The sequence below is a fragment of the Schistocerca americana genome, chromosome 9 (genome assembly GCF_021461395.2).
Source record: "Schistocerca americana isolate TAMUIC-IGC-003095 chromosome 9, iqSchAmer2.1, whole genome shotgun sequence".
Lineage (NCBI taxonomy): Eukaryota > Metazoa > Arthropoda > Insecta > Orthoptera > Acrididae > Schistocerca > Schistocerca americana.
The window spans coordinates 86,398,904-86,470,992 of NC_060127.1; the positions used below are offsets into that span (position 1 = coordinate 86,398,904).

A 72,089-nucleotide genomic window follows, 5' to 3' on the forward strand; every position below is an offset into this window, starting at 1 on the left:
CTACTTAAACCTAACTAACCTAAGGACATCACACACATCTATGCCCGAGGCAGGATTCGAACCTGCGACCGTAGAAGTCGCGCGGTTCCGGACTGAGCGCCTAGAACCGCTAGACCACCGCGGTCGGCGTTATTACGGCCAGAGGTGGTTGTTCTGGGTACTGTTTTTCTCAGGATCTATGCACACAAATTGCGTGAAAATGTAATCACATGTCAGTTCTAGTATAATATATTTGCCCAATAAATAACCGTTTGTCATCTGCATTTCTTCTTGGTGTAGCAATTTTAATGGCCAGTATTGTATTAAAAAAGATATCCTGCAAATTACATGCAACTTAGAAAAACCTCTGCAAGCGTCCAAAGATTCACTAAAATATACCCTGTTTTACGTAAGTATATGACTAAATTAGGGAACTGTTAAGTCTGAACAAGGTTACTGTGGTCAAAAGTTTCTGAAAACCAGATTAACTTTACACTTGACGATACAAGACTACAAAACAGGCTACATCAATTTTCTGAAAAGCGACAGGTTGTGATTATTATTGACAGATACTTCTACTCAGTATATGACGACACCCGATAGAGTTTCGTTAAATTCAAACTGAAAAACACGTTTAAATTTTACGTCAAATCTTTGATGCTAAGGTTTCTGAACGATTTTGTTTCAGTGGAGAGCGGTTATTTCTTGTTGTTCTCTTATTAACCTGAAGAAATGGGGATTCCTTCCAGCGAGCGCTAACACCTTTTGCGACTGCGGGGCTTAAAGAAGATCCAAGCCACCTACTTGTATGCCCCCTCCTGGACAACCCATGCACAATATAGGATGTTTACGAAGGAAATCTACATCTACATTTACATGATTACTCTGCAATTCACATGTAAGTGCTTGGCAGAGGGTTCATCGAACCACAATCATACTATCTCTCTACCATTCCACTCCCGAACAGCGCGCGGGAAAAACGAACACCTAAACCTTTCTGTTCGAGCTCTGATTTCTCTTATTTTATTTTGATGATCATTCCTACCTATGTAGGTTGGGCTCAACAAAATATTTTCGCATTCGGAAGAGAAAGTTGGTGACTGAAATTTCGTAAATAGATTTCGCCGCGACGAAAAACGTCTTTGCTGTAATGACTTCCATCCCAACTCGCGTATCATATCTGCCACACTCTCTCCCCTACTACGTGATAATACAAAACGAGCTGCCCTTTTTTGCACCCTTTCGCTGACCTCCGTCAGTCCCACCTGGTAAGGATCCCACACCGCGCAGCAATATTCTAACAGAGGACGAACGAGTGTAGTGTAAGCTGTCTCTTTAGTGGACTTGTTGAATCTTCTAAGTATCCTGCCAATGAAACGCAACCTTTGGCTCGCCTTCCCCACAATATTATCGATGTGGTCTTTCCAACTGAAGTTGTTCGTGATTTTGACACCCAGGTACTTAGTTGAATTGACAGCCTTGAGAATTGTACTATTTATCGAGTAATCGAATTCCAACTGATTTCTTTTGGAGCTCATGTGGATCACCTCACACTTTTCGTTATTTAGCGTCAACTGCCACCTACCACACCATACAGCAATCTTTTCTAAATCGCTTTGCAACTGATACTGGTCTTCGGATGACCTTACTAGACGGTAAATTACAGCATCATCTGCGAGCAACCTAAGAGAACTGCTCAGATTGTTACCCAGGTCATTTATACAGATCAGGAACAGCAGAGGTCCCAGGACGCTTCCCTGGGGAACACCTGATATCACTTCAGTTTTAGTAGATAATTTGCCGTCTATTACTACGAACTGCGACCCTCCTGACAGGAAATCACAAATCCAGTTGCACAACTGAGACGATACCCCGTAGGCCCGCAGCTTGATTAGAAGTCGCTTGTGAGGAACGGTGTCAAAAGCTTTCCGGAAATCTAGAAATACGGAATCAACCTGAGATCCCCTGTCGATAGCACGGAATCAACCTGAGATCCCCTGTCGATAGCGGCCACTACTTCGTGCGAATAAAGAGCTAGCTGCGTTGACAAAGCTATCGCAGCTGCTATTTTTTGGAAATGTCGACCGGACACGGAGGTGAATTAATGAACGATTTTTATCTACGCAAGTGATTTTACTCGGGGGCAACCGAAATGCTGGCAGTCGTCTTATTTACTTAAATAGAAACAAGTAAACGTGCGAATCACACAAATTTTGCGTCTTATCTGATTTGGCGTCGGCTGTTACACTAGCGTGCCAAAGACGAACACTGCAGCATCAGTATACTTCACAAAAACGACGTGAAATGTGGAGCACAATAAATGCATATCCACTTGGAGCAGCTAACACGTCACATTCTATACCTGTGGATGTTACTGCATATTAGTGTATTTTCTTTGTCGTATTACGTATTACTAGAGGCCAAATTTTCATGCTCTGACAAGTCGTAAGACATGCATGCATTCAGGCAGTATCATATCATTAAACATGTACAATGAGACAGCAAAACACTAAAAATATGCAGTATCAAAATTCAGTTCAGTATTTATAAAACACTATAGAACATCTATATCTACACCTTGCAAACCAACGTGAGGCACTGAGCGAGGTGGCGCAGTGGTTAGCACACTGGACTCGCATTCGGGAGGACGACGGTTCAATCCCGTCTCCGGCCATCCTGATTTAGGTTTTCCGTGATTTCCCTAAATCGCTTCAGGCAAATGCCGGGATGCTTCCTTTGAAAGGGCACGGTCGATTTCCTTCCCCATCCTTCCCTCATCCGAGCTTGCGCTCCGTCTCTAATGACCTCGTTGTCGACGGGACGTTAAACACTAATCTCCTCCTCCTTCTCCCATTGCACCAGTTATTAGCGCTTCTTCCTGTTCCATTCACGTATGACGGGCGGGAAGAATGATTGATTGAATGCATCTGTGCGTGCTGTAATTATTATAATTTTATGCCTGCGATCCCTATGTTAGTGATATGTAGGGGTTGTAGTATATCCCTAGAGTAATCATTCAGTGCCAGTTCTTCAGTCTTTGTTAACAGATTTTCTCAGGAAGGTTTACCTCTGTCTTCAAGAGCCTGTCAGCCCATTTACGAGGGTTGGAGCCGGCCGGTGTGGCCGAGCGGTTCTAGGCGCTTCAGTCTGGAACCGCGCAATCGCTACGGTCGCAGGTTCGAATCCTGCCTCGGGCATGGATGTATGTGACGTCCTTAGGTTAGTTAGGTTTAAGTAGTTCTAAGTCTAGGGGACTGATGACCTCAGATGTTAAGTCCCGTAGTGCTCAGAGCCATTTTGAGGGTTGGAACTTTAATAGTGGCGACTATTTATTTACAGCTCATACAAAACAGATACGTGTTTCAAAGTTTTACTGACCTTCAAAGTAGTCACCAGTATTGTGTATAACCCGTTGCCAGCGATTTGGAAGTCGTAGGATGATACTCTTAGCAGTGCCAGTTGAGTTGACAGTTCGAGCGGCGCCCTCTATTGCCCGACGAATTTGTAGCAGTCCTGAAGCAAATGCCGTGAAGTGTCTCCTTCTCTTTAGAAATCGAGTTGAACCTACGAGGGCTTAAGTCAGGGGAGTACAGTAGCAGGTATGCTGTTCATTTTTGGAACACAACCTACTACCAGCTTAGAGACAGAAGTGATGACACTTTCTGCAGGACCTGACCATTATTTTGCAGGACAATGCTCAGGCACGTACTGTGTTTGACTGATGCGGCTGCTAAGCGCTATACCTGCTACTGCACTCCCCTGACTTAAGCCCTCTTGAGTTCAACTCGATTTCTAAACTGAAGGAAATACTTCACGGCATTCGCTTCAGAACTGCTAAAAATTCGTCAGGCAATAGACCGCGCCGCTCGAACTGTCAACACAACTGGAACTGCTAAGAGTATCCTACGAGTTCCACATCGCTGGCAACGTGTTTTACACAATGCTGATGACTACTTTGAAGGTCAGTAAAACTTTGAAACACGTATCTATTTTGTACGAGTTGTAAATAAATAGTTGCCACTAATTAAGTTTCAACCCTCGTACTTCAGTACCTGTGTCACACTCTACCACAGATTAAACAAACCTGTGGCCATTCGTGCTGCCCTTCTCTGTATACTTCAGTATCCCTGTTAGTCCTATCTGGTAGGAGTCCCAGACACTTGAGCAAGATTCTAGAACAGATTGCACGAGTGATTTGAAAGCAATCTCTTTTGTAGACTGATCGAACTTCCCCAGATTGCTACCATAAACTGAAGCCTACCACCTGTTTTACCCACGTTTACCATTAATATTGTCTGCAAGGTCATTAATATAAAGATGAACAGCAAGAGTCCCAACATACTTCTTGGGGGCACGATGACTCTCCAGCCAAGATAACATGCTGTGTCCTCCGTACCAAAAATTCCGCAGTCCAGTCACAAATTTCATTTGATACCGCATATGGTCGTACTTTCGACAATACGCGTTGGTATGGTACTGAGTCAAACGTTTCTCGGAAATCAATAAATACTGCACCTTCCTGGTTGCCTTTATCTAAAGCTTTCACTATGTCATGTGAGAAAAGTGCAAGTTGGGTTTCACGTGACCGATGTTTCCAAAATCCATGCTGTTTGGCATTGACGAGGTCATTCTGTTCAGATACCTCATTATGTGTGAGCTCATAATATTTTCTAATATTTCTGCAACAAATCGATGTCACGGATATTGGACGGTAGTTTTGTGGATCACTTCTACCACCCTTCCTGTAAACGGGCGTGAACTGTGCCTTATTTCAAGAACTGGGCGTGGTTTTTTGTTCGAGTAACATACGACAGATTATAGTTAGAAGAGGGGGTAACTCAGCCACAAATTCAGTTTAGAATCTGACTGGAATTCCATCGGGGCCACAAGTTTTGCTCAGTGTTGACGATTTCAACTGTTTCTCAGCACCACTCAAACTAATATTTATTTCATTCATTCGTTTGATGGCACAAGGATTAAATTGGAGCAATCGTCTTGGGTTTCCCTTTATAAAGGAACATTTGAAAATGGATTGAAGCAGAAAACGGAATTCAACATTTCAGCTTTCGCTTTGCTACCCTCAGTTTCAGTTCCTATCTCACTCATTGGGACTGGACACTAACTTTGGTGCCACTACTAGCCTTTATATATGACCACAATTTCCTTGGGTTTTATGAAATATCATGTGACGGTATTCTGCACGGTTGTCATTGAAGGCATCACCCATTGCTCTCTTGACAGTTAAACGCGTTTCCTTCAGCATCTCTTTGTGTATAGGCGTATGCTTTGTTTTACACCTATCATGCAAATATCACTGTTTCTTTAGGTGTTTCTTTACAGTGACTGTATACTCTGTAGGTTCCTTCCTGTTATGAACTGTTTGTTCTACGTTGTCTACATCTATCCAGTGCATGGTCAGTTATTCTTTTAAACTTGAGCCAGAGTTCCTCTACATAAAAATACGGTAATTTCATCGATATTGCCATAAAATAAATACCTGAAATACGAGGAGTGTAAGTAAACGGAAAATATACAATGTAAAGTTAATTACAGTATACTTAATAGCAGTATTTTGTGGAAGCAACCGCTCATTTCGGCAGGAAACGAGGAGTTACGGCTAGGTTGGCAACACTGTCGTGTAACCAACGTGACGCCAGTGATTGCTTCTGTTTCTGACGTAGGGGGAAGGAAGTAAGTTGTTAAGTAATGTTTTGAGAAGAAAATTTAACGTGTTCTCGTTATGAGCTTTTGAAATTGATAAAGCTCAATGCGGATTGTTCACCAGGTAATGTGTCAGGTTCTAAAAAAATCTACGTGAAATTGTATAAATACTGTGTGAAATACCATCCTAACCTAGATTTCAAGTAAGTGTTCGTCCATCGATGGGACTCGTGACCTCCATATTCGTTAACGGTAGTTTTTTTCGCCTCCGTGGAGCAATTGGTTTTAAAGTAATATAATGTACATCAACAAAAGTTTACAGTGATTTTTTGTTTGTGTAGTTTGTTATAGATTCTCCTGTTCACTGAAAAATCATTTCTTGGGTTCCAGTTTAGTGACTTTTGATGTTTTTTTTTGCGTACATTGGAAGTGTATGTAGTCACAAAATGATTGTGTTTACAGGACGACAGCAGAAATATGAAAAGTGAAGTCCGTAAAAGTCACCACCATAGTCGTCATCGCCATCATGAGCGCCATTCTAAACATAAACGACGGCAGGAGAGTTCATCGAAAACAGCCACTGATGACGCATCCCCAGCTCCTGTTCCGTCAGATACGTCGGGAAGTGAGAGATGTTTTCCTGTTGCCAAGGACCAATCTGGTGCTAGTGGCAGTGAATCTCCCGAAAACGTTGCACGGAAACGGCGACCAAGGGACGGTGAAAACACGCGTTGTGATGTGATGACAATTTCAATTAGTGACACTGATAACGACGCAGAAGGAGATGAAGAGAAAGCCAAGAGAAGAAAGAAGCACAGGCACAAAGAAAAAAAGAAGAGAAAACATTGCAGGAAACATAGGCAGGAAGACGATCACACAGCCAATCATTTAAGTGAATCGCGAAGAAAACGTGATGGGGAAACTGATAATGACCATTCGCCTGATCATCAGCATGAACAACAGATGCTAGTGAGAGTGAAACAGGAGCCACTAAGCAGTGATGAAGAGCTAAGACGCCGTCAAAGAGCAAAGGACCACAAACAATCAGCAGACGTTAACGACAGGAACTGGCATTCCAACAGGTAGACGTAGTTCTTGCATTCTCATCTTAGTAGGACTTACAACAAAAATGCATAATATATTTAATGTGTTGTACGTTACTGAGTGAGGTGATCTCAAAGTGTGGAGTCCTTCATAAAAACAAACATGTAGGTGTAGAGTTTCACCATAAATACATATGATTATGTTAATGTAATGTATCACACATGATTAATATAAGCAGCATAGTTAGACATTGTGTATGTGTGGCAGCAGTATTACTGTTGACAATACATATTTGTTATTTTAGGTATTTCCCAATATTTAATTATATAAGTGTGTTTCTTAAGCAGTTGATACATAAAATGTTGTTTCGCAGTAAAATCGAACATCATTGCTGTTCATAAAAATTACACCAGGGAACATAATTGTCGATTTTACTTTTGTAAGATTTCACTCAATTCTCTGGGGTCATCATTTAAGGAGAAAATCACACTTCTTTTTTTCTTTAAAAAACGAGGTTTCTATCTTTATGACCTTGATATTGTTAGAAAGGTAACTGCATAATTGTGTTCTACTCTGAAAGACACTTTCTGATGAGCAGATGTTTTGACATGGATGACATGAATGTTATTGCAGTTTCTTGTCCTCTGTGCACAGGGCTGTTGTGGTTATATGCATTGGAGATTCCTGGGTAGGCTTATTTTCATAGAAAGGCCATTGCTTTGTGTGTGCAGGCGTGGAGGGTTCAGTATCAATTGTGTTGTGGATGCAAGTTGTATGTTACATTTATAATATGTGATGCTGGCAACCATACAAAAATTGAGAACACATACGTAAAGTTTCTTGCACGTTTAGCATATGTGATGCAGCAAAGCTGTGTGTCCATATAGGTTGTAAATGTCAGACAGCAACATAATTATCTGGTTCTAACGAATAGGCCTGTATTGTCTAGATTTGTACTCGAAGAAAAAAAAAAGGGGGCGCCTTCACTGTAACTTTGCTAGAGGGACTGGTGGGGCAAATAGCGTGTTAAAATATAACTTCCTCCCTACCCACATCTCCTTTTAAAGGTTACCAATTTGGTGTTTCATAAATCTGACATTACTAATTGGTTTTGGTAGTCTTATATTCTAAACACAATTGGCATTGTGTATGTTAATTTCATAGTTGCAATAATTACTTTACTTTCATACAGGCCTGCTCCAACATCCAACTGTTGTTACATTTACACTGTTTACATAAGCCATTCTTGGGTGACAGATATTTCTTTCTTGACTCTATATGTGGCAAAATGTTCTCTTTGTTGAACCTGAGTTTTGACCACAGACAGCTACAAAGTTGTGGACAATGCAATCTATTTGTCAGCGTTGTGTAACCTACTTCGTTTCTAAGACATTATACAAACATGGAATGTTTTAGGAGGGGATATTTTTGTTAATAGCTTATGAAGAACTTGATATTTTCAAGCTATAGAAAATAGAGATGTTCAGTGGGGATATAAATATAGCTATAGGTTTATAAAAATATAATTGTCTTGTCAAATCATTGGCTTTGCCTACTCGCATCGAAACTATTGGCTTCCGACCTAACTGAGACCTGTGGATGTACGGAGATCTCACTATCACCAGAAATTAAGGGTCAACTGAAAACTGTGCCCCCACCCATTGGCCTGGACCTGCGATACAACTGTTGTCTTGTGTGATTTCATTGTTGTGTGGCTTATGTGAAATGGATCTTATTTGCAGAGCGCCTGTTGGAGTAAAGTGGTGGCGCATTCTAGTGTGAGATGTGTCTGTTCCTAAATTGTTTGTAGGTGGTGTTGGTGTGCCATTGGACTTAGTCCTGTGTGTTACTCAGTGTTTTGGGAAGGAGTTAAGTTATTGGCCACTGATTTGTTTTCGGTCTGAAGTTGTCATTTCATTTTGTTGTCCAAGGTCTGAAATTTGATGTGATCGGTGGTGCTCTCTGTTGGTGTGTTAACGTGTTGTGTGTTAGGTGATGTTTTTGGTTTAGTTTGCGTGTGTGGCGTGTTTATAGGTGGCGTATTGTTGCTGTTGGTGGTTCTCTGTGGTGGTGTGTTTATGGTTAGTGCGTTACGTGGCGTATGAGGTTCATTCGCGTTGTAGCATTGCACGTGTGTGGTGACTGTGATTTCAGCAGACTATTTTTCAGTGAGTTAATGATTTTGGTTTTGTTACGTCAATGTTATTGTAGGGTTTTTTTCTGTTCGGCGTGTGTCAATTTTGGTACATCACTTTATGTCTTTGGTAGGTATGGATATGACCGGCAAGGTCAAAAGTTTTCGGTAGACGGCGATGATGAGGGACAGGGGTCTAGTGTAGCAGGGGATACAACCTGTCGGCTTTGAGCAATGACGTCACAAGTCGCCAGAGAGTATGTATTACAAAGGTGAAAGAGCTGAGGAGAATGTTGAGAAACAAAGGAATGCGAGAGAGATAAACTTTATTTCACGTATGTAAGGGCCAGTAGTATTTTCACGTTAACGATATCGCGTGTTTGTATCTTAGTATTTCTCCGCAAAATACAATGGAAAGAAATGAATGAAATTACTAGCAAAGAATACATCACGTTACATGTATGTCAGTTGTATCTCGAAAGTCTTTCGAACTGTATTGCTTAAGTGCAGTACGGGATACAAGTTCTAGTAGATTTCTTAGTTTCAACTAGCATTGCTGTCCTGTTGTTCACTTGAACTATGTGTCCCCTGCTTCACTAAACCGCAAATGAAACCCGATACAAATTAAAAGCTCATTCGAAGTGTGTTGCTTAAGTACAGTCCGGAATACGAGTTTGTCGTAAGGCGATTTCTTCGTTTTCACTAGCATTACTGTCCTGTTCTTCACTTGAACGATGTATCCTCCGCTTCAGTAAACCCTAAGTGGAACACGGGATACAAATTGTAGATGTGCTGTTTATTTCGTATCTGCTATTACTAACATAAAATAGTATCAGTTTACTCTATCTCGTGAGATTTTTTTTTTTTATTTTTTTTTTTTTTTTTTTTTTTAAGCCAAAAAACACTTATCAGCTACTGAAGCATCGGTATCTTCTAATGGGTGCGGGAGTTCCGACTCACACGCACCCACTTCCCCAGGAGTCGGAACTCCCGCACCCATTAGAAGATACCGATGCTTCAGTAGCTGATAAGTGTTTTTTGGCTTTTAAAAAAAAATCTCACGAGATAGAATAAACTGATCCTACTTACGAATAGGTGGAAATACACATAAGTTACATTTGCAAACTGTTTGATTTTATATGTTTTGATTGTTTATGTAACCTTTGTGTTTCACTTGTCTTTTGCTGTTATGTTTTAGTTTAGTTTTTTTATTGATTGCTTAATAAAGTAGGATCAGTTTATTCTATCTCGTGAGATTTTTTTTTAAAAAGCCAAAAAACACTTATCAGCTACTGAAGCATCTGTATCTAATATCAAGCGATCGCTTTTAGATTCACATTCAATTATTTTAATGATAGCGCTTATTAGAACACAGAACTGCTTTATTATCTATGCCTCGAAGTGAAGACATTACTATCTATGACTAAGGAATGACGTCATTGTTCAAAGCTGACGGGTTGTATCCCCTGCTACACTAGACCCAGGGACAGTGCATTGTCTCTAATAAAATTTATTCAGCTAGTCATGAAGTGTTCAGTGTGTTGTGAAGAAATGAGGCTTACTAAAGTTCCGGCGGCTCGGATTAGGGACGGCTATATGTGGAGATGTCGTAAGGATAGCAGGTCAAGGGAAGCGTTCAATTCCAATTTTGTTTTTGTAGGTGTTTCCTTTTGTGGTAGGATTCATTGTGGTGGTGGTGGTGGTGGTGGTGGTGGTGGTGGTGGTGGTGAAAGTTATGAGACTTACAGTGTGGTATCGGTAGTTGCTGTTGACCTATATAGGTCAAGGGAAGTGTTCATTTCCAGTTTTGTTTTTTGTTGTGATTTTTGAAGTAGTGATGATTGTGGACGTGGTTGTAGTTTTGGGTTTCATGATTTGGTATCCGTAGTTGCTGTTGACCTATATAGGTCAAGGGAAATGTTCGATTCCAGTGGCTATTGTTTTTAGTTGATTTTGAGAAGGTTGTGGTCGTTTTATTTTATCATTTTTGTCGTCTGGTTTAGTGACGTGTGTTTATTTTATTTTGTCCCCACCCAAAAACCCCCTATTTCCCCCGATTGTCACGTTAGTTTCAGTATATTTTTGGAGGACTATGTGTTTGATGGGTTTTTTATCTATTTTTGTGTTTGTTGTCATGTTTACGTCATAGTCACGATATGGGAGTTTTTGTGAATTTTCGTTTCCACCATATTGGTGACATCATTGGTCAGAGCAGACGGGTGGAATCGAACGTTTCTGTAAACCCAGTTTTGTATGTGTGTTATGTTGTGCTAGCCTAGATTTATTTGCCAGCTGGCTTTGTGTGGTATGTATCTTTTTATGGTATTTTTGTTCTTTATAGTCGGAACTGTAGTGTACTGGTTTTTGTACCTAATTTTGTTTGAGACGTGGGTATTGAAATTTACGTTAGAGTAGCTTTTTTATGGTTTTGGTTGGTTTTCGTAGTCTGTAGCATTGGATGCAAATTGAGTATGTTGTAGTTATTTTGGTCTGGATAGGTTTTGGTAATAGTTGGGGTGTGTTGGTATTGTAGACTTCGTTTGACCTATAAAGGTTGAGTTAAATTTTTGATGCCTAGTTTTTGTAAGTTTTTTGGTCCTGGTATGGTGGGCTTTTTGAGCTAAGTAGGTCAAATGATATTTCCAATACCCACTTTTTCTGATTTTTCCATTAGGTTCATTTTTGCATGAACTCTTGTTTTGCTAAGTCTTCATTAGCTACTAGGATTGTCACGTATCTAGTTTGTTCCCACACAAAACCCCCTATTTTCCGCATTTGCTCAATTAATTTCATGTTATTCCTACAGTTATTTTTTGTGTTTGTGTCTGATCGAATGCATAATGTGTAACGTCGTGGTTGTCACATTGTGTAAGCTTTAAGGAATGGTAGTCCACCATCTTGGTGACATCACAACTGAAAACCAACGTGTGGTACTGCAATTTTCAGTAATGTCCAAACTACTTACTGAAATGCTGACGGTGATTTTATGGTACAGTACTTGGATCAGAATATCAAAGTGATTGGCAACAAAGCACAGTATTGTTTGGAGGGGGGCGATTTTGTTGGGTCACAGTGTGCAATGACCCTAGTGGCAACAGCTGTAAAAATCCATACCAACTGTCTTGTCGGGTTCCCTGTTAACATGCAATGTTAATCCACTCTACAACATCATAATAACATTATCTCATAATATATTTACATGGTTTTTACAATAATCAGTATGATTCAAATTTAGTCGGTGCATTCGTAATGATAGTGCTCGAATGGATCTGAATTCTTCATGTAAACACAATATGTAACAACTTTAAAACAATATAAACTGCTTAAGCACATACTAATCACTGTATAGTCCTTGCAGCATCTTGTACTTGTGCAGAGTGTTACTTCTGTATAGTGAAATGACATTTATAATCTAAGCATGGTTGATGCCCCTCACTCGAAATATGAAACAAAAGCTGTGTCTACAAACACTTAAGAAAAACAGAATACAGTGAAGGGTATGTACCTCTTACGTCAGATGCTACATCCGTAATATTGCCATTATCAGTACTCTGATATGTGGAAGAGCCATTGGAATTGCCCAAAGATGTAATGGCATCTTCGATATTATTGTCTGAACGCACTTTGCTTCATCAACAACTGTTTCTGTGTTGCATAAAACATTACTCCATTTCCATAGCATTATTTGTGCCATTGCTTCCCCCAACAGTTTCTGAATTTCTGCTAGAGTGATGCTTTTTTTGTGTTGCCATTATTGGAGCTTCATCTCTAATAACTGCAGATGTGGGGCATTAACCATTATGGTAGCATAACTTCTGATTTGTTTTCAAATAGTTGCCTCTTTAAACTACTGCAGAAAACTGTAGTGAATCATCTCCCCATGGCAGTTGCTTGATTTCCCCGATTTGTAAACTGTAAAACAGTTCAGTGTAAAACCAGAGGAAGTCCCAGCATGCGAAACAGTAATCATAGTGCCATTGCCATGGGAATAGGAGTACTTCCACATGTATCGTCATGTCTCCATGTTCTCTAATGGAATGACTGGTGTTTAGCCATTTGTGATCAAGCTACTCAGTGTCTTCAGATTGTACCTTAACAATGTTTCCCAAAATTCAACTATGCCACTTAGCTCTATTTTATAATTTTGGATCCATTAATTTATTTTTACCGGAAACCAAGGGTTGTGAAACTGATAACATTTTGCTGCCACTGAAAAATCCTTCTTGCGTAGAGTAAGGTACAGATATTTTTCTATGATTCGATGTTCTTTTCTCTGATAATGCTAATATTTGTGTCGATGAGCAGTATCTTGCTAGAACGAGTCTGTTGCTCATAGTTCTCACTTACTATTTTTAGCTGGTGCCCAAAGCTTAGATGAAACAGCCACTTCCTGTTCTGCACAGTATTTCTGTTTGCAAGTTTTCTCAATAGTTCTTTTATGAATCTTCGAAGAATATGCAGTTTTTTCAACTACCTTCATTAGAAGTAGTAGGCACAGTTACTATTTTCCTTAGGAAGTGAAGAATTTTGCTGCAGACAACTCTGTTGCTAATGATTGTATAATCTATGTAGTTAAGCAAAGATACTTCACCTTAAAAAAATTGTGCCCATAATAATAGAAATAGTAGAAACATTAATAAATAAATATGAAGAAAATAATATAAAATTGTGATCCAGCTTTGCAGTCAGGTGCCTTTGCTGTAAACTTCTAACTGTTGCAGAATGTTTCACAGAAAACCAACAATCCTATAATTTTTCTTAACAACACAAGAGCAAGAGAGAACTTCAGTTTGAAAGCAGACATCCTGGAGACCAGTGTATTTAGAGTATGTGGCAAACACTATGCCTAGTGCTTTGTGTAAAACAGTTCATCTCCTGTGTTACTGGTCACAGAGAGCTGCAGGTAACAGCACTTAGGTCGTGTTACTTGACTTCAGAAAAGCCTCCAGTAAAATTTTATATTTCCAGTTAGAAAATTAAATATTACATACAGCAAGAAATAGGCATTGGGAATTTGTCTTACTAGACACTTGTAAGTCGGATTTCATTAAATTGAAGGACTGGAAATACTTGTTATGAACTTGCCAGATAAAAGTTTTCGTTTTTAATGCATGAAATTCGATCTCCAGCATCATACGAAGCTAAAAAGTTCTCAAAGAATATATTGGCATTTTAGAAATGATTTTGCTAGTCAAGTATAATATACTCCACTTTCTAGATCATATTATGTATGCTTATACCTGATATTCAGTCATGTTATGGCAACAGCTTACAATGTTGTAAATCTGACCTGAGTATTATTTTGCAATTTTCCTGATCTGTGATCATTTTGCAGTTTTCCACATTCAGTGTCTTCTATACTGTGCTGATCTTGATACATTTTTGTGGCATTTAGTGTTCATAGAATCTGTTGTTCTTTAAATTTTTATTCTAAAATTTAATTCACATTTCGCAGCAGTCACAACAGTTTGAGGCCAGACCATCGTATAAAGGAGGAACCCCGTGATCGCTCTAGTTCTGGTGAGCGAAAGCCCCACCCAGAGCTACTTAGACGTGTTAAGCCAGAGAGGAGGAATGGAACCAGTGAAGATCACCACAGCCACAGAGATCGCAGGAATGGCCGGGTGAACGGTGAATCGTCATCATCCGTAAAGACTGAAAGGGATGATGATTCTCGTTCAAGGAGCAGGAGCAGAAGACGGAGGAACGATGAACAGGAGGAGCGATCCAGGTGAGTGACTGACTGACTGGGGGAGAGGTGACACAGTGGAATCACATTTGTTAAGTTTTTCAAACAGTTGAAAGTGCTTGATTGAAAAACAATGATATGAGTGTGTGCATTGGCATGGTGAGGGCATGGTGAGGACTGGGTAGAGTTGCTAATTGCAGTTTCGGGAGGCTGTGTTGGGGAGAAGGGCAAAAGACCAGTGGGAATGTTGGCGGAGTAAAAAGTGTGTGTACTGCTGGAGTGGGTGGAAGACCGGGATGGGACTAGTGAAGTTAGAGGCCAGGGTCTATAGGAATGAGAGATATGTTGCAGGGAGAGAACGTACCTGCACAATTCACCCATTTAGGACCAAACAAACGTAACTCTAAAAACAGTATTTTAAGATAATTCGTTTTAAAGGTTTTTGTCCAAAAATCTGAGTAATTTCTAATAATTTTTCACAAACCTTCTATGATAAATAAATAGTATACTTCATTGACTGTTGTTTTCTAATAGGTGTTACATATTCTAGTCACTTGGTGGACACTAATGCAATATTTTATGAAATTACCCACATAGTTAGGTTTGTCCGATCCTTAGCTTAAAGGCTGCTGCTGTATAACATATGAATGTCAAACAAATAATTCATAGCTTTAAGCAATGTTATCATTTGATAGATTACTGAAGTTGTATTAATAATGTCGTTTATAAATACAGATTACATGAAATGAGCTATGGGAATGTGTGTCACAGCTATTCAGTGAGTGCTATAAGCAAGAGAACTGTGATCGAGAATACATAAAAGCCATTAATATTTTCACTTTGTATTATTTGTCTGCAGTCACATTGAACTTACAATAAATAATTTACAGGTAACAGAAATGATATTAGTGTTTTTTAATCTTCACATAACAAACATAGGAAAAATCATTTTAGCGAAACACAGTGCTCCCTCACACTTGTTTTTCTGTTTGTGGATTACTGTTTCAAAAATAATACAACACAGACATTTAAACGAGCTAAAATTAGTGGTTTCATGAAATAGCTAAGGTGATGAACTAGGAACAGTAATAAGGGATACAAAAAACAGAGATTAAACATGAAGTCTATTCCTGTGATTCCTCCACGTTTTCCTCATTTTCGAAATCATTAACAGCGTTGAGTCCTTGGTATAATGTGTGATACATAGAAGGTATAATACCCTTATTACATAAATCTATAAGATCTTTTTTCTTTATGTATGCAGAGAAGATTGTCATATGCTGGGCAGATAGTTATTATCTTTAGGTCCTCAATTCGAAGAATTTCGTAGGCCAGGTCTTTTCTTGGTGTGCAAAACTTGAAAGTCATAATGATCGTAGGAATACTTGAAAAACATCGTGTCACGCTGTTCTTCCGTATTTTGCATCCAATCAATCTTAAGTCATTTCACAGTTTCTCCATTTTCAGCAGTTTTCCTATTCTGAATTATTTTCTTCTGATGCTGGTTGAAATCTAAAATTTGAGTGTTACCCATCTTTGTCACTCTGTACTTGTTGAGATCATTCTTAAAATTGTATATCAGCCAATGCGACCAGAAACATCTATGTGTTTTCTTTTTCTTTCGATGCTCGCAAACACTGAGTCTACTTCCATTTGTGAATATATAGGCTCAAAAAAGCATTGGTCGATAGTTGGAATGTCCGGTGCATTCGCTGCATGCAAACACGTAGTGCTCATGTTGGCATTCCTGTTCTGGCCCCCACATGTATCAGAAAACAAGGTTGTCGGTTTTTTTTGTGCATGATTTTTTTCAAAAAGTCCCACAGAAATGAAGCCGCCTTTATGGACCCCCTTTTTGCTGCTGTCTCGTCCCACATGTAGCAATCAGTTTTGTTTTCTCCTGTATTAAGAACTGTGAGATTGTACATGGAGAGTCTTCTTTTATAGAATACTGCCTTTTCAATCACTTACGGGCAGTAAAGCACAGCTTGTAAGTGAGATTAAGCTTGCAAAGATTCGCCTTTTCTTGCACTTTCTTTCTTAATGTTCTTAAAATCCCTTTTCATTTCTTTCCTTTTCTTCAAATGCTCTTCCTGTTCCCTTTTAAAATCTTTGTCTTCCTTTTCCTCGGCCAGGTGTGAAAACTTTAAACATTTATCACACACATCTTTTCGTGGGCTGTGGAATTTTGGATTAAACTCCTTTGTGATTATCTCCCCATACCATCATAATTTATTGACTTATCTTTCCTTTCTCATAGCATTGTACCTGATATAACTCACACATTATCTTAATACTCATATTGGCAGGTAAATAATCTGCTGTACATTATTTCCTCTTGTAATGAGAAGGAAGGGCAAGAAAACTCTTTAACATGTTTCCTTATAGCCTCTTTACTTTCTTCTGCTCTCTTTATATCTGGTTCATGACACCCTCTTCACTCTTTCTCAATTATGTGATGTTCACCTCTCTTTTTAATAGCATTCCTTACGAAGTTTTCAGAAATGTCAAAAGTCTTGAGAAAAAACCGCATACACACTGGAATCTTATCGTAACCCTTCAGTAAATGTAATTTCTTGGTCCTCTTCCTTCGTGAGTTATCCGATTTTGCCCTCGCACCTTTTTTCTCTTTGTCTTCCACGAACTTTCTTAGGTACTGCCTTTGTAGCTCAACTGATCCAAGTTCCCAGTAAGCTCTATGGATATTTTGTCAGTCTTGCTCAGTAAACTTATTGCTGAACTGTTTTGGGCATCTAGAGCAATCTTTCGGCTTCACATTTCTTGCAGGAACTTCACAATTCTTCATAAAAATACATGCTCTACCATGCTGTCAATTGATTTTTCTTTGACTTCTTTTCCATTTCTCTTCAACCGCTACTATTTTTCGTTCTCTTGTTTTGTTACTCAATACCAGCGTTGGCATCTGCAGTATCCCCATCGTGATTGTGATGATTTACTTGTGCACTAGTTGCATCCTCAGCAGTTTTTGTGACGTTCTTTACAAGGGACATTGTATGCTCAACACTGCTGTCTAACAATAACATGACAGGTATTCAGAGAAAGGGGGGAAAAATCACTGAAACTGCTATAGTGTCTAGTAATTGTTTGGCTTCTCACCAGAATCTATAGTGTTGTCCGGTTCGTAGGATGGATCATCATCTGTATCTGAACCAATGAATGTCCTGAGCATCTCCACATCACGTTCTTCCTCAGCTTTGAATGTAAATAATAATGTCAACACCACTAATAGCTATAATAATACTAGTAATAAAAATAAAAATAATAATAATAATTTATTATTATTATTATTATTATTATTATTATTATTATTTCTGTTTCCTGTCTCAGACGTTATGTCTGGTTAGAAATGGAAAGTGACGCGGACCTTGATCAAGCGTGACTTCCTTTTAACTGTACGGTATATGTTACATTGCATTTAGGAACTTTCGGGTAATTGAATATGTATCAATAATTACAGATTTCTGTAGTTGTATATATACGTTTGGATGTAGCTGTATTGCATTGATGTACTGGTGGATATTGTGTGGTATGACTCCTGTAGTTGATAGTATAATTTGTATAATGTCAACTTTATCCTGATGCCACATGTCTTTGACTTCCTCAGCCAGTTGGATGTATTTTTCAATTTTTTCTCCTGTTCTGTATATTTGTTGTATTGGGTATGGATATTTCGATTAGTTGTGTTAATTTCTTCTTTTTATTGGTGAGTATGATGTCAGGTTTGTTATGTGGTGTTGTTTTATCTGCTATAATGGTTCTGTTCCAGTATAATTTGTATTCATCATTCTCCAGTACATTTTGTGGTGCATACTTGTATGTGAGAACGTGTTGTTTTATTAGTTTATGTTGTATGGCAAGTTGTTGATGTATTATTTTTGCTACATTGTCGTGTCTTCTGGTGTATTCTGTATTTGCTAGTATTGTACATCCGCTTGTGATGTGAACTACTGTTTCTATTTGTTGTTTGCAAAGTCTGCATTTATCTGTTGTGGTATTAGAATCTTTAATAATACGCTTGCTGTAATATCTGGTGTTTATTGTTTGATCCTGAATTGCAATCATGAATCCTTCCGTCTCACTGTATATATTGCCTTTTCTTAACCATGTGTTTGGATGCGTCTTGATCGATGTGTGGCTGTGTTAGATGATACGGGTGCTTGCCATGTAGTGTTTTCTTTTTCCAATTTACTTTCTTTGTATCTGTTGATGTTATGTGATCTAAAGGGTTGTAGAAATGGTTATCAAATTGCAGTGATTATTATTATTATTATTATTATTATTATTATAGTACTTACTACTGAAATACATACACCAAGAAACAGATTGTAATACTTACAAGATTCCATTAAATTCTGTTCCTTATCCAGGCACATTTTCACCATCTTTCTTCCTGTGGACTGCATAGTGCTCCTAATTGCTTGTAAACCCATTCACAACTGAAACAATATTTATCTTCCTTGCCAGGAAGTCGCATTTCATTGTCATCACAGAGCGACACTGCGTCTAAAGAGAAGTAGAGGGAAAAGCAACTTCTAACAGTTCTTTTAGGCCCAGAGAAACACAAAGAGCTGTTCTGTTTCACAAATTAACTCTGTGCCCTGTGGTCTAAAACTGGATCAGCTCATCTGTCTCTCCGATCCATACTTTTTTTTTTTTTTTTTTTTTTTTAGCTTCTGTAAAGTTGGGAAGGTAGGAGACGAGGGACGAGGTACTGGCAGAAGTAAAGCTATGAGGGTGGAGCAGGAGTCGTGATTGGGTAGGTCAGTTGGCAGAGCACTTGCCCGCGAAAAGCAAAGATCCCGAGTTCGAGTTTCGATCTGGCACACAGTTGTAATCTACCAGGAAGTTTCATTATTATTATTATTATTATTATTATTATTTATTATTATTCACGTTTGGGCCCTAATGGACCACGCGAAGTACAATCACGGGGCATTCAGTTATTTTCTTTTAGACTTTCTCTCTGCCCAAATTGTTTTCATTCTCTCGGAATGAGCTCTTTTCCTTTCATCAGACCATGTGGTTCCAGTTTTCTGTTTCACAAATTAACTCTGTGCCCTGTGGTCTAAAACTGGATCAGCTCATCTGTCTCTCCGATCCATACTTTTTTTTTTTTTAGCTTCTGTAAAGTTGGGAAGGTAGGAGACGAGGGACGAGGTACTGGCAGAAGTAAAGCTATGAGGGTGGAGCAGGAGTCGTGACTGGGTAGGTCAGTTGGCAGAGCACTTGCCCGCGAAAAGCAAAGATCCCGAGTTCGAGTTTCGATCTGGCACACAGTTGTAATCTACCAGGAAGTTTCATTATTATTATTATTTATTATTATTCACGTTTGGGCGCTACTGGACCACGCGAAGTACAATCACGGGGCATTCAGTTATTTTCTTTTAGACTTTCTCTCTGCCCAAATTGTTTTCATTCTCTCGGAATGAGCTCTTTTCCTTTCATCAGACCATGTGGTTCCAGTTTTCTTTGGTTTTTCAGCTTGACCAACTACCCAGTCATGAATTTTTTGCCTAAATAATTTTCTGTCTTGAATTTCATCTTGTTTTATATCTGCCTCTTTCATGTCCTCTTTTATAGCAGCAATCCATTTTATTGTCTCAAATTTAGCTTTACTTCGATTTTCGTAGAATTCCACTACTTGTTTAGTTAGTCTGGTAGCATCCATTCTTTTAATATGCCCATAAAATTTTAATCTGCGTTTTTTCATATCCGAATATATGCTGGTGTATTGTTGAATTTCGCTATTTGCTCTTAGCCTGTATGTTCCTTCTTCAGTATATTTTGGACCTAGAATTTTTCTGATTACTTTTCTTTCTCTTTTTTGGATTTCTTGAATGTCCTTTTTTCTGTTTAAAATTAGCGTTTCAGCCCCATAAAGGCACTCTGGTTTTATGACCGTGTTGTAATGTCTCAATTTAGAGTACCTCGAGAGACATTTTTTGTTGTAGATGTCTTTTGTAAGTCTAAAAGCTGTCTCCATCTTTTGACAACGAATTTCATTTCCAATTTTTTCTAGGCCAGTCTCTGAGATTGTTTCACCTAAATATTTGAATTGCGAAACTCTTTTGATTTTTCCATACTTAGTTTCCAAAAGTTTGGGTGCCAGTTTGTTGCTAGTCATATACTGTGTTTTTTCAAATGAGATTTGGAGACCTACTCTTTCTGCTGTTTCTTTAAGAATTTCTATTTGTTTCTGAGCAATTTGGATGTCCTGCGTTAGAATAACCAAGTCGTCTGCAAAGGCCAAACAGTCTAGTCGAATATTTGTTCGTCCTAATTTCACTGGTTGGTCAATTTTGAACTCCAATTTTCGTTCGCGCCACTCTTGTATTACTTTTTCTAGAACGCAGTTAAATAGCAACGGAGAGAGTCCATCACCTTGCCTCACGCCTGTTTTTATTTCAAAGGATTCTGAAATTTCTCCTCTGAACTTTACTTTTGATTTTGTACCAGTTAGCGTGTCTCTGATAATTGCCGTGGTTTTAGGATCCAGGCCTTGTTCTTTCACAATTTGGAAAAGAGATTCACGATCCACTGAGTCATAAGCCTTTCTAAAATCTACAAAGGTACAAACTAGTTTTTTATTGTAAATTTTTTTATGTCTGAGAATTCGTTTGAGGACTAAAATCTGTTCTGGGCAAGATCTATTTGGCCTGAAACCTGTTTGATATTCGCCAATTTTCCATTCAAGTTGTTGTTGTGCTCGGTTCAGAAGACATTGAGAGAGGATTTTGTATGTGACTGGAAGAAGAGAAATTCCTCTGTAATTATTAACATCAGTTTTGTCTCCCTTCTTATGAAGTGGGTGAATCAAGGCGGTTTTCCATTCATCAGGAATTTTTTCAGTTTGCCAAATGTTTTGCATGATTGAAGTAATTTCTATAACGGTTTTTGGACCAGCTGCCTTTAAAAGTTCTGCAACAATTCCATCTTCACCAGATGCTTTGTTGTTTTTCAACCTATGAATTTCTTTAATGATTTCCTCTTCATTTGGTGCAAGTGAAACTGGATTGCATTGTTGGGGAATTTTTGGTGGAAATCTTTCTGTGGGCTCAGGGCAATTTAGAAGATTCTTAAAATATTTAGAAAGTTCTTTGCAATTTTCTTGCTTGTTAAGAGCCAACTGTCCATTTTCCTTCTTGAAGCAAAGATTCTGGGGTTGGTACCCCTTTATTTTGGTTTTAAAGGTTTTATAAAAATTTCTGGTATTGTATTTCTGAAAATCTTCAATTTCTAAGAGTTCACTATTCTCATATTGTCTTTTTGTTTGTCTAATTAGTTTTGAAGTGTCTTTTCTAGTTGTCAGGAATGTATCATATGTGTCTTCTGTCTTGTTGCTATTCCATGCTTTAAATGTCTCTTGTCTGGCTTTGATTGCATGATCACAGTTTTCATTCCACCAAGCATGTTTCTTGTGTTTTCGTAAAGGAATTTGATCTTGAGCTGTTTTCATAATCTTGTGTTTCAGTTGTTCCCAATTTTGTGCACTTGTTTTGTCAAATTCGTCTGCTAATAATGATGGTTGGATTTTACTGGTGTCGAATTTGGGGATTAATGGTGTCCTTTTGTTGAAATTTTGGGGTTTTAGCTTTAGTTTCACACGGGTTAAGTAATGGTCTGAGTCAATAATGGCGCCTTTACGAACTTGAACATTTAAAATTTCTTTGTGACATGGATACGAGATTGCAATATGGTCAATTTGGAATTCACCTATGTCCTTGTTAGGTGATCGCCATGTCTTTTGTTTTGAAGGTTTTTTCTTAAAATGACTTGACATAATTTTGAGATTGAAATTTCTGCAAAATTCTACCAGCCTCTTTCCATTTTGATTGGTCCATTTATGTGCAGGGAATTCACCGACTGTTTTTCTAAATTTTCTCTCTTTCCCTAACTGTGCATTAAAATCACCCATTAAAATCTTTACATAATTTTGAGGAATTTTGGAGACTGTATTCTCTAACACTTCCCATGACTTATTTACTTTTTCTGGATTTGTTTTATTCTCCTGGTTGATAGGCATGTGTGCGTTAATTAAACAGTACATTTTATTTGCACATTTCATGGAAATTGTCATTAGTCTGTTGTTTACTGGATTTACTTCGATTACGGAGCCAAGAATGTCTTGCGAAATTGCGAATGCAACACCCAGAGGCGGAGTGTTTTTAAGAATTCTTTTGTCTGTCTTACTTTTAAACAATCGGTAGTTTCCAAAATCCATGGTATTCTCATCAGGCAACCTTGTTTCTTGCAGGGCTAAAATTTTGATATTTTGTTCTTTTAGTGTGTCTCCTAATTTATAGAGTTTTCCTGGTGTCAAGAGAGAGTTAATATTGATAGTTCCAAAAAATGTTTCGACCTTGGGCATGAGTCGGTCAAAAGACTTCGATTTCCTCTGGTTTGGGATATAGCGTTTCAGCCTAGTCTCCCCAGAATCCGATAGACTAGTTGCGCCACTGATGGCGGAGGATTTGTTACCACCTGGGGTACTTTTGTAATTACTAAAACGCTCCATAATAGTACTTAGAATCAAAGGGTTGAGCTCAGAAAAGCTCAGTGGTTAAGACTGGAGTGGTTAGTTCCAGAATTTGTATTACGGCCGCACCTCTGGTGAACAGACGCCGACCACAGTGCCGCTTGCTACAAGTCAGACGCAAGGTGGATTTATTGTATTATGTGCCTCTTCCGCTAGTTCCACCGTACCGAGATTCGTTCTCTCCGCCTTCACTACCGTTAAGGTCTTCGCTGTAACCCTAGCAAAGGGGCCCTGACAGAGTACTATCACCCGGGCCAGGTGAACTCTGGTTTTTTAAACGAGGTTGTTACTCCTCCCCCTCCTCCTTCCTCATCACTTGCATAATGAGGCCCCGGGCTTGGGACCGGTACAACGGAGTTATTATTATTATTATTATTATTATTATTATCATCACCACCACCATAACTATCAGTGACAGCCATTGCTGTAGTTCAGATACTGTAAGTATAAATTTATTATATCGTAGGCAGTATTATTTACTCACATTGACGCTTCAGACACTCAAATCATTTTAATATTGTTTGTCATATTAAAATTGCTAATTCTTAGGTACATATGATGTAGAAAGGGTACTGTACATGTGAAACCATGGCCTGATGTAAGAGAGGCCCAAATTAGATCAGGTTAAATAAATAAATAACTGCTAGTGAATGGTATGTGTACATTAGTGACCCTGCAACAAAACAGTAATCTTCACAGTGAAAGACACCGTCATCTCCACAGCCCAAAAAATGTGACAAGTTCACAGCAACATCAAATTAATTCTAATAATACATCTGTTTTTTAATGTAGTTTTCTGTAAGGATTTTTTCCATGTTGTCAGACAGTCACAGGAAAGTTCTGCTATATTGAGTAGATTTTCATATGATGTTACAGCAAACATTCTGAGGTAGGACAACAAAGACGGGTTGCTGCATTATTTCTTTTTCTTACTGAAAATGAAATAAAGGTTTAAAGGGCAGCATTTTGGCTCCGTAGAAGAGATTAAAGTGTAATCAGCCAACAGAATTTCAGCACTACCTCCAACAAGGGGAAAATCATCAGAAATGTTGCATATGAGGTCTGTTCAAAAAATTCTGGATCATTTGTAACACCGTGCCAATGATGTGTTGGAGCGAAGTGTGGTTGGCATCCCTGCACGTGCCTGTATTTAATGTGTAACTGCCAGACGTTTCATTGTTGTATATCTGTTAGTTATTTTTCGGTGCTGTATTGAGTAGAATGTTACGTTGCACATGGCAGAGTTAGAGCAGCAAGTCATCTGCATTAAATTTTGCATGAAACTCAAGAAAATCATGAGACACACACCAAATGATGCAGGAAGCCTATGGTGATGAGTGTTCAAGCTGTACTTGGTGTTATGAATGGTTCACAAAGTTTAAAAATATCCAGACGGAAGTTGAAGATGACCCTCATTCAGGATGCCCTTTGATGTCTGTCCACATCACTAACTGTCTGAGAGATTGCAGAAGAATTTAACAATTCAGTAATATCATGCCATGAAATCCTGACAGAGCATCTTGGAAGGCAACATGTTGCCACAAAGTTTGTCCCATGGCTCATGAGTCAAGACCGAGACTTTCGCCTAACTGTCTGTGAAGAGCTTTCGGATCATACAAATGAGAACGAGATGTTCATTGAGAGAATCATAACTGGTGTTGAGGCATGGTTCTAGGGTTTTGATGTTGAGACAAAGGTTCAGTCTTCATAATGGGTCAGGAAAGGTTTTCCTAGGCCAAAAATAGCTCCTCAGGTCAGGTGAAATGTCAAAGCCATGCTGATAGTCTTCTTTGACTTTGGAGGATTAGTTAATCATGAATTCCTACCACAGGGACAAACTGTTAATCGATGACATTATCCGGTACATTGCGACACCTGCGAGAAAATGTGAGAAGGAAATGGCCTGAAACATGCGAGACAATTCATTGCTCTTGCATCATAATAATGCAGCTGCACATTCAGCCCCGTTGGTGTGTGACAATTGCACAAAAAAATGAAACAACTGTGCTGCCTCATCCTCCATACTTTCCAGACCTGGTCCCTGCAGAGGCTCCCCCCCTCCCCCCCCCCCCCCACCCCCCACCCAAGGAAAAAAAAGGAAAAAAAAAAGTTGAAAATCCTGCTGTAAGACGAAGGTTTGCAATGATAGGTGAGATAAAAGAAAATTGGCAGATCGTGCTTCACCGATCCCGCTAGAGGCATACCAAGACTGCTTCTGGGAGTGGAAACGGCTTTGGGAGCAGTATATCAATTGGGAGGAGAGTATTTTGGAGGAGACCATGCACAGTAACTAAATGGTAAGCATAGAAAAATTTTGTGGACAAAGTTCCGGAATTTTTTGAACAAACATCGTACAAGCGCATGGAGACTACCTTGACAGTGAATGGTGGAAATTAAGTTGTAAGTTTTGTAATTCTTGCAGGATATTCTCAGGCATTTAGGGCAGCACCTTGTAAATGAACATACTCAGTGAATGCTACAGAGAGACAGACTGAGGCAGTATCCGTTGTTTCCATTTAAAGACTCAGTTGGGAAGATTTTTGCGAGAAGTTAAAATAAAGAGCAATTACATAAAAGACAGGGATTACAGGTAATACTTGCACACATTTAGAAGTGAAGCTATTTTGGCTGTATATTTATGTTTTGCCAGTAATGGTACACATTTTTGTCAAATAAAAAATAGCATTTTTTCCAAAAAGAACTTCCTGAAATGTGAGGAAACGCATTAAATAAGGACAGTGTTGTAAAACTTCATCCTGCATAACTTTCTGTGCCAAGTCTTTCAATTACGGCAGATGGCTGCCCATTTGGAATTTCATCATGCCCATTAGTATGGCTATCTGTTGAACACTAATACTTTCTTGTTACTGTTCCATCCATTTATTGATCTGTGAATCAATTTTGACTGCTTTTGCACACACAGAATGACTCCCTGTTTATATTTCATGCTTAGGTATTGTCAACTACCTGAGGCATATTAGAATGCACAAACAAAATAAACAGATGCAAATAGTTCAATTATTGTGTTCGTGGATAACCAGTGGATGTAGGTACTTGGCACACTATCCATTAGTGTTGCCTTTTTATTATTTTGAAGTAACATTGGAAAAAGTGGAGTTACACATCTAATAGTGCAGTTCAGTGATGATTGGGATGTAGTTGATAGTGTTAAGTAATGAGTCACCTTCTAGTTCATTTTCCAGTCACATTGAAGAAATGATATTTGTGCATTGATCATGCTTCTTCATTGCTCTCCTCAATGAGAGAGATTCTTGAGACTGGCTTTGTAAGTAACACTAGACAAGACTGAAATGTAGAGCTTGTTTCTTCACATGCAAAATAGCCATCACATTGTTTTGTGACATTTCTGCAAAGTGCAGAACAACATTTTTATAGTTGTATTAGTGAAAGCAGTTGTCAAATGAGTGTAAAAGCATGTCATTTGCTTTCCAGGGACCATGTAGGTGATTCACGGGAAGGTCCTCGCCGAATAAAACGTGAGCGTCCCACCGAAGACGAGAAGGAGTACGAGTGGGGCAAGTCTGACAACAAACAGGCTGCAAATAACAACTCTGGAGGCCCTTCCTCAGCTGAGGATAAGAAGAAGCCAAACTTTGGCCTGTCAGGGAAACTGACAGAAGATGTCAATGTTTACAATGGTGTTGTTATCAAGTACAGCGAGCCTCCAGAAGCTCGCAAGCCGAAACGTCGGTGGCGATTTTACCCATTCAAAGGCGATGAGGCATTGCCCACGCTGTACCTTCACAGACAGTCTGCATTCCTGATTGGCCGTGATAGAAAGGTTTGTATACTTCATGTGCCATTCTTTTTCTTAGTTGCAAAAGGCAAAAATATCAATTCCAGATTCATGTATTATTGCAGTTACAAATCATTCCATTATATCCGTGAGTATTTGTGATATGTTTTCCCACGGGTATGAAGAGTACACAGTAGGAATCACTCAGAGATGGTGCAGTAAAAGGCTGCAATGCTGACATCAAAGCTGACCATGCCACCATTCAGTAGCCCACCCGTGCTGTATCATGTTGTGTTGTCATTGCAGTTTTGAGTGAATGTAAGGTTATTTACATGAATATGAGTTCTTATCAGTGACTGATGATCAACTGAAGTGTTATGCTACAGTTATCATTGTATCGAGGAGCTCCAAGACAATGTTTTGAAATGCCATCCGATCGCAAAGTTTACTAACCACTGCAGACAACAGAAATAGTTATGAATTAAGTTTTCTGTATTTCCTAAGAAAAATGAAATGAAACAAAAACGGATAAATGCTTGTAAACCTTCATTCCCCTAATGTGTCCACATAAATTGAGTAACATTGAAAACTCAGTAATGTCATTAGCAAATGCAGTTTCATAAACTTTCAATATATCATCTCAAAAATTTGCTGGGAAAAAAAAAACCTAAAATGAAAACATTGAACAGCCACGCGGGATTAGCCGAGCAGTCTAAGGTGCTGCAGTCGTGGACTGTGCGGCTGGTCCCGGCGGAGGTTTGAGTCCTCCCTCAGGCATGGGTGCAAGTGTTTGTCCTTAGGATAATTTAGGTTAAGTAGTGTGTAAGCTTAGGGACTGATGACCTTAGCAGTTAAGTCCCATAAGACTTCACAGACATTTGAACATTTTTCTTCAAGAACACACTGATGCCGGTATCATCTTTATATGTTGAATAGCTTGTGAGTTCGAGTGAACTGAATGAAATACGAGATTGTGCGTGTCTTCGATGTGCTCCTACCTAAGTGTCAATCTTAAAGTAATTGTGAACTGATTGTCGTTACTGCTTTCTGTACAAGTATTTGCAGTATTTTGAATTTAACCCTCTGAATGTAATTACTGACTGGCCAGTCTGTGTCACAGTAATTTTACAATTTTCTCAAATGAATTTTGATTTTGATACACTGCATATGTAAATATTTGTAAATTAGTTGGTAGATGACTCGATGATCATCCTTCTGTAAACATATAGTCTTCCAAAAAGTCATTACTTGACTTGTTGAAGAGCCTGTTTTCCATTTGTGTTACATCCACCGAAAGTGTATCTTGCCAGATTGTTGGTCCTTCCTGTGCTCAGTTAGGGGGAATGTGATGGAATAGGAATGTAATTTTCTCACATCCTGTTACTTTGTTGGTGTTCGAGTACTAGTGTCCTCAGTACCTATCCTCACGTATCAAATACCTATCGTCATTCCATAACTGCAATACCAGATTGGATATGTCCAGCATCTTGGCTGCACCTTTAATTTTTCTTCTTCTCCCTTTTAGGTGTACAAGTGTGGAACAAGGGACCTAGTAACCTGCATTTTAGCTAAAAAGTCCGTGCAGTCTTGCCATCAACATTATTTCCATTTTGATGTATACCAGCAATTTTCCTTTTGTCTGACACTATATTTGTTAAAGTGCTAACACCGAAATGTTTTTCTCATATCTATCCATTACTGTTTTCTTCCCTCCGTCTCATCCACTAGCCTTATCTTACTGTTTCGCTCACTTCCTCTGAGCACTCAGCTGCTTCTCCACATTTGATTGCTTCAGTACTCTTGTGATACGTATCATTATTATGTTTTTAAACATTGCTTTCATTTGTTTCATGGAACATCCATGACTTCATGCGAAGTCATCTCGCATCTGCAGTCTTGACAATGCATGGCATTTGAAAGAAATGACATAGAGCAACGCTCTCCTGATTTGATTGGAAATGTTTGATGGTGGGCCCGGATTTATTGTTTCACTGTTATTGGGTTAGTGCATAAGTTCATTGCATTTTTCCATAAGTTTAATAAATACAACAGATGCACATGACTGAAACTTATTTCATCAATATAATCTCCTTCACTATTTACAACAGTCCAACAATGCTGCAGTAACTTTTCAGTTCTGTGAGTGTAGGAATCGTGGTTTTGAGGTGAAGAACTCTTCGAGCTATATTCAGAGTGCATTTTCATCCAGAAAAGAAGTTCTTGAAGGTTGTTCTATAGAGAGCAGAAAAGGTGAAAATGTGAGGCCGCAAGATCTGGGGAATAAGGTGGGTGCAGAATGTCTTTCCAATGCAACTCCTGTATAGTATTTTTTGTCAATCTAGCAGACTGTGGGTGTGCATTATGGTGGAGTAGCATCACTTTATGGCCTTCCTGGTCATTGTTCATTGACTGCATCTGCAAGACGTCTCAGATGTTGACAATAAATGTCAGCAGTGATGGTTAAACCTCGGGGAAGGAGTTCATAGTACACCACACTATCACTGCTCCACCAGATGCGCAACATTATCTTTTGTGAATGTGTGCTGGCCTTTGTACAGGGATTTGCTGCTTTGTTTGGGCACAACCATTCTTTTCTTTTCCTTATGTTAGCATAGAGACACCATTTCTCATCAGCAGTAATCATTCAGGGTAGGAACAGTCGATGTTTTTCACGAACCAATTGATGACGAGCAAACAGAGATGCACATACAGGCACCTACTGATTTTTGTGATTATGGCTTAGAGCCCGCGGTATCCTTTTACTAGATTTTCAAACCTTTCCCATTGCTTGCAAATGTCATACATTAATGGAATGATCAAAATTCGTCACATTTACCCATTCTCAAATACACTGATGTGGATTAGTGTGTTTAAACGATCTTCATCCAACCCTGAAGGTCTTCCTGAACATCGAGAGACACTTGTATCAAAATGATCCTCCTCAAAATGAGAAAACCATTTCCTTGCCATGCTCTGTCCAATTGCATTAGCCCTATACACAGCACAAATGTTTCTGGCTGCCTTTGCTGATGTCACCACTCTATTGAACTCGGCCAGAAGAATATGTCAGAAATGTTCAGATTCTCTACTTGGAAGTCCATTTTCTAGTGCCCAAAGTTCCACTCAGTATCTCCAGAACACAAAATGATAATATGTAAACTAAAATAGCAACAGTGAACTACAAATAGAAAATTACGATTGATAAATGAACCCATGCAAAAGAAAAATGCTATAAACTTATACACCAACCTATTACATTAGACATCAGTAAAAGGAAGGGTAGCCAGTCTCACGTTGATCTGTGTGACAGGGTTAAACTTCGCAACTCAACTGTCAGTAATTAAAAGCCCTGTAACTATCAAACTGCTTTCATAAAAGTTTCAGAGATCCAACCATTGGACTGGAAATGATCACCGCTAACAATTCAATACACCTCTCTCAACTGGCTATTAGTAAGTGCCCTTAATAATTACTGTAGCAACAAAACAAGTAACAATTCAACAAAAGCTCACGTGACAGCCTTTCACCACATGTCTCAATAGTTCCGTCCCTCAGTGGCTCTGCATTCGTTTGCTGAGTATGGGGTAGGTGACCCCGGGGTTCCTGAGCTGGAGACTGATAAGTGCCGCCAGCCCTCTGCCGCCATAAGCTCTGGGTATGCTTCAGCGAGCACCGTGCAGCGCAGCGGTGTAATGTTTGTTTTGGAGAATGTAGGCCATTGCTTCACCGCCTAGACCGCAATGAAGGTACAAACCTCTATAAAAAAAAACCTCAACCTCAACATGTTCTACGTGCTGATGAGGTGAATGACTCTTGAAGTAAAGCAGTCTCCGGCAGGCAACCTCTCGGGCACCTGCCACCCTCTGGTTGTATGAAGCTTGCTAAGGCATGCAGAGCTCTGCCTGGGTCGACGGTTGTTTCCCTAATGTATCATGGGATCCCTATGGAACGGTCTAATCAAACTACTACTACTATTGCCACTGACAGTACGGGTGTACCGTCAGCTGGTACCTACACCCACTCCTCAAAGAGAGCTCGGTTGGTCAGTCCTCGCGAAAGGAAGCCTCAGAAACATAGTAACGGGGCATTATTGTGCCATAACACTTTCGTTGTAATCAAGCAAACAGGGGGAACCTCTGAGAAAATATCCCGTTTCTATATTCACAAGGCATTGTAAGATATTGCTGGGTCTGTAAAAAGTGTCAAATGACTTAGTAATGGAACAATTTTAGTAGAATCAGCAGATTCAAACCAAATATCTAAGCTTCTGGGATGTAAGGCCCTAGGTGGCTCCCTAGTCGAGACTGAGTTGCATGACACCCTTCACGTTAGTAAGGGCATAATTAACTGCTCCAATATAATGGAGTTGGACCCCGTGGAGTTACCAGTGTGATGCTACAAATGTCAGAGATTTGGCCGTACCACTGTGGGATGTAATGGGAAGGCTACGTATTGCAATTGTGGAGGCTCAGCTCATGACTGGGGCAATTTTTGTATACTTCCTCCAAAACATATGAACTTCTCTGGGTATCACCCAGTCTGGAGCAGGAAGTGTGGGGTGTACAATGAGGAAAGCAAAATTCAGGAGTTGGAAGTAAAGAGACACATACCCTATGGGGAAGCTAAAAAGGCTTTCAAAGCTTTGCAACCACTGGTTTTTGCTACTTCTTTTGCATCAGCTCTTAAGATGCCAATCACTAAGTGTGATGCCTCCACACAAACTCAGACCACAGATTCAAGTATGAGTACATGCACTCGTCAGTGTACCTGTGTGGGGAAATGCTCCACTTGAAACTGAAGTCATTCAGAAGTAATCAACAATAGGCTTGCCACCTAAGCCACATACCACTACCAACATCAGAAGCCAACTAAGCCATCTCCGCAATCCAGCCAACCACCTGTCAGTAAAGAAAAACATCCTTTGAAAAGTAGTTAGAACTCCAAGGAAGCAGTAGTTAAACCTTCAGATCGGCACACTCTCTTCCTCTCTGATGGGCACTATGCTCTTGAGGATATGGACTTCCAGTTGGAGGAACCGGAGACCAAGGAACCGGCTAATGTTCTCCCTGACCTCTCCAGTAAATCACCTCCTCTGAGGGAGAAAGAGAACAACCATTGCTAACCAATGGCTTCCACAGGGGCTTCGGTGTTGCAGTGGAATTTGAATGGATATTGCTCACATTTGAAAGAATTGCAGCTGTAGGTCCAGGAGAAACCATTCTGCATCTGCTTACAAGAAACACATCTTAAAGTCACTGACACACCTGCATTATGGGGCTACCAGGCATACAGGAAGGACGATACTACTGGAGACAGGGTTAAAGGTGGAGTGGCTGCCCCTCTTACCACAGCCATGCAAGCAGTTGCTGTGAAAGTTCTTGTACCCTTTAATATCACACTGTGTTCATTGTACCTTCCCCCTATTGATGCTTTGACACACTACCATGCCCATTCCTCCTCGTGGGGGAACTTCAGTGCACAAAGTGTGCTGTGGGGCTCAGCTACCAGTTGCTCTAGGGGTCGGATGATCAAATGACTCATATACTCTGAGAATATTGAGCTTCGGAACGCGGTTCAGATGACACACTTTTCCACAGCTACAGGGTCTTTTTCAGCCCTTCTTTTTTTTCCCCAGCTATTGCAGACTCATTTCAGTGAGAAGTAGCTTCGGATTTACAGTCTAGTGACCGCTTCCCAGTGTGGATCTGTATGCCGACTAGGATGGTGGCCAACAGGAGACCTTGCAGATGGATGATGCAAAGGGAAAATTGTTACAGTAGAGTTGACAGGCTATTTTTGAACAAAAATATTGTGCGTAAGGGGTGGTGACCCATATCACTTGTGAGATCAATTGGGCTGCCCCAGCGTCCATCCCCAGGTCTAGTAACCATCTGAGACGGCAGCCTATACCTTGGTGGAATGACGACTGTCGATTGGCAATCAGTGCCAGACTGACAGCTCTGCAGAACTTAAAACACTGTCCAATTAAAGACATTCTTCATGCCTCCAGATCTGCAGGAGCACATGCGAGACAAGTGATAAAGCAACAAAAGAGGGCTTCCTGGAGGAAATTCAAGACTTCCATTAATTGGTCCACTTCCAATGTGCAAGTTTGGGAATCAATAAGATGGATTTCAGGCAAAGGTAGTACTCATCCCCCTTATGGCCGTGGCAAGTAATGGGGTCTTGGTGGACACACCAGAAGACGTGGCTGAGGTTTTAGCTGAACACTTCTTTACTGTTACTATGTCATCCATACAAGCTCCTGCTTTTCAGGTGTTCTGTAGGACTGCAGAGGTGAGGAAGCTAAATTTCTTCTTAAATAATGACGAAGTCTATAGCCTTCCGTTCTCCGTGCGGGAAATGGAATTATCTTTGTCTGCAGCCAGAGACACTGCTCCAGGATCTGATGAGATCCATAATGCCATGCTTCATCATGTGCCCTGACGTGAAAGGACAGCTCCTCTCTTGTTTGTCAGAGCTGGTTTGCTGGACAGTACCCCACGACTTGGAAGGAGGTAATATTAATTCTGGAAACTAGACAAGGACTGCTGTGGCGCCCCTAACAGTCACCAGACTGTCACCCTTACCAGTTGTATGGGTAAGACTCTTAAACGCATGGTCAATAGCCACCTCATCTGGCTGCTCGAATCCCGAGGTCACCTGAGCCGCACCCAGTGTGGTTTCAGGTCCTACCATTCCACCCTTGACAACTTAGTTCTACTGGAGACGGCGATACAGGAGTCATCCTTACGCCAAAACCATTTTGTCTGTCCTTTTTTTGACCTCGAAAAAGTGTATGATACTACTTGGAGGTACAACATTCTTTGCCTACTTCATGAATGGGGACAATGTGGACATCTGCCACTTCTTATCCAATCCTTTCTTGAGGACCAGCGTTTCCAATATCGCATTGGCAGTGCCAAATCTGACTTCTATTTTCAGGAGAATGGGATCCCCCACGGCAGTTGCCATCGCTGTCAATGCCATTTCCTCTGCAGTCACGAGCCCTGTCAAATGCTCTTTGTTTGTGGATGACTTTGCAGTCGTCTACTCTTCCTCTGATCTTATGACGGTGACAAGATCAGAGGCAGCTACAGCTGACCATTACGAGGCTGGAAACCTGGGCCAGGACAATTGGTTTTCGTTTCTCACCCAAGACTACATGTGTCACTTTTAACCGTGCTCGTCAAAGTTTTAACCTACCAATGCTCACAGTGGTGAACAATATTTTATGTTTTCAAGATACTGTGCACTTTTTGGGTTTATTATTTGACTCAAAATTGACTTTGCTCCCCCACCTGAAAGACCTATCAACAAAGGGTTTCCAGTCATTGAATATTTTGAAATGTCTTAGCGGAAAAACATGGAGCTGACAGGTCCCCCCCTCCTGCAATTTTATAGGGCATTTGTTCGATCACACTTAGATTATGGCAGTGTGGTCTACTGATTGGCCTGTCCTTCCTATCTCAAGATGTTAGATGCTGTCCACCATGAGCGCATTTGGATGTCGACTGGAGTGTTTCGGACCAGCCCAGCTCGGAGTCTGTGTGCAGAGGCTGGTGAACCACCACTCTGGATTTGGCAACATATCCATTTGGCTTGGCAGGCACTGAAAATCTCAGTCATTGACATTTAGTTCAGTGGTCCAACCCACCTTTGAACGGCTGTTCAGGAATCAGCCCCATGCGATCAAGCCATTTGGGATACATGCTATGGACTGTTTCAAAGATCTGGATGTACCAGGCATCAAAATACACAGCCAGGGACAGAACACATTGCCGCCTTGGTGTCTTCAGAGGCCCAGAGTGATTTTAAGCTTGACACAGTACAGTAAAACTTGTACTCCAGATTTTGTTTTTACACCTATGTTGTCGTCCATTTTAAGTACGTACCACAGTTTTATCGTTATTTATATAGCTGGCTCCCAGCAAGAGAATGCTCTTGGTTGTTCTGCTGCTTATCTTGATAAGAGTTTTTAAAGTGCATCTTCTAGAACAATTTACAAATTATGATGATGAATTATATGGCATTCTGGTGCCACTGGGGAGGGTTCACAGACATCACTATACAAGGTTTCTTGTCTGTTCTGACTCTCTCAGTGCCCTGCAAGCACCAAATGTATCCAGTAGACCCAATGATTCAGTGCAACCATGACTCCTTACAGTGGTTCCAACACTGTGGTAAGGAGGTGATGTTTTGCTGGATACCTGGCCACATTGGGATACAGAGCAATGGCATGGCTGGCAGTCGCCAAGGAAGCATGTTGGGATGGTGCTGTCCATCACTGTCCCATCCCGTTGCACGCCATCATCTCATTTTCTGACAGAGGCATTGGAGGCTGAATGATTGCATGTGACAGACAATAAACTGCGGTCGCTCGAATCAACCACAAAGGCTTGGCAGACTTCACGCCAGCTTCGCCGCTAGGAGAAGGTTCTGCGTACCAGAATGTGCTTCAGGCATAGCCCTTTAACGCGTTGTTTTCTCCTCCAGTGGGAGGATCCCCCCACTCTGAAGTTTCTTGCATGCCACTTTCAGTTCAGCATATTTTGGCTGTGTGTGTCCTGTATACTGATATCAGGGCAGCCCTTAGTCTCGCTGGAGATGTGCCCACCATCCTCACAGATACCGATTCTAGTGTTACAAGGCTGGTGGAATTTTCTGCACTGTCAGGCCTCATCCCTAAATTAGTGGGGAAGGGCAGCAGATTTTGACATTATAAACTGCTCTGCATGTGGGGACAGCCTTCATCCCCACCAATGAGATTTGCATGCTGACTTTTCATCAGGGCTCTGATGACTATGATGTCTAGCACCCCCTCAACTCAAATCGTCGTCATTTTTATGGTACCGTATGTTCCTAGCTCGCTATAGCTGTCTGTTACGGCAGCTACTGGTACAAGAAAATATCTCAGTTCCTAGTGAGATTTCCACTGACCTAGCGTTGCTCTCGGTCTTTGTCTTCTCCTCGCAGCATCAGCATCGATTTCATGCCGAAATGCCTTTCGTGAAGTATTGTGACTCGCCACCATTTCACTGTCTTTACTCGTGCTACACGGCCCAACATGTAAATCGGTGTTTCATGCTCCAAGGCATTCCAACTGGCAAATGTTAATGCCCACGTGAGTGTGCGTAAGGTCCACTGGACACTGCCGGCAAACTCGTGTGTTAAACACATACATTTAGTCCGGATCTTGTCCAGACCATTTTTTCCACAAGAGATGATTAATTCTAAGCCTCTCGCTTCGATAAAATTTGGTATTGTGCTGGTGATACTTGGGGACAAGGTAGTGACTTTGTTTGTTGTCCACTGTTCCTACCGTGCGCCACCTTTGTCTTGTGCCACCACATCGACGAGTGACTTTCCTCAATATCTGTTAATTTTATGACATCTCATGTTGTTCTTTTTAGTCATTTAATAAATGCATTCTTATTCATCTTTGTTCAGTACTTATTGGTCCTTATTTCACAATTAATTACATGAGGTAGGTAGGGAAACTGTCATGCAATCACTGAAACTTGCACATGCACAAATTTGCACAGAAAAAAAATGAAATTTATTGTTATTAATTAACTCTATCCAAGTCCTACACTTCTGTTCAAATCACATCTCCAGCTGGCTTATGTTTCATACACCACTCTGAACCCTTCTTTCACAGAACAAGTGGACACTCATTAATCCATGGCACTGATAGACAACAAGAAAAAGTGCACGCATAGAATTCGATGCCCCTGCAGCGGAACGCACTTTCGAATGCTTTATAGGATTCCGTTCCAGAAATGTAATCTTTGATGCCAAGAAGCCACTAATTCCAGACATTCAAAATTAGCATTTGGAAAAAGAGAAAAAGAAGAAAGGAAAAATGGCTGACAGCTTGCCACCTCAATTTGATGAGGGCTCAATCTGACTCCTCAATTTCGTGAGCACCCAACCAGCCCACAAAATTGTTTAAAATAGAGACCTTTGAGCCATTCAGAAATCTGGAGGAGAATGTAAGCATTGTATTAGCCATCCCCTGCCCCTGCTGAACTGCACTTCTATAAAGTGATGTCTCGTGGCAGGAGTTTAAGAATCATTCCTGCAGTATTTCTCTCCCTCCGAGCCAGTCTACTCGGCTCCAACTGGCATCCATTTAGGGAAAATCTAACCCATCTTCCTCTGGCCGAACATAAACTCACTTCCCTTGGCCACTAGAAATCAGCTTGGGTGACTACAGTATCAAAACTGCTAAAGAACATCTGGGTGGCTGGGAAAGGATGTGTTACAAGTTGATAAGAATGTAATAAGGAAATAGCTTAACATAATATCGCAAAGACTGGCATTTCATAAATTATCGATATTCATTATGAGAGCTGTTGGTGTTACCATCAGCCATTCAGTCAAATTAATTGTCAATATTTACATCTCGTGTAGCATGAATATCATAATTTCAAATCTCTAAGGATATCTAGTAATAGGCCTGATGGCTTTAATGTTCCCAGGTGCCACATATCCATAAATAAATAATATTACAAAATTGATATGCATTTTTTGAATCTGGATTGGTGTCAGCTCTTTGTGACAGTTGAAAATATGTGCCGGACTGGGGTGTGAATCTGGATTTCCCACTTATCATGAGCAGTCCCTTAATCACTTCAGCTGTTTGAGCATGCCTTCAGGACTGACCCAAACTTCCATGTGGAGTCCACAACCCTTATGCTTGCACACATTGTGATTTTGACACAGGGAGAGAGAGATGCTTATCATTGTTTTATCTCATATAAGCAAGGATACATCACTGATGATGGTTACAATGTCTGCAGTTACACAGTTTCCATATCTGCAGTGTCCATGTCTGCACATCACATGTCCCTGATATGCATGCATGTCTGAAGGAACAGACACATGAGAAGATAGACACTGTATAAACACGGACATTGTAACCATCAGTGATGAAATAAATAACACTTCTGCGAGTCTACTACGTACAGAATCCCTGTTATAAGCTAGTATTTAAAATTTTTGCAGGTGGCTGATATCCCTGTGGACCACCCATCGTGTTCGAAGCAGCACGCAGCCCTGCAGTATAGACTTGTGCCTTTCACTCGAGAAGATGGAACAAAAGGCAAGAGAGTGCGACCGTACATCATCGACTTGGACTCTGCTAACGGCACGTACGTGAACAATAAGCGTATTGAGGCACGGAAGTACGTGGAACTGATGGAGCGAGATGTTATTAAATTTGGATACAGCTCAAGAGATTATGTTTTGTTACACGAGCACAGCAAAGGCGACGAAGAAGACGACGATCAGAATGGGTAGTCACAAATGGCTGTCCGGGAGATACTTTGAAGGAAGGTAGTTGCCTGTTTTATTGAACTGGTTAGTTAACGTTTACTTGAATGGGTGAAAAAAAAGTGATTCATTTGTTGATATTGTTGAATGAGCTCCATTCATCTAGACCACTTTGTCATATTGTGCCCACTAGGCAAAAATTTCCACTGATTAATGACAGCGCTAGACTGCCTCATTTTGTATCACGTTGGTTGTGATTCATCAGAATCGGTCATTAAACCTCAACAATGGCACTTCTGTCTTTCTTTTCATCATGCTACTTACATTGGTGGCTGCTGTTGTTGTTGTAACAATTCTAATAGCAGTAAAAGTACCTGTTTCATCTATAAAGTTGATAATAATGCTGTTGTCTTATAGTGGAAGAAATGTTCATAGTAGAATATGCGTTGGTGCCATATTATTTAACTCAATACTTCAAAAAGAGGAGAGAGAAGGACTAACTTCACCACAAGGGAAGTTGGTTATGGTAGTAATAACTCACTAGACTTAGTCCATTGTATGTTGTGCAGTGATGTGGTCCCTGAGAAGTGTGTAGTATGTTATCTGTGGCACTTTTGCATTTAAGACAAAAATGACTGTGATATAGTTATAAAAAACAGGGTATGGGTTGAACTTATGTAAAGTAAAGATTCCTTCAGTTTAATCCTTTCTTGCCACTTGGCACTTGAAGTTACGTACAACTGAATTTTAATCACAATACAGAGGTGAAGTTAATTGATATGAATTCAATCACACATTTTTAAAGGGAGCAGACAGTGCTTCAGTATTTTTTTTGTTTTGTTGTTTCAGTTGTAGAACAGCATTTGCATTTTTGACTATAGCCATAGTTATTCATGGGTACCCATTTGCATTGTTTATGTAATGGCCGGTTAAACCTGTGTGTGTGTGTGTGTGTGTGTGTGTGTGTGTGTGTGTGAGAGAGAGAGAGAGAGAGAGAGAGAGAGAGGGGGGGGGTGGAGGGAGGGAGGGGGGGGGGGGGAGAGAGAGAGAGAGAGAGAGAGAGAGAGAGAGTGTGAGTGAGTGGGGAGGGGGGGGGGGGAGAGATTAAGTGTAATTACAATTTTCAGCTGTTTGTTAAGACACTCTGACTAATAAAACTTTTTGACCACTGCATCATGACAATCACATACATTGAATTCCCATTTTCCCACCATGTTCACTGGAATATGTAAGTTTTGCTTTCATTATGTAAATTATATTTCTGTTAGCAGAACAACTAGAAGGTATTGCTAGATGGAAGACATTTTGAGGATGTTATATAAGGTGGTACAGGCAGGGTGCATCACCAAACTCAGGACAATTTATTAGTTTCTTTAGATAAAATTTTGTTTGTGAAATATTTAATATTATGAAAAATTCTTTACATGTGTGGAACACAGTATTTCAACCCAACCTCTTTTAGCATAAACAATGACCTCCAATATCTGTCTGAAGTGCATGTGTGCACAAAATTATGTATCATAGTCTATATTGGCAAGTGCTGCCTACCTCTGTGATGGTCATTAATGACATCAGATTGGCATGTTGAGATTTGTTGGAAACCCTTTCAACTACTGTCTGTGTGCCGTAGTCCATGAGATCTAAATTAGGAGTGTTGGCACGCTAAAATTCCTTAGGAAAAATCATATCAAAGTTGTGTAAAATACAGTATTGTGCCAGATAGCTTGATAGCTTATGCGGGCCATTGCACTGTCTTGCTGAAAAATGTGGAGTTCAACAAAAATATGGAGACATGACATGACCTCACAGGACACAGTGGTGAGCTTGTGAACTTGTCAGAACTGACAGGAATTATTTTTTCTGTCCATAAGATACATTCACACCAGAAAAAAAATCTGATTCACCCCATGGCATAGTTGTTCAAAAAAAAACAAAAAAATATCAGTGACTGACAAGCTTTGCTTTCTCAGTTTCAGGGAGCGTTTGTCTGGCCTTCAATTATAAGATTTGTGTCGTAAATCATCCTCAAAAATTATGTTCATTGTCAGTTTGCTTACATCAATAATCTTCACCAATGATCACAATGATGGTCTCGGCTCCTCTGAAACAAACACTTGAGCTGTTTCTACAACTTCAGGGATCCTCACGATGCAGTCGTTCGAGTGATGCTTCCTTGACAATAAACTGGAGTCTGAGTTTGAGTGTACTGGAGCTGAATATTTTGCCACAAGACAATAAGCTCCCGATTTCAGGTTGTTCAAAGAAGGAAATTGCATATGCTGCTGAATGCCCAGTGTGAATGCTTTTGAAAATGATGACTTTACCATACTCTGTAAATTGTGTAAACTCCTTGACCAGTTTGAGATTACACCTGTTTACTAGATACATCTGACAGTGCAGAGTACCAACAATCACCTCTGGCGGATGAGTAATGTTGCCGGTAATAGAATTTACCTGGAGTTTAGTGATGCATCTGCTGTATAATTTCATTGATATAGGTACTTTTAATTTTGACTATTTTGTTGCCATGTAACTTTCCTCTCTGCAGTTTCTTTAAATAGTTGTGATACAGTCTGTTTGAACACTGTTATATAGCTTTTGATAAAAAAAAAAAAATTCTTCGATTTATTAAGTTTCCAGTTGCACAATGAATTATATCACTATCTCTCTTAAGTTCAGATTTATGCTCACATTTGTTAAGGGGATGCAGAATCTCCCATCACTGCAGTGTTAATTTATGGCTACTTTAGGGAACATTTTCTCTCAAACTACTGGAGCTGGAGAGAAAATTTTTATTGTATGTGGATTGATATGTCATAATAATACAGAAACAACAGTTTTTGTTCATAGTTACTACTTAAAGAGATATTAAATTTTTCCATTACTTTTCACTAAGTTATCTCCTCGAAATCTTTTGTAAATCACATAATTTGAAAATCATTGTTTCAGTATGTACAAGAAACATATGTGACTATGTCATAAAAATTTCAGACTTCTAGGTTCAGCAGTGGGTGTTATAATGTTCCTAGAAGAAGTAAAAAGTAAACTTACTGAAAACGGAGAAAGAACATTAAAACATTCCTGAGCCACTGTTAATACCTTCTTCACAAGCACTGGTAATACCTTCTTCACAATATTCCTAATCATGTTTAACTCTTGTTTTGGCCCCTCTTTGCACCTGCCTTGCTTTTTTCACTAATGTCTTAACTGTATTGTTTGCACACCTTTGTCTGTGCCAGTTTAAAGTCGACATAGCATATGCTGTGTGGAAACCAACGTGCACAGCCAGCTTTCAAAGGACCTTGCATTTAGAAATATTCCCAGGATTGAAGGTTGCCGCAGCATCATGCACTTCAAAATGCAGTGTATTAATTCCATCAAACACTGTTTCTCGGAGGTGATGCCATATCACACTGTTCAAGCACTCGTAGGGGTTCTGCCTTCTTCCATGAAGACATTTCATCAGAAGACTACTGTCAGCAAGATCTCTGAAGATGCGCTTTATTTCTTCCATGGTGGTTGCTGATGGACTGTGGTGATAACTGTACTTCTTCCCAGTTATTAGTCGTCTATTGTATTTACACCAGCTCTTTTCACCTCTGGGGCACAAACCTTGTTGCGGATGCTCATCTGTGTCTGTGGTGTAGAAATTCAAAGCACATATAGCTTTCCACATTTCTTCAGGACTGCCTCTATTTTGTCTGATTGCTAGACCATACCAAGGTTTTCCCGTCATCTAATTTTTTCCCTTTCATAACTGGTTTCAGCCTTCTCAGCATGGCACCCATTCTCTTCTGCACGTGTCCTATACATTCAAGTTTGCTTATATTTACACTGTTCCTATATGGTTTGCTTTCCAAAATTTCTTTGAATGCTTTAGAGTCACCATATCCCAGATACTGGGCATAGTGAACATTATACCACTCAGAAGAGAGATGAAAAATTCTTTTCATCCCAGCAACCTCTATGCCACCACTACTACCAAACTAATTAGCAACACAATCATCAATCTGTTAATTTTTCAGCCTATCTATGCATCTACAGTATTTGGACATTATTGCAACATCAATAACCTTAATAGTTTCAGCACCAGTTGCTGTGGCAACACCACTATTGCGGGTGTGACCCCTTTTTTGTCTTGTGTCATCAGAAGCTACTGTGAGGTCACTGTTGTATTCACTTTCCTTTACTGCTTCTTCCACAACTTCCTGAATCGAATTATGTGCAACATCTTCAACTGCAGATCCTAGTACATAGTTGTAAGTATCAAACTTGGAAGGTACACTGGGAAGATTTAGAACACCACATAGCAAGTTACCTGCTGCGTTGCCCTTGTCAACCACTCACAACCCGTAGACTAACCTAGTATTTAAACTACAAAATTCAGTGTTCTTGTATCCATTATTTGCAGTTACTGAAACAGAGCTTGGAAACTTAACAGCTGTACTTACAAACAATCCATAGTAAATTAAACAGGGCAGCTAGACAAACATGGGATTCTACTTTTAGAGAGACGTTTCTTTGACATTTTTTGCAGCACACATTTTTTCTTAAGAGCTTTGCGCAATATACTAATGCCAGTGAGTTCAAAAACTTTCTTCCTTTTATCAAATAAATTGTATTTCTCTTCCAAATCTTTGGGAAACACTGTTTTCATTTGGAGTAAGTTCGTTCTGCAAATCGGAAGTAAGTGGACTCATGTTTTCCAACAACGATGATGGAGTGCTTCATTTGCTAGTGAATCAATGTTTATTTTCTTTTTCCAGTTCACACACTTTTTAAACACTTTTGCCCTTTCTCTAAGCATTTTCAATGCGGAAAATCAAGCACTATAGACGGAAAAAAAAAGGCACAACTACTTTCTTACAACACACTGTTTACAAGCAGTCCTAAGTCAAAAAATTAAATAGTAACTTCATGCAACCAGACAATCAATTTCGGACAAATTATGTATAAAGAGTTGCTGGAAAGCGGGATTTTGAATTCATGTCACATGAATATAGTGCCAGAAAGTTTATCGTCCCCCATGACAGAAGTATATCACAAAAGCACAATACCTGATCTCACTAATCTAAAAAAATAAAATAGTTCTAATTCTAATAGAGACATGTATGATATGTCGTATAAAGAGGAATCGATTTATTTCACCAAAAATCAAATTCCTTATCCCTTTAAACAGAATGGGGAATTTTCCTTAGTCATCTGCAGCTGTTGACAGAAAGGTTTCAACAGTGCAGGACTGTTAACTTACTTTTGTTAAAATGGTAACTTTTGTCAAAAATGCACAGAAAATGTGTGATAGTATTCTTACAGTGTCTCTTCCTATAAGTTAACAAGTCCGTGTTTAGAAGCTAAACATGGTAACAAATCGGATGGTAAACTATGCTATGATTAATAAAAACTTACTGTGTGGCACTTTATGCCATAATAGCCTCTGCACGTGTCATATTTGAATGATGTCCACTGTCATCGTACTTGTGAGTGACATTGTTACACTTGTCACAAAACCAGAATCAGTAGTACCGTTATTATAGGTTTATTATCTAAAATTATGTGTGTTTCAGTGTATAACCACACTTTACATGCTGTCCCCCTGAGAAGGAACATTATCATCACATAAATGAAACATACAGAGTGACAGCAAATATCTGTCTTGAGACGACATTTCACGAAAAATTGGACTCTGAAGAAGAGGATCTCTTGACTTATAATGTGGTATGTTCAACTCATCAGTGCATCATAAGCAGGGTTACCTCCAGGAAACAATACATTTCATCGACACACGTGTCTCTCCAGGCAAAAACACGGCTATTCCATTCAATAACAATATTCTGCACATTATATTTATGATAACTGTTAGTATCTCCTATGATACGTGAAACTATATCAGATGGAGAAAAGAAAAACAAATTCTCAAATTTCCAAGGCACTAAAACTATCTGTAAATGCAAGATTTGCACCTGAATTTGATGAGTCAAACTTAGGTATCACATGATGCATTACCTTTCTCTGCCACTGAAAACTATCCAAAGACGTGCTTTTCTTTTCGCTGGAAGGGACCACTTTGTCATAGTCATAGTCAAAGAAGACAAGCACGTGAAACGGAAGGACAATTTTCTTGGCCTTGATTTGTTGAAGAGCCAAAATGCTCATAAGAAGATGAAATTAATTTTCATCCTCATTGTCATTGTTCATAAGCAACTTTCCAACTTCTGCGTTTGACTGTCCAAGCTTGCAAATTTTTTAAGTGATTTGTACGTGTGTATCTTGAAGTTTTCCCGGCGTATTGATTGGTCCATCATATTTCGGGCTTGCAGCCAGATCACGTTGTCATCTTGGCACGATATTTTTGCTAACAAACATGCAGCCATCTTCAGGTGAGTACGAGACTGAAGATTACTGGTGCGCGTCGTTCTATATATACCAAAAATTGGCGCGGTGGCGTCTGCGCAGTGGAGAAGGCTAATACCGCGCCCCCATCTAATTTGGCGCGCTCTGCAGCAGAAGCGGGCCGCGCATACGTAGTGGTGTACCTACATTTGCACTATCTGTCGTAAAGCGCCTTCGCGCAGCTGAGGCGCGGTAGTCAAAGGTATAAAATCAATTTTCGTCAGCCGTCGCACTAGATATAGGCCAATGTCTCTGTGAAGCGATTAAAGAAATTACAGGATCCCATGCTTTATCCATCTGAAAGCCGCCCTCTTGATTAATAAGATCTTCTGCCAGTCGTATCTCCACGGACTCCTTGATAATGGATTCCCAAAAAGATCTAGTTGTCGCTAAAATTTTTGTTCCACAATAATCCATGGAGTGTCCCGTCGAAATACAGTGTTTTGCTATGGCTGATTTGTTGGGCTGTAGTAGATGTGTGTGGCACTCATGCTCCACGCATCTTTCCCGTACTCTGCGAGTAGTTCGGCCAATGTAGGATTTGCCACATTGACAAGCGATCTTATAGATACCCGCCTTCCTCAGACCCAGATCGTCCTTCACAGAGCCAAGCAAAGCCGATATTTTCGTAGGTGGTCGGAAGATCACTTTAACACAATGCTTCTTTAAAATCCTTCCTATTCTCCACTGCAGACGACGACGCGCCAATTTTCGGTATGTATAGAACGACGCGCACCAGTAATCTTCAGTCTCGTACTCACCTGAAGATGGCTGCATGTTTGTTAGCCGAAATATCGTGCCAAGATGACAACGTGATCTGGCTGCAAGCCCGAAATATGATTTGTACGTGTTCCGACACTATAATACCTCCAAAAGTTGCGAAAGGCAAATAAGAATTGTCTCCTGCCATCCGTGAGCAGTATTGTGAAGTTATTTTTACAGCACACAAACACACGATATGCTGTAGTTCTACATGTGTACATCAAAACACACGTATATATCTGACATTTGCCCTTGTGGCATTGTCGACTGCTGCTGCATATATACATCATTAGCAAAGAGAGCATGTAAGTATGTATCGGAACCAGTTAAAAGGGTTCACCTAGGTGCTGAGCTTAATTCTCTTTCACTGACTTGTGTACAATATGTACTCCAGGATACTCCTCCAGAAGAAATCAAGTGGTTGAAGGTTGATTCACAGTATATGGCAATGGACCATCACTGAGCAAAAACATCACCACCATCGATAATAATGAATTCACATTAGAATGTCTTGTCCCTCGGCCCAGTTATGAACAGTTAAGGTGAGGTTATGGGGGACAACCCATCTGAAAAATAAAATATTCAGGGCACCCCAGAAACAGCTGATGGTTTGAGAATAAAACAAGTCGGGGGAAAGAGTAATTTTTGTAAAGGTACATTCCCTTTTCATGAAGAATTAAAGTGTGTATCACTATTTCTTAAAAGTAATATTTGGTAAGTGTCAGTCATGCTGAATAGCACACTTACATCGGCTGTCTGGAAGAGAACATAACTCACTGTAACATGTTGTTTGGAATCTCCAGAACCCACTCACGAATTTGATCTGCTAGCTGTACCGGTTGTTCACGAACTTTCTGTTAAGATAGCACCACAATGAATAATCAGATTCTGTCAGGTCAGGTGAAGTGAACAAGAGCAAGCCAGTTGGTGTCTTCAAAGTGAGAAATGATTCTGCCTGGAAACATTTCAATCAGGGCTCCTGTGGAAAGATATGTAGTACTGACTATTGCACAATCTTGCTGGAATCATAGGTGATTATGGGGATTGACTTCATGATGTAGAAATGTTCTGCAGCTTGGCTGTGTTGCATTTGGAATTTATTTTCACAGTATGGCCCTCATTCTCAAAAATACATATACCAATAATGCGCTCAAAGGAATTGCTCATCATTTTGTCACTTTTGAGCAGTGTCTAGATGCTCCAGCAATCCACACAGGGTGTGTGGAGGCTAGAACTGACAATTCTGTTTGTTTGTGTGCCCAGACAAGTGGAAAAGAGCCTTGCCTGATGACAGCAGTAAGCTTGCAGGAGCTCCAAGAACTTATTACAAAATTAAAGTATCTTCATCTTGACCCTTTTAGTAAGCTTAAAGTCAACTTGGACCTTGTACATATGGCAGAGAAGATTTTTGTGCAAGATAACGGTGAACATTGGTATCGACTAACCCGAGTGCGATAGCTTGCCATCGAGGGATACGCAAGATCATATTCCATACATTATTCACATTTTCCGGTGTAAGTATTGAACTAGGACATCCTGCAGGCTCACTGCTGTTTACAGTTCCGTTGTGACAAAATTTTCAATACCCATAGCAATGGAGTATTGTGACTAGAGGCTTCATGTTGAGCAAAACTGCATTAAAAGTTATCGAGCAGCTAAACTCCTCTAGTGTCGTCGTGCAATATTCAGGCAACACAGCCGTCTTTTTTCCAAAAAGTAGGAAAAGTAACACTTTAAAGTGAAAAAGTAGGATTCAGTGTAGGAGAACTTCAGTTGCTGTACAACATAATATGATAGTTGAACTTCTCCAGTGTATTAAAAAAAATTAAGAAATAAAGCAACAAAAATACTAATATAATCCATTCAGCTTTTTATGAAGATTGTTATATTTTAAACACAAATAATTTTCCAGTTCGTCTTATCATGATTTGCTTTTTGAAAATGAGAATATTTTCACAGTTATTGGAATCATATTCCCTAAATTCACAACCTCATTTTAATATGAAAACACTAACATTTTCTACTAATGATAGATTGAAATTAGTAGACTTCCAGTTTCACTAGTATTTTTCTTTAACTGCAGACTGTCTAAGGAAAGTTACTATTACCTTTGTTTATAAATATTTCTGTGCACTCCAATTTTTAACCTCTTACGACATGACTCTTTTATTGTCTATAATATTACTTGAAAATACAGCTCTTCAGTTGCACAGGTAAAAAATTTTCAACTTTTCCTAGGTTTCAACTGCTCTAAGGCAGACTTCATCAGAAGTAAAAAATTTTTACATGACCTATAACAGAATTTTGGAATAATATAAAAATTATTAAATTAAACATATGTAATAAAATTAAAAATATATTTGTACATTATAAAATTTTCCTAGGAATGCACAACTTGATTAAGACGCACCGCTAAGGGTCGCGTGTGCGGCCGGCACTGTAAGCAGCAACAGACTGACAGGCGTGCGCGCCGTCGATGTTAGCAAGTCGGCACCTTGTATCGCGCCATCTAGTATTGAATGCTTGTAATTTACAGTGACAACAGCTGTCAGAAGCATTGGAACGGGAGTGCACGTAATGTACTGATTACATTATGTCAGATAGTATGTAACAGATCGAAAGTTGAACAAAATATTATACTATAAAAGAGCGAGAGAGAGAACAATGTTTAAGACTACAGTACGGGAAGCATAATAGCAATATTCCACGTTAAGTGATTTTAAGCAAGGGCTTTACACCATCAAAGAAATTTTTATCACGTAATTGTAATTGCTCATTGAGGATTAAATGGTCGTTACGGGAAAAATGTATGAAAATTTCCAACTCTTCAAGAATATCAAGTCTGAAGCCTTTCTTTTCCGTATGTAAGATACTAATATGATGAACATATTTACGTTTGTGTCCTGTGATAAGAAGGTGGTCAGCGAATGACGAATTATGTACGTTTGTACCTATTTTCCCTAATAGATGCTCTTTATATCTAATCGAAAAAGCTCGTCCAGTCTGTCCTATATAATAAGCTGAGCAAGTGTCGCAGGTGATTTTATAAACGCCTGAGTTTTGCAGAGGCGACTGTCTTGGTTTTAAATTATGGATAAGATTACTTTTGAGAGAGTTGTTGGTAGAGAAAACTATGTTGCAGCCATATTTATTTTTAAGGAGACGTTGCAATCTGTAGGTTATTGGCCCTACACACGGTAAAGAGAAGTATTTCTTCAAATCGCTAGGCTCGTCAATAGTGGTCCCAAGCGTGGTAATTCTGTTAGAGGACAAAGGGGTAGAGATTGCTCTATGAACAGCAGAGTGAAAAAAATGCTTTTTTGTGAGATCATGGGTGTGTGGAACAGGCTGGCACAATTTGGTCAGAAAAAGAATCCTTATGAAAAATATTGAAAGAGATTTTGTCATTCACTATTGTCAAAGTTAAGTGTAAATAATTTAACTGACGGGAGCTGTTTTCAAGTTCACATGTGAAGGTGATTTTTTCATGTAGTTTGTTAAAGATCTCGAACAAGCGGTTAATGCCATTGTTCGTTCCGTTATAGACGATTAAAATGTCATCGTCGTACCTAGAATATGAAACAATTCCTAAGGTGGTATGGGAAAATTTTTTGAAAAATGTCTCTTCTAGAGAGTTGGTAAAAATGTCTGCTAGGATGCCAGCTAAGGGATTGCCCATAGCAAGACCATCAGGTCGTTGGTACAGCTGTCCATTGAATTCGAAATAATTGTACTTTGTTACGATCTGCATTAGGTTAATGAAATCAGTGATCTGTTCATCAGAGTGTTCTTTTTTGAACAAACGTAAGTTATTCTCTATAATATCTAAAGTCGTTAGTACAGGCACATTGGTATAAAGGTTTTTAATATCAAATGAGAACATCTTTGTGTTTTCGTCGCAGTGTATGTCTTTTATTTTGTTGGTGAGGCTCTGACTGTTAGCTATAGAGTAATTATTTCGAAAAACATAAGATCTTTTTAATTTATCATGAAGGAATTTTGCTAGATCGTGGTAAGCGCTGTTCATACTATTAGAAATAGGCCGAATGGGGTGATTTATTTTGTGGACCTTAAACTGGGCCCAAAGCTTAGGTGGCTGGGGGTTCATGTTAATCAGCTGTTTTTTCTGGAATGGCTTAAGTAAGGAATTTGCATCATTGACCGCGGATCTAATTTCTTTTTGTAAAATTGGGGTAGGATCTACCTGTAGCTCAGAAATATTGTTTTCCTCAAAAAATTCTGAAGTTTTTGCTGCATATTCATCTTTTGTAGCAATAATAAGAGAATTACCTTTATCTGATTTTGTTATGAGAGCATAATTATCTCTAAGTTTAACATCAATAGAGTTGATTAATTGTCATGAAAAAAATTACACATGTTAATTTCAGTGTCCTGATGTCTGGAAAAATATTTAAAATATTATATCTCTTATGTGTGGTCCGTTAGTTTTGATTTAAGGGTTTGTGCCGTATATGGGACAGCATGCTGTTACGGCTAACATTTTGTTATTCTGGTTTCAGGCGGGATGAGAAAACACTTCAAACATATACAAGAAGATACTGTATAAACACACATTAGCAGGACTAAGTTTATTTTTTTAAAATAATTACAATTTCTGTTCATTAATTTACTTGTTTATTAGAAATCAAACATAAAGATGCACTGTACTTCAGACATGTTATGCAGAATTTTCCATTACAATCTGGATACTTCCATCGACCACAGTTTTCGAGTGGTCATAGCTGAATCCTGGCACCCTATTAAGAACAAAAGCTTTGAACCCCCATTTATGTGGTTTACTAGGATTGTATTCTTTTAGTGAAGATCTGCACTTTGTTGGAATAATCTGTTCATTAACAGCTAAAAATTCCTCTTATTGGTACTCGCTACAGTCTTTCATGCAACTGGTCTAGCAGTGGGCGAATTTTGAAAAGTTTGTCATGGTTGGGGTCACTAGCAGGGACTAGATTACTGTTATCACAAAAGTGTATGAAGCATTTGATTTCCTTCCATTGGTTACAGATCATTATGTCACTTACAGCAGGGTGGCCCAGATGTTGAGACCAATAATGCCTTGTTGCTGGGAGTTGAATAATGGACATTGGCATGGTCATACCAGTAAAGTGTTCCATTTCGTCAACATTAACATATTGGGTTGCCATTGTACAGAATACAAATTAGTTTGTTTTGTTATGTACTACACTACGTCTTCAGTAAAGAAGTACTGAAAATATTCCACAGGATTGTCAAGATCCAGTAATGATTGGTATTACCGGTGAATTTTATCTCTTCATCTTTTCTAATCAAGTGTCCTACTTTCCAGTGTATTGTAGGTTTCTCCACCTTAGTAGGAGGTTTTGAAATTCATTGCTGTGCTTTAACCCTATCTGCAACACCATTATCATCAAGGTTACAATCAGCAAAAAGCCTCATCTCAATGTCATCTTCTGACTCTGATTCTGTTTCTGGTATCACCGTTCTTAACATTATAGCTCTTAGGTCTGATATTATCGTAACTATCTGACTCTGAACAAAGCACATCTTCATTTTGAAAACATTGTTCTGCAGAAAATGTTTCGTCATCTGACATATCTGGGTCTTTGCTAACATTTCCATCCTTAGTGACTCTTATTGTGGCAGAAGAGCTGTAAAACTTTGTTTCATTCATTGCACTAACACAGCTGGAAAGAAGCTGCGAAAGTTAGGTTATGATGAATGTTTACTGTAAGCTACCAATAATGCATGTTGTGCCATACGTATCACAAACTGATTTTTCAATGTTATATGTATTCTAATTGACAGATATCAATATAATAGAGGGAAACATTCCACGTGGGAAAAATATATCTAAAAACAAAGATGATGTGACTTACCTAACGAAAGCGCTGGCAGGTCGATAGACACACAAACAAGCACAAACATACACACAAAATTCAAGCTTTCGCAGCAAACTGTTGCCTCATCAGGAAAGAGGGAAGGAGAGGGAAAGACGAAAGGATGTGGGTTTTAAGGGAGAGGGTAAGGAGTCATCCCAATCCCGGGAGCGGAAAGACTTACCTTAGGGGGAAAATGGACGGGTATACACTCGCACACATACACACATCCATCCATACATATATAGACACAAGCAGACATATTTAAAGACCCCTAAGGTAAGTCTTTCCGTTCCCGGGATTGGGATGACTCCTTACCCTCTCCCTTAAAACCCACATCCTTTCGTCTTTCCCTCTCCTTCCCTCTTTCCTGATGAGGCAACAGTTTGTTGCGAAAGCTTGAATTTTGTGTGTATGTATGAGTCTGTTTGTGTTTCTATCGACCTGCCAGGGCTTTCGAATGGTAAGTCACATCATCTTTGTTTTTAGACTAATTGACAGATATATACACTTACATCTTTACAATTAGCCACATATGTCCTTTCCCCCTAGAAATTATATAAACTCCAAAGTCAAATGTTTACTGTGTCAAATACAACTTTTCATATGACCAAACTTGACATAAACGGCTCGCAGCGCAAAGCAAAGATTCTTACTACATAGCTCCTTACTCTCAACAGATGGCATTCATTGTTTGCAGAGATATTCTTAACAGCATACCATATCTGTCCCAACATGCGTGTACAAAATATATTTTCAAATATGAGCTCCACAATGAGGAAAATGGTATGTGCTACATCTGAGCCAGTATGCGGTAAGGGGTTAAGTACTCAAAAAGTGAAAAGAAAAAGAAACAATCAAATAAACAAAACATTTTCATTCTGTTCTTTTCTTTTTCTTGATGTCTCTCTTGATTTTCGCATATAGTTTCTAGAACAATGGTTGTGTCATTTAGTTTATTTTGTGCTGCTTGTAACTTTGCTTTGTCTGTCAGATGCTCACGCCAGTCATATCATTGACTTTGAGGGCAATGTTTTTCTCCTTTATTTCAGATAAGTGTGTTGGTGGCACACGATTCCAATTTGGTATCCATTCCCCCCCCCCTCCCCCCCCCCCCCCCCCCCCCATGATTTTTCTTTCATGAAAGTATCTTTTGATTTTCTAAAATATTTTTTTTTCTCTGTGCTGCTCCTTCATCTTTCTTCCTCTCTTCATATTCTTCTTTCCTTTGCCTAATACCCACTTCTTGCAGTTGTTTTCTCCTCAAGTCTAATTAAGTAACTATTTTCAAAAACTCTTTGTGTTATAGGAACTTTTTCCATGGTTTGAAAGAGAATTTTTAGCATTAAAAAAATCCTCTTTCTGGATCTGCATTGCCTTGTGGCAGTCTAATAACTCTTTCACCAATTTATTCAGATTTGGGAATGTAGCACTATCTACAGAATTTTTTTCTGAGAGCTTTGAATGATATTTGCAGTCCATGATTCACATTTGTTTGCTGTTTGAAAGAACCTACTCTCTTGCACTATTGATTGTTGAATGGTAATTTTTGAAGGTAGTGTCCCCCCCCCCCCCCCTCCATAAAATTGTCTCATACTAAGAACTGACTTCTGCATTTCAGGTACTAACTTTATGAGAATTTTCCTTGTTTCATTTCCAGTTTCCATTCCATCATCGGTCACTTCAGTTTACTATCAGGGAATTTCTATACAATATCCGAAATACTGCTGTTTTGTAATTCTTTAACATGAACAAAACACCCATGAAGGATCTTTGTCAGCGATGTCATCTCATCAACTAAGACACAAATTAGATCATGTAACTGAAGTAAAATTTTGTCTTACGTACTTTGTATAAGATTAATTTTACCAGATCAAGAGTTACCACCTGTTTTTTAATCACTCTTTGGCAACTCAAGAAGTATTTTCAAAGAACAGGTCACTGACGTAAAATTCTTTCAGTGCATGGAGGAAGTGTTGGCCATCTACATTGCGCATGTCTGATATGTTTCAATTTTGGATGAAGATCATCATGAATTTTTTAAATTCATGTATTATGTAGAGTGCAGCTGCCAATATGAGTTAGTTGCAGATAGTTTAAAATCTTTTTTGTTCCCTAATAATTCTACCAACTGCTTCATTTACATTTGGTCTATCACTGCCCAACATGATTAAAAATTTTTATAGGCCAGTTGATGATCATCCAACAGCTTTCGTGATACTCTATGATCTATCTTTTGCTGTAGCATAAGACATCAGGTAAGTGTTCAAGTAATGAATTTTAACTTCATCATTGACATGTGACCAGTACCTTACTTTTATATCTAGCTACTTTTTTTTATTTCCCTATTAATTCATCATACACAAAAGTATAAGAACCTGATTTTTGCAGTTCATCTAATGATAGTATGTGGGAATGTGGCCGTATGGTGTCTGATATCAGATAGGAAAATTCTGATGCAGATAATGCCAATTTGGGCAATGGCCTTGCCGCAGTGGATACACCTGTTCCCGTGAGATCACCGAAGTTAAACGCTGTCGGGCGTGGCCAGCACTTGGATGGGTGACCATCCAGGCCGCCATGTGCTGTTGCCATTTTGCGGGGTGCACTCAGCCTCGTGATGCCAATTGAGGAGCTACTCAGCCGAATAGTAGCGGCTTCAGTCAAGAATACCATCTTACGACTGGGAGAGAGGTGTGCTGACCCCACGCCCCTCCTATCCGCATCCTCCACCAAGGCTGACACGGCGATCGGATGGCCACTCGTGGCCTAACGACGGAGTGAGTGAGATAATGCCAATTTTCCAGCAATTATACTATTGGGTAACATTACCATGAATAGCTTCAAGTTATCAACAGAACTCCACCTGAAATTATTGCAAGCCCCCTTTGAAGGGCAAAGAAGTTTAGCTGTTGTTGTGTTATTCCTACTGCACCAGCAGACTATTGTTGGTTTATTACTTTTGTATGCATTGGAAGAGATACTTGCATAACAAGCTGACTTCCTGACATTACGTCTTCAGTATTCTTTTTATGCATCTCGGTTTCATAATGGCGAAGAAGCTAAGTCCATTTTTGTCAGACCTAACATTTTTCTTCTGACATTTAGATACCACACTACATTTTGATCATAAGTATTACATCAATCTTGAAGAAAATGTTCATCACAGTCCTTAACCTGAACCATGCTTTGCTAAAAGAAATTAGGTTCTTTGGCATTTTTATGCTTCATGTTCAGGCTAAAAATAAAAGTGCAGAAATGACACTTGTTTCACACAGTAAAAACAATAACTCATATTTCATGCAACCATTTGTTTATTTTGCCTTCAAAACTCATAAAACTTTACAGAAAGTTTTAATTACTTCACACTTTTTAACACTGTGTGTTCATACAATTTACACACATGCAAGATCACGAAAATAAGATAATTGGATAGTGATTAAATAAATACATCATTGTTCAGCCATTGCTTAAATATACATGTGTGCCCAACACACTGTTCTGCACTGTTGGTAGAGGTGTCATCTTGAGCTCACCAAAATAACTCAAACGGTAAATGTGGGCTTATGGTGACGTTATGCTCAAGGATGCTAATCTGTCCAGCAATACAGATTTATGCAGTGTGTTTAACATTCAAAACATTTTGTTACTTGTAAATGGACTGATGCTGCCATCTAGCAATAATAATAAGTACTACTACACTACACAAAATTTTTGAAATTTTGGCAAACAGAATAAAACTCAAAACATGAAAATGAATTTATTATTTTTTAAGCCAAGAATACAAATTTCAAAAAAAGTGGGAAAGGAGGACACATAAATAAAATGTAGGAGCATTCATGCTAAAGTAGAAAAGGAGGAGGAATGTGATGCACCTGAATGTTTCACAGACCAGCTAAACTCCAGAGAACATAGCCGTCATCCCGCAAATGAAAGTTTAAAGGTCATCACATGTTTCTGGCCACCATGTATACACATAAGCATGTCAGACAGTATTGAGATGGCAGTACATTGTTCCTTTTTACTTTATATCTTGTTTTCCTTATCATTGGCAGATGATGGCAAATAAAAAAAAAACCTGTTTTTCTCCTTCAGCCGTGCTGACTTTTCCACTGTTCAAAAATTCTCACTAAACATTGTTAACCTGTTTATGCCCAGTGTAGACTGTTACGTTATCCAGCTGCACATCATAAGATTCCTCTGAAAACGGCTGAGACAAAGACGAAAAAGTCTTAACCTCTTCACTCCTGAGACGAAAAAAATTCACAGGAAATTTTTCTTTTCCTATTTTCCAACAAACTAGTATACAAGCATGACACATATGCCAAAGAAAAAAAAAATTGGTTATTCACTAGGGCATAAATGGAGGTCCACAGTTATCATGATAATGTACTTGTCTTTGATTACATTTATCTCTCTCTTCCTCAGTAAAAACATTTTTTTTTTTCAACAAAATAATTATTTTATTGTAAACTTAACTACATGTTAATTTACACAGAAAATAAGTATTTTAATTTCAGTATTTTTAAATACAGTGTTTCCAATACAGGTTTCTGTTGATACTCCACAAATGAAAGAAAATAAAAATATCATGCAACAATTTCTGCCAAATAATAACTTGATGTTGCCCAAAAATGCATCTTTACTTTTTGTGATAGGCTTCAATACAATTATTTTTCATGACACACAAATACATTTCACATTTGATGCAGATGACCCTTGTCTTGGAACTGCAGCCATGATTCCTGTATTTTGAGGCATTCTTTGCCTCAACTAATTTTGGTAAATGGACTACATTGTCAAACCTAACTTTTGCAGTTGGTTGTGACAGAACTCTTCTTGGCGTTTTATCCATATTTTGTACATCATCTACATCTTCACTATCGGAGGAATTGACTACTGAAGGGCGTCCTCTTCTTCTAGCTACAGGCTCAACATATTCGTAATTAATCATAGCTTTGCCTACGTGCATTTTGTAATCCATCAGTGACAACCTTCTTTGTTTGGGTATTTCATTTTCTGAGCACCATCTGTGGTACATCACCCAACAATTGACAATCATGAGATGTATAAAATGGTTAAACATTCTTACAGGCCATTTTGATGTGTGAATGTAGCATCTGTAATATGACAAAAATCTATCACAGAGATCAACACCTCCCATGTTTTCATTGTAAAGCTTCACTGCCACTGGCTGAGGAACATCTATCTTCTTTTTGTGTTCTCTTGACCACCTCTTACATGTGGTTGGAGGGCTGCTTCCAACACATGATGAGAGTATTAGGACACTTCTGTTGTCTTTCCACTTAATAAGACAAATTTTATCATCTTCCCTAACCCATTCTTCCCATTCCCCCCTTTGAAATAGCATGTCATTTTTCAGTTTCTTCACTATTGGACCCAACCTGTTCTTCATAACTGTACCTGTCTGATAAATTTTCCTTCCCAGCAACATGTCTACAGATTTTACACTTGTGAAAAATCTATCAGTGTATACACAATGCTGGTTGTCTCTAGGAACACTTTCTGTCATCATCTTAACAACTGCTGCACTGAGACCATATTCTTTCATATCTTCAGCTGACACAGTACCTGACCCAGCATGAAACATGAAGTCTAACACAAGGCCATCAGGTGCAGCCAGAACGAAGCATTTTAAACCTAATGGATTAGGTTTTGATGGTACGTAAGTCACAAAGCCACATTTACCAGAAAATGGCACCATCTGTTCGTCAATGGAAAGATGATGTGATCTTGGAAGGGTCAGACACTTCTTCTGCACACAATCAAGAAAAGGTTTTACCTTCCAAAGCTTCTAGTGGTGCTCACTTGTGTTATCCACAAAATGCATATAATTTCTCAGTTCATAGAAACGGTCTCTTGTCATACACTTAGCAATAACTGGAACCTGAGTATCTTGCTGCCAGTACAGCTTACTTTGTGCATAGCCCAGAACTCCCACAACAACATGTATTCCAGCTAAATGCAACATTTCTTCTCCACTGGTGTTAACAGATTTATGTTGTCATTTTTGAACTGAATACAAATTGGTTTGTTGTGCATGTTCTTCCCAGAATGTCAGAGGAAGGTATTCCAAGAAAGATTCAAAAATTCCTCTCTCTTCTTCATAATCTGGAAGATGGATTTCGCTCTCACAAGGATTCGAATACGGCCTTTCATTCTTCCTCCACTTCATAGGTCGCACTGGCAGATGTTGTGGAACAAGAATTTCGTCTTGGGGATCTGCAAATAAATAAAATTGTAAGAAAAAAACATGAGTAAGTTAGCTAGATAATTTATAATATTATTGATCATTACTATGTGGGGTAAACCTACCATTTCTATCGTCTAATTCTTCAGAAGAATCCACAGTCTCATCTACTGTTGCTTTATCTTCATCATTGGCTTCAGGTTCAACAGGAAAATCTCCAGTCAAAAATGAAAATTCGTCATCTTCCCCATCAGATAATTCAGCATTACTGTCGTTCAGAAGCACTTCCAACTGCTCGTCTGTTAATGTTTCATTCGTATCTGTAAAGTATAAAAAGGAGAGTTACTTCAGTACTCTACTGTCGAAGACGAAATTGAAGTCAGCAAATTCATATTATGACCTGAGATCCACATACGAGGACCTTCAGAAAATGAGTTATTTCATAGTAATAAACAAAATATATTCAAATCGGAACTAACTCTCAACATCTAGAAGAGTTAACACACTTTAAAAAAAAATCACAGCATTTTAGACTTATTATTTGAGCATAATAATTATTTACATACCTTTCTAACTTCAGCAGTCATTTTGAGTGCACTGCCAGCTGTAAACAAATACATCAGTCGTTCCTTGCGAGGTGCTGCGCTCTCGTGTTGAAACTGAGAAATAAAGGTCCACGCTGGTGGACCAAGGGTCTGTAAGCGGAAAAATACGCGTATTTGCGGAGAAAAAAAATAACGAACGTAGGTTCACATTTGTGGACCGCTGGAACGAAGAGGTTAAAACAACTGTTATTCAGCCAGAAATACCGGTTGCAATAATGACAGCAAAGAAAACTTTTATAATTAGAAAGCTACTTCCTCAAAAACCACGACATACTGGAGAGAAGAATTAGAACGGCAAAAGAAGGAAGAGGAACAGTGCAAATCTCTCATTGTGTTAGTTATCAGTAAAATTTTTGTGATTTTGTCTGGTAAGAACCAATTCTCTAACAAAGGATATTACTGTATCCCGTGTCTGCAGAATAATACTGCAGCACCAAAACATGAACGAGAGAGAAAGAAAAAAGAAATCTTAAGTCGCAAAGGAAATGCGCCATATACAACAACAAAACACAGTGCACATACAATCGCCTGCCAACAGCAAAGTGTGTCAAAGGCTTTAGGAAGAATATGCAATGCTTCCTAAGAACAAATTGCCTTCGATGAGCGTGACGTGACAGCTGTTTACATTAGATTCGTTTGAGCAGTTGCGGGCGGGCTCTTGCATGGGCAGTTGAGTCGCGTATGACTCCCGCTTCTGGCTACAGTTGTGTGGCTGGGCGCCACTAAATAATATTGCCGCGGTTCGGAAATATCCTAGATCCGGGACTGATGCACAGAGCAGTCTGATTGTAATGGGGAGGTGGGTAGCCTCCCCGTGATCTGTGCTTACGTTCAGTGATTTCGGTATTTCCTCTTCATTTTATTGCTCTCACATTAAATGGAAACGAAACGGATTTCAGTGGCCGGGAGCTACCAAATTAATTAAAATACGATCGCATAATTACGGAAGGCTAAAATACGTTGTTAGTTTCAGGTTTTATTTCCACCTTTCTCACAGTCAAGCATTAATCGCCTTGCAGAACAATGAAGTTATTTTTGTCGGTTTGCTAAAGAGATTTGGCTTTTATTAATCTTTTGTGCCGATGCAGTCAATTTATTTGAAACGAAGTGTTTAATTTCGCACTTTTGGCCAGTTTCAACTGTTCACTGCATGTCAAGTGCACGTTTTCCATCTTCTAGCTCGTATAGCATTTGCCAGAATAAAGAACCAAACGCGAGATAATACAGTACCGGCACTCAAGAAAATTTACATCCGAATCTGGACATACGAATGTGCACTTAAGTCGAATTATGCATTTTAGTATGGTTCACGAAATTCCGATGCTCTTTAATTATCGTCTGATGTCTTTGTTTCTTCTATGACATTGTGCAAGATCTTTTTAATGTTTTACACGTACGAACATGCGGGCTTCCTGCGTCATCGTAGCTGCGCAACCGCAGTGACGCCCGTTATCTGGCGCTCTCTGGCAACTGCTAAAACGAACCAATTTCTAACAGGTCACGGGAAAATATTGCTAATAGTGGTTTGAAAAGCGTTACGGTCAAAATAATTCCCTTTTACGCAAGATGAAATATGTGCGATGATTTTCTTAAATCACAGAGCATTTGACTCTCATTTAAAAATTAACTCTTTTAGGACGACCATGTAGAAGAATTTCGAGCCCAGAAGATCAGACAACGTCGTTATTAAAAATTTTACTTGCACATTTGTGTGATGTATGTTGATGTAACTCGCAAAAATATCAACATTATATGTGGAAGCTTAGCTTCTCTTGCAGCCTATTAATCTTCGAAACCAATATTATATGTGAAAGCTTTGTTTTTCTTGTAGAAACACTATGTATATTAATTTAAATCATTAACTTTTCTGATTTGTTGTTTTTCTTGTAGAAACACTATGTATATTAATTTAAATCATTAACTTTTCTGATTTGTGTGTTCACGCTACTTACGAGTGATTTTGCTATTGGTTGACTACATCACGTGTCCTATGCTGTCATCAGCTGGCGAGATCACGTGACATGAGCTATGACTGGCTTACAAATGTGCGTCAGAATCTCGATTACAATGCTTCGGAAACTAACATACGGTGTTTGGCGGAATTCGAATGTATACCTTCGTAACATGAAAAAATGCAGCGTGCATGTTGCTGCACATCAAAGATCTTTCCAAAACGTGTTTTTGCCCCCCTGAGTTTGGTTTTCTAAAGTGCCAGAAAATTCTGCTTCGGTGTAGAAAACCATAAACATTCTAAGGATTGACAAGTTTTACAGTGCCGAGGAAAAGTATACTGGCACTTTACACGGAAAAAAGTATATTTTCAACCGGGAAATCCGGGAATTTTTTTTCCTTGTCCATGTATACACCCTGTGATGTATATACTTGTGCATAGGCTGTTTGTAGCAGTTTCGTAACCCGACCCATGTCAGTATTTTTCAGTTCTTGTATGAGAGTAGACAAAATAACTTCACTGAAAACATATGTTTGCTAAATGTGGACTTTTTTCAGGTATTAAGTAAGCTGTAATACATTCCTATAAACAATACGTGAGAAATGTTTACTTTGAAAATTTGATGATGTCAGTGACCTTTGTGGTGTTGGTGGGAAGAGGCTTGGATTGGTAAATGTAGCGCCTTGTTGCGGTCTGTAGTTAACAGTGTATTGTAAAGCCATGTAATTGTGTTGATAGTGAATTAATGAATGACCAGAAAGTTATTGAACCTCTCTCGCCATTAATTGTTGCTGGTAGGCTTCCATTCAGGAATTCCTGGCACTTCTAGAGTGAGCTGCACCGAGTGAAGCCACCTACCACACATCCACAGTATACTTTCAGAGATAAGTGTGAACGTTTCTGATGGAATGGGATTGATGCTCAAGTCTAGAACAGCAATTTCCTGTAAAACCTTACTTGACTTAACCTAAAGTTCCATAATTGCCCTACATTAAACTCCGAGTTATCTCATTTGTGTTATTTTGACAGAAACTTAAAATCGCATGTATACTTGGGTAACTTAAGAACGTAACTTCAAAAAAAGAAAATCCTGTTTATAACATTTTCAGCACTGATAGCTAAATGTTCAACTGCTAGAGACCATATGACCTTACATTTGTAACCTGACTGTCGTGTTTCAGTTCAGATGCTTGCCACCAGATATTGTCTTTACTGTCAGCAGCTTTGGATACTCGAAAATAAACGTGCATTTTAGCCTCTCTCCTGTGTGTTGTTGTTGTTGTTGTTGTTGTTGTTTAGGCAGTGCTTTGAAAAAGAACGGCTGTAGTTATCAGCACCAGCACCGCCTACATTTATGTTCACAGTAAACTATTAAGAAATGCATGGTTAGACTTCATAGTTAAGCAGAAACTAAAAAAAAATGACTTCAAGTTTCAGGCTATTTTAGTTAAAGTCCAGTGTGCAGGTATACTCAGGACAGGGTGTATACGCCCTGGGACAACTGGAAAAATCCAGGGAAAGCCTGGGAATTTTTCATTGTTTCAGTTTTCAGTTAAATTTTTGTAATTTTGACTGGTAAGATCTGATGCTCTAATAAAGAATTTTACTGTATGCCCCTACTGCAGAATAATACTGCAGCATTAAAACATTAATGAGAGAAGAAGAAAAAACTTGGTTGCGAATGAAATGCACCATTACAACAAAACACACAGCACACACAAGCGTCTGCCAGCTGCATAATGTATCAGACGCGAAGGCTATGCGATACACCAGAACAACAAACTGCTCCCAATGAGCACAACGTCACAACTGTTTACATTAGATTCGGTCGAGCAGTTGCCATCAGGTTCATGCACGTGTGCAGTTGAGTTGGGTATGAGCATACCTTCTCCCACTTCTGGCTACTTGAAGTGTGGCTGTTAGCTGTATCAGCAACAGCAGTGAGCAGTCGGATGCTAAACAGAAAAGCTTTTCTGGCACACCCAAGCTGCAAAATTCATGCATGTGCAGAGCAGTCAGAGCTCTATTGGGGAGCGTGTCTTGTCTCTATGTCATTCGTGTTCTTGTTCAGTGATTTTGCTGTTTCCTCTTCATTTACAGCTCTTACATCAAATGAAAACAAAGCCGATTTCTATGGCTGGGAGATATCGAGTTAATTTAAATACATTCACATAATTATAGTAGGCTAAAAAAATGTTACTAGCTTCAAGTTCCATGATTTTATTTTATTTCCATGTTTTTGGCAATCAAACATTAATCGCCTTGCAGAACAATGAAGTTATTTTGTCGATTTGCTACAGAAATTTGTCTTTCATTAATCTCTTCTGCAGAGACAGTTAATTTATTTGAAACGAAGTGTTTCATTCCACACTACTCGTTAGTTTCCAGCTGTCTGCTGAATTTTAAGTGCACGTTTTATCTTCTGGCACTAACGGCGTTATAACTAATCATGAGATAATGCAGTACTGGTACTGCATTCCAAAAACCACACTGAAAAGCTTAATATCTGGTTGCGGCCAACTCCTTTGTGAACCTGGACTTGCGATGTGTACTGTAAACCGAATTATTCATTTTAGTATTGTTTATGAAATTCCGATGTTCTTGGATTATTTTCTGATGTCCTGTTTCATTTATAATGTAATGTAAGATATAATGCTGCATACATGGGCTTCCTACGCAGTCATAGCTGCGCGCCCAGAGGCGCACTCTGACGACTGCTGAAACGAATTCTAAGAGGTCATGGAAAATATTGCGAATGATGGTTTGAAAAGTGGTACTTTCAAAGTAAATTTCATTTTACGCAAGATGAATTATGTTACATGTGAGAATGTGCTTTGAATTTCATAAATCACAGAGCATTTGACCACCGTTTGAGCCATCAACTGTTTCTACTTGTATGTTAATGCTACATAAGAGTGATGTTGCTATTGGCTGGCTACATCACAAGTCCTTTGCTCTGAATATCTGCTATCATTGCCTGGCAAGATCATGTGACATGAATTATGATTGCCTTACAAAAGTGCATCACAATCTCGATTTAAATGCCTCAGAAACAAACATGCTGTGTTTGGTGGAATTGGAATATATACATTTGTAATAAAAAATATGCAGCATACATGTTGCTGCAGATCAAAGATCTTTCCAAAATGCTTTTCTTAAAAGTGCCCGTAAGTTGTACACCAGTATATTAAACCTTATAAACCATATCCATTCAAAGGATTGATAAGTTTTACTGTTCTGAGGGAAAATATAGAGTTACTTAGGATGGAAAAAGTGCATTTTTAACTGGGGAGTCAGGAAATTGTTTTTCCTTGTTCGCTTGTACACAATGCAGGATTTTATTAATGGTAATCTTCAAAATTTTGTAACTCATTATTTTGAGCTCTAAAAGCTGTCATTGTGTGTCGAAAATGTCATTCGTTATAGGACCTTTTTCATTAATAAAAGAAATATTAGTTTTTGGAATATAATTTGGGAAATTCAATTTTATACCACTAAAACAATATTTCTATATTATGCGATTTTTCCTACCCCTCCAACACGGAATCTATTAGTCCTAGAGAAAAATAAATTGGACCTTTTTTGTGGGGAATGTAACGTAGTTTAATTTTGTACTGGGAAACGTTTTTGCTAGAAGCTAAGTATTTAGAGTTACTTGAGAGGGGAAAAAAGTGGCCTCTAAATGCCTTTACCCCAACCCAATGGTCAGGATTTTTAGTATCTCGTTCAGGACACTCCCTCCTAGCACTGTGCAAAAATTTGGGGTTCACCCCTTTAAAACTTGTTTTTGAGCTTCTGGGATTCAATAGTCTCGCATTCACTATTTTCCCAGCGTGTTGTGATGCTATCGGAATTTTGTGATGCACTGCAGTTGTGTATTACAATTTGTTCCCTGGTAGATGGAACCCATGTGTCTATTCAGTGCATGCTCCCACTAATGCACTTCTTTCCTCAGCATGCTATAATCTCAGATGTTTCCTTACAGTACTCGCGTGACTTTTGGTTTTGCTCGTGGTTTCCTTGCTGCTTTCTACCTTGCGTGTTTTTACGAATGGTTCCAATTCCTCTGTCAGTAATCTGACATTCTGAAGCTGAACTCTGTTTTCTGACACATTCAATGCATTCTCTATGCATTTACCTTTTTTTTAACCATCACTAGCAAAACTTGTGCATGCACTCATTGTGCAAATTCTTGTCTTGGAATAACCATTTCCCTTTCACTCTGTCCTGATGCCTTGCCTTCCACTCTTAACAACATTACTTTTTCTTCTCAGGGACCTATTTCCCCATTGGATTCTTCACCCAGTTTAAACTCGTAATCTTTCGGTTCTTCCTCTACTATTAGGGGTGTGTCTCGCCCCTCTATTCTTACAACCTTCTCCGCATTGTCTAACTTGACCTTATGCTCTGTTACGAAGTTTCTATCTATTAATCCATTGTAGGGAATGCCTAGTCCTCTCCCATATACATGAAATTTCTGTCCAACTTTTCCTTCTCCATCCCCATTTAGGTGTATTCGTCCCGTACCTATTATACTTACAGCTTCGCTCATTATAACTTTGAACCGAAGCCTTTCTGCTTCATTTATTCTAATTGTATTCTTTGCTGGAATACGTGTTCTCTTGAGTAAGCACAACTGTGCTCCCCTGTCTATTAACAACTTTATATACCTTTTTAATTCTACACAGTGTAACACTAAAACATAATTCTCCTTTGCACAGTCAATTACCGTAACTGTGAGCTTACCTACTGCGACAATGCCTGACTGTGCGGCCCTGTACTACTTTGCCTGTTTTACTCGATACTGGCACCCTGCCTTTTCTCCAGGCATGCCAGGGCCCTTCATGGCAATATGGCCCTGCCACTTACACTTGAAGCAGGCTCCGTCTTTCACTCTTATACATGGGATTCCGCAGATACCCGGTAGGTTACAGTGTGGACATCTCTATTCACATAAAGCTCCGTCAGTTTCTTTATGATTTCCTTTAAATTCCGTGACATCTATAGGATGAATTTACCTTAGTCTTACCTGACATTCTGTGCATCTGTATGACCCAGCTTGTCACGACCGTAACAAAAGCTAGTGAACTCATATTGCCTGTACTCTGCCCTCTGGCATGTTCTTTCTGCATGCGCTTGCAATATGACCTCTCAAGCTACGTGTGAATTATTTTAAATCATTAATCTCTTATGTACTCTTCACCGTTTCCCTTCCACGGGTAAATATTACCCTCGGAGCCAGTCCCCGCTCTTTCGTGGATAATATCACACTTTCCTCTTGCTGTGGTAACTCTACTGCTGCTGCCAAGCCTATTTCATCACCTCAGCTTCACACTATTGTCTAAACCCTATCGTTGCTTAAACCCTGAATGAAACAAGCTCTTCCTAATGGAATCAACCAATTCCCTGACACCTTTTACGTTTCCCCAACCTGTGACCCAACTTACAGCTTCCCTGAAATCTCTTTGCATTTCATCGATTCTGCTTGCCCACAACAAGATCGGCTCACCTTGTACTTGCCTTGCCTGAAATATTCCGCTTGCGTAACAGTCTATAGGAGTTTTTCTTGCGTAATTTTCTTTTAGAACGCACTTCACTTCTTGCCATGTACCCGTACATTTGTGAGTTATCTTAGCTTTCACAAATTTTAGTAACCTTTCGTGTTCGTCTGGGTTCACTAATTCTAAAGCCACATTCACATTCTCAATAAACTCTCTGAGATCTCTTTCATTCCCTTCAAACCCTTTTGAAACAATACACTTGAAACAGCACACAAAACTTCCTTAACTGACATTTTACCATTACTGGAGGATGACGGACCTTCATTAGCACCTTACCAATTTTAACAGTGTTAACACTCTAAAGCTACAATATACTTAAAACAAAATTAATAGGTACCGCTTCTTGTGGTGCGTCATCTGGTGCTTTCTTGCCGCCCGTGTGTGTGTGCTGCCACGATGCGTTCGGCGCTGTCCTCTGGTGTGCCAACCCCTTCGCTTGCCTCGGCTGCCACTGCAGCTACGGCTGCTGCTGCTGCATCTGCGTCTGCTGCTACAGAGCCCAGACTCTGGGTCTCGAATTCATAGACCTCTGTCTGTTTAGGCACCCTGTGCCCTGCTGGTCTGCGCCGTGCTGTCGTAGCCCTAAGTTGCCTTGCACCATCTCTGGTGTTGTGGGGATGATTACCTACTTGCGCTGAAAGTTGCGAGTCACCACAACTTCCTGCAGGTTGCTACAGTCTCTGTAGCAGTGGCTGCTGGCTGCCTCCAGTGGATCCTACCTCCCAATTGCCTAAGTGCCTTTGCGGTACCCCACACCTGGCACCAAAAGTTTTTATTTATGTCGTGTCCCAAACGTGGGCTCTACTTGAGATTGAGTGACACAGTTCATAACCACATATTAGCTGGTTGGCCTTTGTAAGAGGGAGACTTTGATCTAGCTAAGAAGTTACAGTCTCTGGTGTGGAGGTAGAAAAAGGCTGGGAGATAATTGAAGTACTCTCCAGAAACATTTCACTATCTGAAGTTTATTCAAAATATACAGAATGAATTCCTAACTATTCTGGCTGAGATATTTTCAATAAGTGGCCAAGTCTCATACAGAGACAGTGCAAGACAACTACTGTTCTGTCTGTTCATCGGATGCAACCCTTATGACTAACTCAAAGTCCCACAGCTGCTGCCTACCTGATCATCAGCTCTGGTCATTAACTTTGCATCGATCCCTGGCTCTCCTTAGGTCAGACCCCCGTCTCGTCTCCTGACTGCCCTTGACTGTTTACTGCCTACGTTCCTCATTACTTGAATGACTCGGAGTGTCTTGCTGCTGAGTTTTGTATCCTTTTGCCCTTCAACCCTGCCGGCTATGCGGTGACGTAATGTCGAAGGCTACTTGCTCCCTTATTGGCTGTCATTGTTCACTATTCTTCAATGGTTCTTCAGAGGCTGGTTGGAGGGGTGGAGATGCCTCTCTTAATATGGTCACACACTGCGTTCTAAGCCCAGTATTGGCTTCTCATGACATAGTGCTGTCCCTACCAGAAGGCTCTCTCTTATTTCTCCCTCTCGTCCCATGCCCTCTCACTAACCTGAAGTGCTGTATGCTTATTAAGTTAATTCCAAGCCATATCACGGACCCCATTGTCAAAAGTATTGTGAGCCCCCTTTGTGTCTTTATAGCTTATAGCTCTTAGCTCATTATCAACTACAGCTGCCCATCTGCCTGGCATCGGCCACCCAGCCCGTTTCCAGGTCTGTTGCTCCTCTCCCCATGCCTAAATACTTTACTGTTGTCTCTTTTACAGTGTCCCCTTTTTGTTATGAAAAAGCATTAACAATTGCCTGTTTTTTATGAATAATGCTATTCAGACTTGGCTTTACTCATGGACATAACAACTACACAATTTTTTCCTTGCTAATCAACCTTTTTTATATTTGTTGAAGGAGCTATAAAACTGATTTGCTGCAGCTCTCCACTGTAGTCTATCCTGTATAAACCTCATCAGCTCCACACAAAAATGCATTTCACAAGTGCTCACTGTAATGAAATCTTGATTTACCTCTACACTTCCCTCCATTAGCTAAGTAACTATTACTTGATGCCTCAGGAAGCATACATCTATCATCCCATTGATCTCTTAACATCTGTTGACCTCGCTGCTTTTAGACTTCTCCCTTTCCAAGTTTTCCTCAGCCTTACACGTTTTCTATGGTTTGGTGGTGTCCATAGTATAGTCTTTCTAGGTAACCTGGATGCATACATGCATTAGACATGATCATACCATATTAATTGTTTCCAGTCTGTCATTTGGGCCGTTTTATAACCATTCATAATTGAACCATTTTTTTGTTATTCTCTGTAACTCTTCATGTGTCTAACCATAATCATTACCTATGGTATCATATTGTACTCCTAGAGGTGTAACTACTGCAAGCTCAGTTTCCCCTGTATTGAGGTAGATGCTGGTTAGTTCTCCCCCTGTTGAAAGGTATTTAGTTTTCTTGGTAATATGTTCCAAGCCCTGTCATTTATACTCTTCCTGTAGTTTTCATGCCATATCTTGTAGATATTTCTTTCTTTCTTTTTCTTTTCTTTCTTTGGCGATTACATCATCTAGAAATTGCAATGTACACAATCCAGTCTCACCTGTATCACTCTGTCTACACCCACTCCCTGCATTTCTTTTTCCATTGACTTAGAGCTTTTGCTACATGCGTTTTAAACAGGGTAGGTAACACACAACAGCCTTGATAAAAATCATTACTGATAGGAAATCTTTGAGATAGTCCATTACTGAGTTTTATTCATGATGTTTAACCATTATACAAATTTTGGATAGCCCTAATTATTAAACTGTAATTTATGTTTGTGTCCTGTAGTAATTTACAGAGCCTTTGTGTAGGTACTGTAGCATATGCTCTGTGTAGGTCTATAAACATAATACACGTTTTTTGGTTGGTGTTTGATCTTCTCTCTATTACATGTCTCAAACAAAACACATTGTCAATCCAAGTCCCACCATCTAAGAATCCTGATTGCTCTTCTTTCTCTTGATTTTCATATTCTGACACTACTAGATCTCTGAAATTTTTCCATACAAATGACTTATCATACTTATCACTGAAATGCCTGTACAAATTCGCACAATGTAGTTAATCCTTTTTTGTAAAAATTACCGTATCCAAATATCCTGTCACCAGTCTAGCAGGCAAGTGACATTTGCTTACACACCATGTCAATGCTTCAATTATTATTATTATTGTTGTTGTTGTTGTTTCTGTTGTTGTACCAAACTTGATGAGTCCTGTTGGGATTCCTTCTCGACTTGAAGATCAACAGTTTTTTAGTTTGTGAATAGTGGAAATGTCCTCTCCTTGGATTAGTATTTGTACTCATTCCTGTTTTCCATCAGTAATTGCATGTAGTGATCTTACCTGTTGTTTCGTTGGTACTAATATGCAACATGGAACCATCTCCAAATTTATAGTTTTGTGCTACATCATGTTTTGGAAAACTTTAAAAATAAAATTCTGTTAGGTGAGAATGTTATTACAGTGTATGTTTTAGATACCAACATTTAAAATAAAGAAAGGTATAAAATATAGATTTCCCTAGGTGGAAAGGGCGTAAATGGGAATTGGTTCCTTACTGCTTACCTCAGTAATTTAAAATGGCACTTTGATATCTTGTGTTGTATTTTGAGGGATTGGGTATTGTGCATCAGGAGCTTGAAAAACCTATCAATAGTGATGTTTGTGTGTATTAATATATTAAACTTTAATTATTTACCAAACAATATGAACATAATACAATGCAATGGCAAGAAAAATAACACATTTTGCACAATGAATCTGATGTTTTTCCAAGATGAAGTTCAGCTCCCCATCAGCCCCATCAGTATTGTCCACAACACCAGTCTACTGAAAGATCACTGTAAAACGTAGTAGCATCACCCGGGATGAGATGCATAATGGATGTGATGTTGTCCAGTTTTGGCTGTGATATATGCTTTCCATTAGGCCACAAAGGTAACAGGAGTGATGAGAAGTTTACTGCATACTTTGGGCAACCAGCTCTTCTTTTCTTGACATCAACTTCAACAAAATTCTCACCTAATTCTGTATTCATAAATACAGAGAAGGGATTGCTCTTTGAGATTCTAATCTGACGGAGTTGCAGCCAGTTTACTTTGTTCTAATGTACGTCTTGTTTCCTATTAACAGTACTTTTTTCAAGTTTTGCGGTTCCTTTAAAGTCACGTTTTTGCACCTTATGGACCTGTAAGGGATTCTTTTACCTTCCCCTCTGCATTATACGGATATAATGTTCTGGCATATAGAGTCTATCCTGCATCTTCAGAGCGTGTTCTATATCTCCAAAGTCGCTATTGTTAGGCAAAAAAGAATGGCCTGAGATATTTCATTGTAATTGTTTCCAAAGAACTATGCTCTTCTAGAGTTGCTTTTAATATTAAAACCATTTTTATATTACAGTTTTGTTCCCCACGCGAATTCGACCACACACCAATTCCTTCACTCACTGTGTGTGACGTCGGAGACATGACCCAAATTCTTGAGCCCCACAGCCAGCAGTGCATTCAATCCAGGTATAGCAGTGCACTTCATTACATGGACCAGTATATCTACATCTACATGGATACTCTGCAAATCACATTTAAGTGCCTGGCAGAGAGTTCATCGAACCATCTTCACAAGTGTCTATTATTCCAGTCTCGTATTGCAAGCGAAAATAACGAACACCTATATATTTCCGTACAAGCTCTTACTTCGCTTATTTTATCGTGGTGATTGTTTCTCCCTATGTAGGCCGGTGTCAACAAAATATTTTCACATTCTGAAGAGAAAGTTAGTGATTGGAATTTTGTGAGAAGATTCTGTCACAACACGGCTCAGTAACAATACATGAGGAATGGGTTTAGTTGATTAATACATAGATCATGTAACAGAAGTAATTGTTTGTATTACAAAACATAAAATAAAATGAAAATAGTATGAGAAAGCTGAATAAAGCTTGAAATGTGTGTACAAGTTAGGAACTTTTTGTGGAAACTTTCCGTTTGTGGGTGAATGGCGAAACTTCCTGTAGGTGTGCCCTGCAGTAATCCGTCAAAAGGTTTGGTGACCATCTTCCCTTATATTGTCTTTCCGTGGCAGCAATATCAAGGTGAAATCACTCATGATGTTCGTCACTCACATCTCCAAGATTAGTTGGGAAGAAACCCAACTGGGAATGAAGGAAATGTAATTTCAGAGACCTGTTGCACCCCATAACCTTGTAACAGTTCAGCATGTGTTCCTTCAGTTACCTATAATTCTCAGACGTTATGTTTCCCAAGGAATTGTAGCGTACATCTTTAAGAGCATGCCAAGCTTGCTTCTGAGTATCTGTCATCAACTGTTGAAAGATTGTGTGTTTCATCAAGTCACGGATCTGAGGCCCAGTGAACATTCCTTCTTTAATTTCTGCAGTACTAATCACAGAAAATTTAGATGGTAAAAGATCGGAAACCTTACCCCTTTTGCCCACTGCTTTCACAAAATTCTTCATAAAGCCCAATTTCAGGTGGAGAGGTGGACACACTGTCTTTGTCAACAAGGGCTTCATGTGTGACCCCTTTTTTTCACCGGGATTGAAAATTCCTCGTAAAGGCCACTCTTAGACTGCATAATTGCACTTCCTTGCCTTTAATATCCCAGCGATACAAAAAACAGCAATATTTTGTGTAACCATTACCAGAAGTAGTCACAGAACTTTGAGATCACCACAGATTTTCCATTTGTGATTCGAATATCCAATATACTTGAGGAATAGTCTCATGTTCTCGAAGGTTTCCTTTAAATGAACAGAATGGGCCACTGTTATCAAGGTTTCTCATTTCCTTTATGCAAGAGAAAAGATTTGAGACTACGGTTTGAGGAATGTATAAATAGGGGTCATTCTTCTGGATTGTAAATCATCCCAAATTTTGTAAGCAGCCCATTTATGTCATTACATTGTACCAAACTCTCTGTATTGAGAAAAAAGTGGGAAGACCAAGCTGTCATTTACAGAATTAAATACTAATGTTTGGTTGTTTAAGGTTCTTTTGTTGGAGACAAGACCTAAGTAATCCTGCTTGCCTCATTGAAAGATTTAAATCTTCATGGTAAATAACAGCCAACCAGTTGCAGAATAAAGACTTATTGAAATCCTTGACTACGGTTTCGGTATAGCTGAATATACCTTCATCAGAAGCAAAACTACACCTGAACAGGAAGACACCTTCATTAGCAATAAACATAGCAACATAACTGAGATAGAAGAGAGAAAGAAACGATTATAACTTAAGTAACCATGAAAATTACCAAAGTATTACAAGCACAAAAACTTTTAATCACTTACTAAAATGACATCCTGCAGTCAAGATGCATAAAACAATTGTGCCAAAGGCGTTGTAAGTAGTTAAAATTAAAATATCACCTCCATCTGTACAGCATAATTTTATAGAGAGACGGTCAATGTGAACACGGAATACTATCGGTACTTAGCCTGTGAACTAGCGTGAAGAGGGTGTGGAAGCTCTAGGGCAGACAATTTCACCTAGAGAGGGCACTTGTGGTATGCGCGAGGCACTTGCGCACATTAAAACTCTGGGGTACATACTCATGCACATCAAAATTTTAAAGATTGTGCTAATTTA

The 72,089-nt window shown here is 39.2% G+C and overlaps 2 protein-coding genes and 1 pseudogene across 3 annotated transcripts; 2 read left to right on the forward strand and 1 right to left on the reverse strand.

Moving 5' to 3' along the window:
- Window positions 1-5,625: 5,625 nt before the first annotated feature.
- Window positions 5,626-38,391, forward strand: LOC124550951 (smad nuclear-interacting protein 1). Of its 2 annotated transcripts, none has more exons than XM_047125763.1 (5): window positions 5,626-5,670; window positions 6,103-6,722; window positions 14,274-14,549; window positions 26,518-26,866; window positions 37,832-38,391. In XM_047125763.1, the coding sequence occupies exons 2-5, from the start codon at window positions 6,118-6,120 to the stop codon at window positions 38,123-38,125; spliced, it is 1,524 nt and encodes a 507-aa protein (XP_046981719.1). In that variant the 5' UTR covers window positions 5,626-5,670; window positions 6,103-6,117; the 3' UTR covers window positions 38,126-38,391. The 2 variants fall into 2 exon arrangements, with proteins under 2 accessions (XP_046981719.1, XP_046981718.1); XM_047125762.1 differs by having other exon boundaries at window positions 5,631-5,764.
- A 15,208-nt stretch (window positions 38,392-53,599) lies between these two features.
- Window positions 53,600-53,717, forward strand: LOC124551429 (annotated as a pseudogene).
- Window positions 53,718-55,719: 2,002 nt separating this feature from the next.
- LOC124551277 (piggyBac transposable element-derived protein 3-like) lies at window positions 55,720-57,950 on the reverse strand. Its single transcript, XM_047126278.1, has 3 exons — window positions 57,901-57,950; window positions 57,460-57,654; window positions 55,720-57,366 (listed from the first exon to the last, which is right to left on the reverse strand). The coding sequence occupies exon 3, from the start codon at window positions 56,846-56,848 to the stop codon at window positions 55,766-55,768; it is 1,083 nt and encodes a 360-aa protein (XP_046982234.1). The 5' UTR covers window positions 56,849-57,366; window positions 57,460-57,654; window positions 57,901-57,950; the 3' UTR covers window positions 55,720-55,765.
- Between the last annotated feature and the right edge of the window lie 14,139 nt (window positions 57,951-72,089).

Coding starts and splice junctions, on each gene's coding strand:
- LOC124551277 (XM_047126278.1), bottom strand. CDS start 56,848: ATGGTGCCATTTTCTGGTAAATGTGGCTTTGTGACTTACGTACCATCA.
- LOC124550951 (XM_047125762.1), top strand. Junction 6,723..14,273: donor AGGAACTGGCATTCCAACAG/GTAGACGTAGTT, acceptor CACATTTCGCAG/CAGTCACAACAGTTTGAGGC. Junction 26,867..37,831: donor TGATTGGCCGTGATAGAAAG/GTTTGTATACTT, acceptor AAATTTTTGCAG/GTGGCTGATATCCCTGTGGA.